Raw genomic sequence first — 65,741 nt, 5'->3', positions numbered from 1 at the left:
TTTTTAAATAATTAATGAAACACTTTTACTTTTATAATCTAAATAGAAAACTTATCAAAGGCATCATATGTTTAATTTAAGACTAAGGCTATATTATACTATTGACCATTAATAACTACTCATTGTGCTAAAATTATGAAAGCCAATTACAAATATTACAGATTTTTCGCATCGAATTTTCTTTAAAGGTGAAATTTTTTTTAAGTTTCTGCCAGTGAAAGTAACTATTATAAAACTATTGCATATACAAAAGTGACTTTTGTATATATATGCCATATATGCCCATTATAGCATATATGGTATAATATAAACATATGTTACTCATTTCGTGTGTGGTCCATTTGAGAAAAGTATTATTCATTTATTCTTAAGCCACACTATATTCGCAACAGCATTAATTGCTGATCTTGCAATAATGAGTCCAATGAGTCGCTCTTAGAGACAGAAGCACTCGAGATGTTGCATAAGCAACAACGTTTAAAAAATCATTTAATGAAATAGTCTAATCAATCATTTTCATTACACCATGTTTTTCTGAGAAAAAGGAATACTGTCAATTATGATCGCTTCAAGTACATGAATATTGATTCTGTTTTTATGAGAAATTGAAAATGTGGATATGGACGATAAGCGCTTTCACGGTATGTTACCACAAACCTTTGTTCCTTTGTTTCTCGAGAAATTTTCCAGATTAGTAATACACATTTTGGTGTTAAAGAACATGTAATGTTCCACAACTGAAATTATTTCCATGAAATCATCCAAAGAATCATATTTATGCGGACAATCCTTAAACTCGCGTTTGGACACATCCTGGAAAACATTTGTGAAGTTTTGGCGTAACTATTGCGCGACAAGCCAATAAAGATTACCTCAAGAAAATCCAATTCTGCCCTGAAGATGCCCTGTAATGAACTTTTGAATTATATTGTGTAGTACACTTAATGGCAAAGCCCATGTATTTTATTGAAACAAAACTGTGATCAACAAATCAATCACTCATGTATTCTACTGAAGTTCACTTCTGGAACCACAAAGTTGATAACCCGATTGCACAGACATTTAATATTCTTATATGAAAGCTGTTTTCATTAGAATTGAACAAATGTATAAATACAGATATTTAATAACTCTGTGTAAAGGGTATTTAAGCTTAGGAAAAGCCAAAGATAAGTTTATTAATTGACTTGTTTTTTAATATTTTATATTGTCATCAAATATTTGGTTTAATTCACAATTCAACAAATTTTGTATATGAAACTGTTTTTCTTTTATTTTTATGATCATTTAATGATTTAATAATTTGTTAATATTTTTTTGTTTTTATGTATTTATTGCTCAAGAACTGAAGAACAAAAATAACGAAAATTTGGTTTAACGTTCCCCACACTTTTCTCAATCGAAATTTGTTGGTGTTTTTTTACGAACCGCAATAATCCATAATAATGATTATTTATTACCACTTTCTATTATTAATTACTAATTATTTCATATTTGTAAAAAATTTAATAACTTACATTATTGTATATTGAAATTCGAAAAATTAAATTAAATCAGAAATTAAAATGTCACTGAACACTAAAAGCACTGAAGCGACTAAATTTGCTCTTTAAAGAAATTTCGCTTCTGAATGCGAGGCTATCAAAATTCATGCTCATAACAAATTAAATTTAATGTGTCGCTTATACTGCACTTGTGCTCTTTGTAGTCACCATACAATGAGCTCCGTTGGTTGTTTTAGTTTGTCATCCATCAAAATCAATCATCGATGTATTGCATACATATATTATTTTCTTTGTAAAAAGCCTTTTCTTTTTTGCCTAATTAAACCAACAAGAAAAAAAAAATTCCTAACATTTGATGTCATTCAACAATTCAATATTTATGGACTAACATACAAATCTCATTCACAATCTAAAGTGTAGCGCTGTTTGAGACCAATGCTGCCTATTGCCGCACTTGTTTTGTTTACATTTATTTTGCTTATTTAGGCATTCAATTTCGCATTTAATAAGTGAAATGCAAACAAAAAGAAAACTTGCACAAAAAATAACAGAGCACAAGTGTTTTTAACACAAAAACGTGTGCGATGCCGAGTCAAAAACCTTTGGGCGAACAGCGCTTCACTCGCCGCAAATGAGTTCTCTTACAATTTCTCTTCAATCTTTGACTTTCAAATGTCAAAACATTTTTCAAACAACTGGCAACTGATAACAGCTAATCAGTTGCATTTGTTATTTGATAAGAAGTTCACATGAGGTAATAAACATCAACAGCAACATCAAATAAACATTGTAATTATGATTAAATCACTGATAAAATAAAACATTTATTTAGTTGCAGTTAACCTTAAAGTATTTAAGTTGGAGGAGAACTCATTGATTTCGGTATCAACCGATTTTTAGATAAAATGAAATATTTTTAATTTTTAATTAAGTGAAGATTTGGGGTGACTATACATCTGTTTCTCATACCACCATATATAATATATATTACTTAAATAGATGAAACTCGAAACTAACGGTATAAATCACATATACGTTAGTTCTGGGTCTAAACACATGAGTCCACCATCCGAATTAATTCCTGATCCTTGCAGTCCAAAAATCAAATAAGTATTATTTAAACAAAAGACATTTCCAAATACAACTGATAACGAATATTTGTCAGTATCTGAAAAAGCTACATGCTCAGCTAATAAATTCACTTAATTAAACATCAAATTTTTTGATTTATAAATTTTTTACTATATCCAACTTTTATATACGAGAAAACCCTATACATCTTGATCATTTAAAATTTTTATTTTATTTTTATTATAATTATTATTTAATATATAATTTTATTAAGGTGATATTAAAATTTGAAATTCTTATTTTTTTTTTTTAGTTATTTGTATTACGTTTATAAATTTTTAACTAATTTTATTGATATGATATTAAAATTGGGAAAACTGTTAATTATTCTTATCAGTTATTAATAACTAATTAAGCCATATAACTTTTTACCTTTGGGGATAAGAGCTTAATTGTATGAAGACTTCTCATCGATAAAAAAGTTTGTGACCACAAGGTTGAATGTACATTCATATTCATTCATATTAATACAAATGTGTTTCTATTCAGTATAAAGCTGATGAGTAGTATCTTTTTTTATTTTAACAAAAAAAGATAATATCTGAACATGTTTTAATTTATTATCTCACGAGTTCTAAGCACGGTTCTAAGCATGTATTTAAAAAAAATTTTTTCTGTCAGTGCATAGTACCTTTCCAAATATTGCGTTTTAGTATTTTTATTTATGTCGATCTGAGCTTAACTCAACAACACTGCTTTCTTACTTGAAACCACCATATCAATGAAAATCCTTAAAACTTTACAAAGTTTTTGTTTACAGTACAAAATCTACCGTTAGCTTAGCATATATATAATATGTATATGGGTGTAATTACGATGCGGAACTATTACTTTACATCAAAGCAAGCACATTATCAATAAACTACTACCCAATATTTATTATTCTATAATTTATACTTTCATTGCATTAAACAAAAAATCCTCACAAATTCTCATAATTATACATTAAAAAAGGCAAAAAAATATAAATGAACTTTTCTCTGGTGAATGATTATAAACCTACGCACTATGAACTTAACAACCCATTCGGATTTTTGAGATTTTTTCGTTCATAAAAATTATTTTCAAATATTTATAAAATCAAAGCCCTGATAAGAACAGTGTTTCTTAACCGCTGGTTGACGAACTCACCGGAAAATAGCATAAACATCACCGGCCCTTTAAATATTATTTGCGTCCTGCGTGATATTGGTTTTTGAAAGAATATTATTACCGGTTTTTGTGGAACATATTGAATATTTTTTCGGTTAGCAGTAGGTTTTGAATTTGAAAACCTGCTTGAAAAGATATTGAATAATCACTATTTAAGTCTATCACAAATTTCAGCGTAAGAAACAGTTCAACATTGTCGGTATAAATTTCGTTTAATTTCGCTTACCAGCAGAGTCGACACCAATAAACAGAGTCTGAAATCTTACTTAACGATTTTTTACACCTTTTTTGCTCCACAACATTTTTAATCACTCTTTAATCTAAAACTTTAAAAGTATACACATTTCGTATTGATGATTCATTTTTTCCCTATAACAATTTCTTTAGCAGACTGATGCGGTTTTCAACAGAGCTAAAAAGTTCCTTTCCATGTACATACATACCTTAAAATAGATGATACAAACTATTAGCTGATCAAATAGCGGCAGCATGTGGCAGAATATGGTATTAGGACACAAAATAACAACTTAATCCTTTTTGGAAGGAATTTACGTAGAGCTTTATATTCTTTTACGAAATATTTATAAAGTCAGAATTCCAAAATACGTTTTTTATATACCCAAATCTGTTTGGCATATTCCCCAAAAAAAAATTTTTAAAATTTTAACAATGTTAAAGAGTTCCCAGATTTAAATATGCTTTTAGTTATAATGTTTCTTAATGAAGAATTCTGCATATTATCTAATATTAACATGACAGATTTAGTTTTGGATGCTTAGCTTGGCAAGAAGGCATTCCTAAAACTTTCCATTTTTTTATGTTTCTGGTAGATACTTTATTTTTTTTTTTTAGAAGTATTTGTTTTGATATTGATACTTATGTTTTTTAATAGCTAAGTCCGCTCTTATAAATATCATGCATGAAATTGAGTGAATTTCTCCAACAACTTAATATAAATTTAAAAATTTGGGCACCCTTTTACTCTCTCATTCGAAAAATATGCTGTACTTGTACTTCTACTTTTATAGCGCCTCTAAACACAACCTAGGCTAATTACGTGTAATTTAGTATATACTCCTTAAGGTTTCTGACCAATTGGGTGTGGTGGTTTACGGTTTACACTTTTTAATGGAATCTAGAAAAACGAATCTCTATAAAAGTTTTTAATTAACATACTAATTAGACCATTTGCTACCACAGTAAAAATAATCAAAAAGAAGAAATCAATCATCTCTGACATCAGCCACAGAACAAAACTGGAACATATCATGCGTCATCGCCTAAGAGATTTCTGGAACCAATTGCTATTAAACAACAAAAAAGTAATTAGTTCTCAATTAATACAAATTACCGCGAGTTGTCGCATTGTTCCACTTGATTGCTCTGAACTTGTGACGCATGAAGTTGGTATATCCTGCAACTGAGCAGGATTCATCATATTGCGCACTCCCACTCTTTCTGAAAAGCTAAATATAAACAAAACGTTTTGCATCAGCGGATGTGACCAATTTGATTCTTGGCCGTACACTCGCATAGTTGTTGCTGGTGTTTCGATTGTTTACTTATCCGAGTCCTGCTATTTTTCTTCATTATATATATTTAATTATCCTCAACCAAATCCTCCCACACACACACACACACACACACTCACACACAAAAACGCGAATGGAACGAATTTAGAAACAGAAAGGCGGAAAGATAAAGTTGCTTGAGTAGAAAAATGTATAGAAATTAAATGACTTGCATCATGGATGATGTTCATCGTGGTTATTACTATTGCTGGCGTTGTTGTTACTGCTGCCATCGCTGGTTTGAGCCATTTTGGTCGCTATCTTAATGTTGTCGATGTGGCGGATGTTAAATTGTGCGAAGAAATATGTTGACAAAGAGCACTGAAATGCGCTATTGTGTACAAAGTAAAACTAATTTAATTTCTGAGTTACTATAAGTCCAAAGGACTTTAATTCCCGCAAAATCTTTTGCATATTGCCAAAGAAATTATCATTCAAACATATGCCGGCCTAGCGTAAAGTTAAATATAGAAACTGGGTTACTTAGTGAATTTTAACATATGAAAATTTCCTAATAAAGGATGTTTTATACTTAATCTAATGAAATCAACAATTTTATATATGATAGAATATATAAATCAATTTAATACAACGCAATTAGTATACAATGTATTCGCAATTATTTATTAACCAAAAAAAAAGAAAAAACGAATCAATTAAAATTTATTGTCTGGTCTATTTAAAAAGCCTTATGGAATGTAATTGAATAATAACAGCTCTTGAAAAGTTGCTCTATATCTCTATATAGTTTTTATACTCAAATAGTCAACGAAAACAAAGCGATAATTTTACAGTCGGAGAACACTCAAAAAATAACTGTACAATTAGCAGATATAATTACACTGAGCAACAGATCGCACACAAATCTAGTATAAATCTAGTATATAGTAAAGTTCTACCAACATACAGAAAAAAAGTAATTGCAGTACTTCACACGGGTTTTCCAAATTGTAAATTCCAGATTCATAGTAAGCAAAATATATATGCTTACGATGAAATAAAAACTAGTTAAATCCATAACACAAAAAATCAAATCTTAACATTTCCCCTTGCAATTGTGTTTAGAAAAAGTTCATCATTAACGTTCATTTGGTCCTAGAAATTTGAATAAAAATTTTATTATTGCATCAATATTCACGACAAGCTTTATACCAATAGGTCACCACAGCATAATCAAGGTATATAATTTCATTTTATTTTATTTTGTAATAAGTGATATGTATGTGTGTAACAAAATATTAAAAAATTATAATTCCAAATCGTTAGTTTTTTTTCCCACCTCAAATTGTTTTCTGTTACAATACTGATCAAGATTCCAAAAATTTGTTGCTTTGATTATTTCAAGCCCTTAAAGACTATCTGAATTTTATATGTTACGATTCCGCTTAGAGCGAAAACTTTAATTTAGAACTTAGAGCAACGGATTCCATAGGTCATTTAACAGTGAAATACTCTTGGGAACATATTATGTTTCAGGTAATTTCAGGTAAAGTTTTGCTTAGAATTTCCCAACCGATAGCCTAAGTAATAACAACTCTCATATTGCTTAAAGCTTCTTCCATGTCTAAAAATGCTACCATTACATTTTCACATCCTCGGTATTTTTTCACATTAATAAATACTTTGTGTAGGGCAGTTAAACTTTTCTTCTAGTCAAATATCAGCGCACGACAAGGATCTGCCATAAATTCGAATAAATCAAATATCTCGAAAATTTATTTTGAGGTGGTGCTCTTTCTACTTGTCTTCTAAACACAGAAAATTGGAATCCCAGTTGAATATCAATGCTCCATAGAAATCTGGCATAAATTACAATTAGACTTTAGCTTTAAGTGGTTTAAGCCGTTAAGTAAAAATGAAATCAGACTGATATTTCTATTATAATATTATTATGTAACTATTATTACTATTTCTGACTGTCCACTAAATGAAAGATACTCCAATCTATCTCCAATTAAGACTTAGTTGATTTAGTGGTAAGCAGACAAAATCGCAAGGTATTTAATTAAAAATCAAAGGTCGACAGACATCTAACATAAGCTAGAATTAATTTTCCAAAATCTTTAATCAAAATATAAAATCAAATGAATAGGTCAAACTTATAGATTAAGCTAAAACTATTTCTACTGGTCCTTTGGAATGAAGCCTACCTTTGAACTGTCACCTGTTGAGCCTTAGTTAAATTAGAAGTAAGCAGCTAAAACAGCTAAGCGTCATAGTACAATATGAATCTTATATTATATTCGATTAGTGTACTGAAGTCTTTAAAAAAAAATCAACTTATCGATAATTATTGGTGAAATCTATTTTTTCTTTCAGTCATTACATTGAAGCATTCTGTAAACTAAATCCATATAATATGCGGTTAAGTGAGAGGTTAATTTTAAAAGGTTTTAGCTTTTATATGCATATCCAAGAATCATCGTATTTTTAAACCTATTAAGTTTAAATTACAGTAAATTTTCAGATTCGATACTATTTTTACACTCTAGAAAACTGTAGCAACTTGATGGGGAACATCAGTTGCCTTAAGAGCATGGCGGGTGTTTGCTCTAACTACGATATACAAAGTCAGGGTTCAAAAAGTCTTTAAAGATGACTGCTGGCTCTGCCTCAGAAATAGAGCTTAAAACACTCAATAGATTCGCAAAAATTCCTACTACAAAATCTACATAGAAGTTTAACTGTTTCTGGTTTCACTTGAAATCAAAAGGTTTACACATCGCATAGCTAGTCAAATAGACCTAACCTTAATTAATTTGGTTCATACCAAAATCTTCATATAACACTTTGGAAGTTATGGTCAGTTCCAGTTCCAGTTCGAGTTGTAATATCTGTATGATTAAACAGTAATTTAAATTAGTTGATCCCAAAATCCTCATATTACATGTTATAGGTCATGGTCACTTCCAATTGTCCAATTGTCCAAATGTCCATCACATGGTGATATCTGATTATAAGAAAACCTAATTACCCATAATTTAAAAACAATAATAATTAACAATAATAATTAAAAATAAATAATAATTAGGAATGTAATTTTTATGTTTAAATTTAATATTACTGAGCAAATTTATTTAAAATGATTAAAATTATTGCGGTTTTTGCGCAAATTTACAAATTTTATTCGCTTACAAACTAGAAGATTACATTATGCAAAAATTATATTATGTGAAATGAAACTGTGCAGCGTACAGTTGACACACCCTGTGGTTGATTTGATTACAAAAATGCCTGCAACTTAATTTAGAGAAAAAAAATTAACTTAAAATTGTTAGAATAAATTTTTTAAATAAATGCACAATTCAAATAAAAATAAAATAAACGGCGATGAACAGAAACGGAACTGAGGACAGTAAAAATGTAAAGCGGAGTAAAATATAAAAATGAACCCTAAAAATGTAAATCGTAGGGCATGGAGAGAACGAGAGAACGGCATGGAGCAGTTGAGGAAGACATTTTACGATATTAGGCATAAGTTACCAACAACGGTATTAATGGTGTCAGCCATGTTGACATTTGATGTGCTCGGGAATGATGAGATTAAATTGTTCTTGATAATAACAGATTTTATGTTGCAAATATGCTAAGGAGGAGATTCCGAATAAAACCGGTAAAAAAAGCACGGAAAAAATTAAATGCTGATGAGTTTCCATGTTGCTGCCGTTGACGTTGATGTTGTAGTTGTTGTTGTTGTTGCTGTTGCTGAATTTGTTGGCGTAGAAATTATTTGTTCTAATGGGCGACCAAGTTAAAAACCACTTAACTTTTCCCGTTGGTTCCATTGCAGAGAACGCGTTGAAGCGGTCAAAACAAATTGAAAATCCGGTAAGAAATATGTAAATGAAGATATAAAAAAGGAAAAATATCGTTGCTAGATTTTTATGTTGTTGTATTGTTGTGTTGTTGTTTTAACTTAATTTGTGAATTTGTTGCTACTTTATTGCTACGCTAGTTTATGTACTTTTATGTTGCTGATGTTGGTCGTGGTGTTGTAGTTGATAACACTCCTCCTCTTTAATTTGATGTTGTTTTTCTTCAAATTGCACTTCCGTTTCTAATTTCTTGCGCGTTGGAAATTCTTTCCTTGCAATGGTAGAGGAGGCACACCTTCGTTGGCGAACTGTAAAAAAAAGAAGATGAATATATTGAGGTTAGAATCCAAGTTAAAGTTTTGAATAAACTATTAATTGTAGCCGTATTGAAACATTAAGAATCACTTATGTTACGTACGTGCAATTTCAGTTGAACTGGAATGAAATTGTAGATACTTGATGATTTCATTTCAAAATTGTCATCAAAAATCCGAAAATTAAAATAAAATTAATGAAAACAGGCACGAGTTCTAAGCCTGGCACTTGCAGTCCAACAAATTATATACGGACTATAAACTAATTAAATAAAATTCGATTATTTCCAAAGACCACTGATGAAGAGTGCTTGGCAATACTCGAAACAGCGTTGTATGGTCAGCCAAATTTCAATAAAATTAAATAAAAAAAAATTTTTGTCTTTGCCTTTCTTTGCTATTCGAATCGGTCTAAAATTAATGAGTTTTGATTTAAATAATTCTATCTTTTACCAGTTAGACTCTTCAGAAAAAAAAATTAAGTATATGCAGCTTGTGTTACATTTTGCATAAATATATACATTAAATATATATTTATTTATTTAGGTAAGTATTAAGTAAATTTGAGTCTTAAAAAATAAAATATAACACTGTTTATTTTCATCTGTTCACAAAATCTTCTATTATACGAGTATATTAGCAAATCTATTTAAGTTGTTCAACATCCGTTACAGAACATATTATCATAAGGTAACTGATTTCATAACTACCGCTTTGAAAAGATTGATACGTGTTTTGGTGCTACATATATATATATGTAACTATATATATATATATGTAACTATATATGTATATATATGTAACTATAAATTCATATGTATATTGTATGGATTGAACTCAAAAAAATTGCAAATTTTAAAATACTCTTGATTGAATCAGTTTTTCTCAACTAAAATGGTAATCTTAATGATATATAGCAGAAAATTTTTCGTAGTTCTTAAGCATGATAACTATACTAAGATTAGTAAAGAAAACAAAAAAATAAAAAAAAGTAAAAAAATTAAATGAAACAAAAATATATATCGTGTATAAGAATTGTAATAATAGTCCGCTTTTGACAAATATTTATTAACAGGTATTAATAAATAATAAGAATCGATCCTAATCTAAGTTTGAAAACTTCTGGAAACTAGAAACTCCTATTCACTGCTGCCTTATAAATAAAAGTATAACAAATTTAATCAAAAGTTAGATTGGTAATGCGATTTCTACTTATTTAATATGCTTTGTATAAAGCTGTTCAATTAAAATACAAATCTAGTAACAAATGAACACAAGATATCATAAATAAAAAGGAATAACAATGTTTTGCAAACAAAAAAAAAACAGATAAAATATATGATGCTGTGACAACGACTATCAATAAATGATCTATAAATGATCAGAAAGAAAGATCCAGATTGTTGGCAGAAACGTGACCAATAGTATATTACCAATTCATTACGAAAATATAATGACATCGCTGTATTATACAGAAGAAAGCAATTTAGTTAATTAATTATTATGACATTACTATAATAAACATTCAAGGAATGCTATTACTATAACATATTAAATAAAGGATCATTTTAATATGCTTACTAAATGCATCTTTAAAGTAAACTTAACTATTGTCGGATACATTTTTTATTGGTAATTATTGCTTTTGGCAGTAGTTAAACCACACTGTATATTTTGCGATTATTAAGTCAAAAAATTTTATATACATGATAGATGACTGTGGCAGCTTTATAAATGTTAGAGATGTTTTTGAAGAAAACATGGTATCACTGTTTGAAACAGTGACAGTATTCATATCGATAATTATATCGAACGAAACCTGCGATGTATATAATAATTGCCTCACAAGCGTTATCAAGGCACAAATGTTACCTAGTGAAGCAATGACCTTATCGATAAGACTGCAGAAATATGCACAAGTAAAATTGAAGATAAAATATGTCTTATTCTTAAGTCCAGTGCTAATATTCAATTCGCACTAAAAATGGACATAAAACCCTACATAAGGATATGCAGATATTGCAGAAAATATAACTGGGACAACTGGGATTAAATGTGTGGATTTGCGATTATACCTAATTTTATCCTTATTTAATAAAAACTTTTAAAATATAGTATTAAAATTGAAACAAGTAGAAAAATTTAATTAGATTTAATTTAATTTAATTAGAATACATTGAATGCTGCTTTTTTGGAGTATCATAAGTTACTAAAGCTTAACAAATATTTATATTAATCTGTAGTATAACATTGGGAAATACTTTCCTTTTTTGTAATATGAAGCTGCTCGAGTAATGAATAAGGTAAATAAAATCTTGTTAACAAGTTTTTAATTTAATTATTCCTTATATACATGTATATAGATACTATTTACAGACAATGTTTTAAAACTTTTTATTATGCACTTTTCTACTGCATTTTTCTATTACATGCAGAATGTTTTATAAAAACTACTCGAAATGATGAGAACGTTTGATGAACATTTTTTGTTTCTTGAATAAATTACAAATTGAAAAGTTTATACAAACTTTATTAATATAAAAATATTATAAACATTTTTGAAAGTTTAACTTTGTTAATATTTGAGATTTTGAGATTTTTATATATTAAACAGAGAAATTACACATAATTTAATAATTTCCATTAAGAAAAACAATGATGACAGGGCATCAATATTTTGAAGTTAGATTGTTATATTTGAACAAATGTGTTTCAAGTATGTATATATTTTATTATTTCAATAAATTATCAAAATAAAACTCTCTTATAAGTAAGTTGATTCTAAAACGCCTCCTTGTGGTAAAACCAAATTGTTTTAAAATATTTTTAATACAGATATATACTTTTTGCAGACCTAAATCAACAAATGGATAAAATTAATTAAGAATAACAATCAAGGAAGGAAGAAAATAGTTCCACTCATTTAATTTTTCACTACCCAGCTTATCCATTTTTGCGTCTCCAAATAACTATATTCCTGAATTTAAATGCATTTCAATATAAATAAGTGTAGTTTTACATTCTTAGAGGATATTTACATACGGTTAGTATGCAATCAAAAGTGTTAACCCTTAACGCTCAAGTGATTATATTAAACTGTATCTCCTTTGATATCTGACGCGAATACAGGCGCTTCAATACAGAAATATATAATAGAATTTCCGTAAGTATAAAATTGTATTTAAATATTTTGGCTTTGTAGTATATTTTATGAATTCCTCTTCAATATTGCTGAAAGTCCTTCCCTTTGCGCAAAAGTAATATTCTTGTTTTCTTTCACAAATATCAAATATCGCTGATATTGCTTCAAAACGGAAATTGAAAATTTTCTCCTTTGAGAAATTTTTCCGCTCAGTATCGCTGTTGTCACCATTTCCTTCGTTTTCATTTACCTGTAAAGCGTTTCCAGCACGTTTTTTATATTGCGAAGCGCTGTCATTTACAAAGTCTATCGAAGGAAGCAGAATTGCAGGCAAGAAATGTTAACAGTTTTGTTGCAATTTTGTCATTGCAATAAAAACCCCTTACGGAAAATAGAAAAATGAATAAAAAAATAGAAGTGTAAGTCGAAGCAAAACATGAATAGGAACTGCAACCTTAGCTTTGCAATTCCATTCAATTGTATTAGCAGGAAAAAATTTTCCTTTAACGGTCTCTTACCTACAACAGCCAAAGGCATTCAATTTATTCAATATGAAATATTGTAAATATGAAAAGGAATAAAGGAGTTTTTTCCAATTCATCCCAACATGCTGCAGTCAACCCATCCGTGTTTCAATATGCAACAAATCTAAAGTTACTAAGGCTAAAGCTACACGTCAGCTAAAAGTAATGGAGGTGTTAACCGATTTTATTCGCAATTTTTCAAAGGATCTCATGGCAACTAAAGCCTCAGGTATTGAAAATACTTGATTCGAATTCATTAGACGAAGCCTGCAGCTTTTGTTTAAAAAGAATTCGATTAAACGAAAGAGTATATTTTTGTCGTCGTGATGATTTTTTTATAATATTTGAGTTATTAAATTGATGAATAAATAAAAAATAATTTAAAATTTTATTTCAAAATTCCAGCATTTTTTGCACTTGCAGGTTCGGATTATTTATAGACGCTCGCTTTTGTATTGCTTACAGTAAATGCACAGTTGGTGGTTGTCGTCGCCAATCGTTACCACAAAGTCAAAGCAGAAATGTTTGTAATTCAGTGAAATTATTTATGAATGTCTCCATCAGCAACAGCAAGTCGGCAACAAGCCGCATTTTCTGCTGCTACATTGCAGCATTTTCGTTCCACACTGCGTTCTTATCGATAATTTCATTGCTGCTTAGTCTGGTGTCGAACTTGCTATTATTGATGATTTAATCTTGAGAACTGGTAATCAAGTGCTGCAGACAGTATCTGCACGCGTCATACGGAGTGAGCAGCAACAATTGTCGTTGATTAAGTTATTTTCGCTGCAGTTTATCTGGAGACAACATTAATCGACATTTAATCATGTCGGCAACTGAATCCTATCATAGAGAATTACAATAGCGGTACAGATGGTATATTGCCGTTAAAACAAATGGACGCCAATGATTCTGACAACTAAGCAGACAAAATCCGTTCAATTGATTTTCTTTCTCTTTTCTTCCACTTTTTTTAAATCTAAAGACATTTTTTACAAAGTGCAAACTGGATAATCAATTGAAATCATATCAATTCAAATAATACGCTACTACCTTTGACTGTATGGACTATTTTAAAATCGTTTTTTCTGGTAAGAAGTTTACGTATTTAAATAAAGCTCATGTTTTTTTCTTTTGTATAAATATTTGAGTTTTTGATATTTTGCACAATAAATCTGTCAAAAGAAATAATAAATTCATATTATTTCCCTCATGCTAATTTTACTTATATTCGATCATTCTAACAAGAATTTTATTGGCTCAGTACCTTCCCGGTACTGCTTTGTGTGTCACTAGCAGTAAGTGAGTTTCGTTTACGACACCCGTCCGTTGGTGTAAATCCAGTACCACCTTGTATCAAGTACCAAGCTGTCCTGATCAGTAGATGTTGGCTGCTAAACCCTAAACATACACAGATAAGAAACTGCACTACTGTTAAACCCTAAATATATACAGAAAAGATACCTGTATTTATTCACTTTTGAACCGTGTGCTGTGATACAAAGAACAGAATATGTGTTAGATGCTTGGCCACGTTCTTTACCAAGCAAGAATTTGTTTAAACAATAACCTCAACTGGTATCGGCTGAATTTCATGGAGTTCCGGTAAGAAGATTGTCATCACATTATTTTGAAACGAGTGTTCTTAAGAACACTGTAGTGTTAAACATTAGCGCTAAATAATCACTTTAAATAACTTTGGCCGTCAGTCGTAAGCGGAGTTTTCTATCAGAATACGCATTGGTGCATTACGGAGGTAAAGCGAGCCTTCGTAAGAACTGGAATACAACTGGTAGAAATGAGTATCACTCTCCCGGTGATGTTTATTTAGTACCACGCTATCCAGGAGAGCATAATATTTTGTTGTCCTGAACATTTGGGAACGGAGTCGCTATTCTCCCAAAGCGTATTGAAATCATATTTAAAAGATGATCACAACGCGTACCGCCAGAATTTATTACAAAGGGTCATTTCTCCGATCGTTAAGACCATTATGTATAAGTCCATAATTTCAGGTGCCCATAGTCGTTGTAGACATAATACTAACAAAAGGTAATCATTACCTTTATGACTGTATTTACAATTAGCAATCAAAATTAATAAATTTTTCTTAACTAGGAATAATAAAACTAGTTAAATTAAAATAAAAGTTTATTGTCCCAATAAATTTTTTAAATATAACTTTAATCTCTTCAAGTAAAATCCGAATAAAAACATATTAAGTAGAGTATCTAAAAGGAAAGGTTTGAAAAGATGTGCAGTGAATATGAACCAACTTCGCCTCTGTCTATCACTTAATTTATATTATAAATGGTTTCTCTATTCTTTAATAGTCAGAAGGATAAGGAATACAACTTTTTCTGTAGAAACAATATTATTGCTTGAAGCCTATTTATAGTTTTCAGTGTTAGTTTAGGTAACACTTTCTTGGACGTCTTAAATCCAGATAAATAATAAGTCTTGACCAGATTTGAGTAATATAAAAATTTCCTATATTTTTAGACGTTAATTAATTGATTTTAGAAATTGTCGAAAACTTTAAACTTTAAGGTTTCTAACTATCCAGAATTAAAACACAATTGCCTAACAGTTTAACACTTGAAATCTCACAGCGTAACATCAGAATGTTGAAAATGCAGTGCAATTAATCAATTCTCTTAGAAACATATCTGTAAGGTAATACGTCTTTTGTAATGAGAAATTTAATTCAATTCCAACCGATTTTCTACCAATGTGCAAACATACACTGAACTGCAAACGTTAAAATAAACAAAATATCTTGAACCGACCACTGCGGGCCCATAAATTAAAAGCAACTTACCTTTCGTTCCTGCTCATCTTTTGCAGATTGACCAGCACCGACATTGTTAGTCTCTGCCTCGCCATCAATAGGCGCTGGTGTTGATGGGATATCGCATTCTTCAGTTGGTGGCACAACACATCTCAATGAATGCCGATCGAAAACCAACATAGCTGGACAGCGCTGCAAACGTGGATAGCCGCCCTGGCATTGCCAATAACGATTGCACGATTTACCCAGTGGAACATTACCGTTGGCATCGTCGTTGCAAAGTGCTGTAAAACAGTTTCCAGGGTAAAGTGAAACAAGTCATCAAAGTAAAATGTGTAATCGAAATGTACACAGCACACAATATTTGGTAATTAGCAGCAAGCTGCGCTACGCAAACAAGTTGTTGCTGGTCTGTTATTATATGTAGGTATGTAAGCATGCCGGAAGTGTGTGTAGGAGAGTGACTGTGCTATGCACTATGTATCCAGTATTAAGTACTCATTGCGTTGTAAGTCTAAACGCAATTGCAATTGCAATTAAAATTGATATCGTTGAATAGTAACAAACACAACCAATCTAGCACAAACACACCAACTCCCATATGTGTACTTACTGACTGTGGCAAACTTATTTGGACCACTACAACAGGTATTCCTATTAATATTTCTTACTTACGATGCTTCTGACAACCATCAACATTTTCAGGCCAATCACAGCTGTGGGCATTCTCATTGTAAAGCAGGCCTCCGATGCAGAGCTGTTCTGTCGCAGTGCCATTCCAGCAAGTCCAGTAACGTGTGCAGGATGTCTCATGTCCGAAGATGCCATACAACCAGTCACAATGTTCTGTGGAAATGGGACCATCTGTTGAAAGCAAAAAGGTACACACAAAATTACAAAACAAGCAAAAAAATTAAATTCGAATTGCAAAACACCGAAAGGAAATTTAGGGAAATTGTGGAAATCAAATTGAAATGTTGTCGTTTGTTGGCCATAAATTGCTACTAATAGGATTTTTGCATTGCGACCATTTTCTGTTACAATATTGGTAAGTGAATCGTTTTGTTGTGGGCCAATTTACAGCAATTCAGTGTGGCATCGAGTCCACACATGATTCCTACAAAAGCGGCATCATGTGATTATGTGTTAACCCGAATGCCAACGTTGCATTAAATTAAAAATGCGGGCTGGTAAGTGTCTTTTGAGGTTATTTTTTCGTACTTGGACTTTTTATCAACAATTGATATATGTAAAAATATAACGCCAGTTTTTTATTGATACTATTCAAGCAAATGGTTGCACTTTTTTAAATATAATAAAAATTTTAACTACCAAAAAAGTTCAACCAATCAAAGCTCTTTAATAAAATTGTTTAATTATAATAATACGATTAAATATAGTAGCTATATACATAAAATATTTTTAACATTTTGTTTGTTATATATGTATTAAGCCACATTAACTATTAAAAAAAAAATAAAACAAATATTGTAAATTAAGTTCGAAAATAAAAAAAGCAATAAAAATAACTTTAGCCCGCAGATTCGATGAAGAGTCACACTTACCGTTATATGCTACCTTGGACTAAGTAGACAATGGAAAAATAAAGTTTTTTATCAACCATCGACAATTTTCTTATCATGCTTGTCCTGCTGTATGATACAGAAACTTTAACTACAACTAACAGTTCTAAGAAGATATCAGGAGCGTTAAAGTAGAATGTTCTTCAAAAGATATATGGTCATGGACGCGTTCGTAACAAGTGTTCACTTAGTTAGTATAACGGGCTGTATGCCCTATTTTCAGACTATGACAGTTAAACGTATAAAGTCGCTTAGTATACCTAGCAAGGTATTCAATTTAGACCCGGTAATTAAAAACACAGTTGAGGACACCTACATTTCGGCTGAAGTATTAAGTGACAAGTAATTTAAACACTTTCGTAGTACTGGTGATAGCAAAAACATGCTTTAGCTCACTGGTAGAGGCTATTGGACGCGGCTAAGAACTAAATATGTCTCTACCTAATACGGTTGATTAAGTAAATAGAAATTTGTCAATAATTAAAAATTTCGATCACGAACCTTATGAACAATTTCAACAAAAGTACATTTTCAGTTCCAAATAAGTTTTATAATAATAATAAATTTTTGGTTACTGATCAGGACCAAATATGAGAACTGCGAACATTCTTTAAAATAATTAAAGCACCAATGGAATCATAATAAAAACCTAAAGTTATTAAGACGTTTTTCGATAAATTGATACTTCAGCATTCAATGAAATGCTAAACTGGCAAACACCTTCACGCCCCTTTGTAATTCTTTCTTATTAAAGTTAGTTGTAAAATAAAACTAAATAAAGCTAAATAAAAATAAATAAAGCATATTATAAAAATAAAAATAAAAGATATAAAACTAAAGTTTAATAAACCTAGTTCTTTTATTAAATTATTTATATCTATCAATATATTTTTATTTATTATTATTTTTTCCAACACTTGAAATTTTAAATTAAATTTAAGCTTGGTGCAACAGCTCAGAATAATAAGGATTAGCCTAGGTAATTTCAACAAATACAACAAATAAAAAAAATCACTTTATCACTTTACCAAGTTGCCGAGTACTTCTTAATACGTCTACTGTCTTCAAATCTGTATTATCGGTAGCATTCGATAACATACATTTCTTTAAAGTGTATCTATTCTATTCATATTATATTCTATTCATAATGGCTGGTAAGACGGTGGTAAGTAAAATAATTTCTTTAATTGTAAACTAATTATTAATTAATTATTACAAATTATATATTATTACTAATTAATTACTAATTAACTATTATTATTTAAAATAATTACTTTAGTTGTAAATTAATTGTTAAATATTAGTTAATTATTATTATTAATTAAAATAATCACTTTAATTGTAAATTAATTGGTAAATAACTATAGATACATATAAATTAATTACAAAAAAATAAAAATCCTGATATAACCATATTTTAATCGAATTTACCATAAAAAATAAATATAAAATATAAAAATTAAATAAAAAGCAATATATATTGGTATGGAAATCTTTGTAGTGCTATTAAGTTATATTCTTACATATAACAAAATTATTATTAAGAGCTCAAAACAATTGTTTCGTTCTTTGTAGTCTTCAAATCATTTTTAATCCGGCTTTGAAATCGAATTTTTTTTTTTTATTAGAAAGATGCTAAAGTAATTATATTGTGCAATATTGTATTTAAAACAATCCAATCTATAATGAACACTGATTTAACATATTTGAATTGTAAAGATAATTCAAAATGTATTACATTTTTCCAATCAAAATGATTAGTCCTTTTTCTTCTCAATGTTATTTAAAATACTTTTATAAAAAACGTAATTATAAACATTTTGTAATCCATTTTTTACACAAGCAAATAAATAATAAAAATTAAAATGGTTATTATACTCACTCGCTAATTGTTTGCCATCGCAATAGTTTGCTCGCCAAGGATAATCACAACCTTCCGTTACACCACGATGTTTACCGGCAAAGACAAGACCATTCGGGCAATCATACAATTCCGGTTGACTACTAACACACTCCCAGTAACGGTCACAATAGACTTCATCACCCACAACACGTCCTTTCACTTTGCACGGATCCTCCTGATTACCCTTCAGTTTCTGACCAACAATGCCCGTTGCTAGGATAACAAACCGAAAACGAGAAAACAAAGGAAAAAACAAAAGTGCATGGTTAGTATGGAAGATATTAAATTTGTGGTTTAATAGTAGAGTGAGAAGTTAGATACGGCAGATACCGGATTAGCCTGATATTATACCAGTTGTCGTTGTTATGTATTGTAATATTGTAATATGCTAGCAACACATTTTTTGTTGCTACTCTTGTTGTTGCAGTCGTTGCAGCAGTTGCACAGAAATCAACTGTGCTGCATCCAAAAACAATTCCAAGCAAATAAAAATAAAATTATAGGAAGAGAATTGCATATTGCCGCAGTTAAATTAGGTCAAATTGGTGTTTTAGTATTGCAAGCATAAACATGAAAATTTGAAAGGACATGTAAAAATAAATGTATCCATGTGGGTGTATTGTATGTGCATTTTTAGTGGTTCCTATTCAAAACTTTATATGGTAATTAAAACTGCACAAAATTGCGTAAAGGATATTAGAGTTCAGTACTTAAAACATAATTGTTTTTTAGGCTTATTTAATCTTCATAAAACAAGCACATGAACTAAATACAAGCACGGAATAAATATCACAACACAGAAGTGATATTTCTGAGAAATATAAAAATAATATCACAGGTGGCACTTAAAGAAAATCGTTGTCATATATTTGGCAAAAGTTTCAAGTAAAAGAAATTAAATTGTATCCAATAAAACTTCTTTATTGGTCCTGTGATTAAATATTTACCTATGGACTGAAGTTACTGATGTTACTCTGATTTCCATGTACAAAAACAAATTTTTTATTTTTCCCTCACTACGCAAAGTATTTGGTTTGCATGTAATGTCCACAGTGGCAAAAATAAAATAACTCACTAAATTTATATGAATTCTGTTCATACGTATATAAAATTCCAAAAAAAAAGTAATATATAAAGCCAAAAAAATATAAACCTAAAGTTTGCACGGAAAATCTCATAAAACCACAAAACATTAGTTTGCTAAATTTAGCGGAAGTGCGTAAATTCATTTCCGTTTAACGCATAAATACACGTAACGGAACTTTCGCCACAATAGCGGGAGTATATGTAGCATAACCTCATATATCAAACAAGCTGTAAGGAAACTAACGAGAACCGAGTCTACCAAATCCGTGCGCATGTAAAAGTTTCAACAAAGTTTTAATATTTTTGTATTCTTTCACTTTCGAGTCACACGGAAGGTTACATCGGCCGCACCGGCGAACGCAGCAAATTCTCACGTGTGTCACAAAAGTCATTGCGCAAAGTAATTTTGACAATGCATGACTTCTCCTGAAGGAAAAAAATTTAACAATAAACCTCACAAAGGACACTAAAACGGAAACGGAAAACAGAAAACGAATAAAACGCATCGTACTGAAAGAAGTGATATCACTTGCCAAGCAATTGAAGCGAAGTTGACATATCATCAATCAGGATTGAAGTTTGGACAATTCATAAAGGAGAAGGAGCACACAACAACGCAAGCGACAAGTGTCAAACTGCGGAAACCGGGTTCAAGGTATTCCATTGTGTCTGACGATAAGAGTATGCGTACATGTGCGTCTGAGATTTAGCTTTTTTTCTCAGTAAAATTAAATGGAAGTAATTGTGCTTTACTTGAGGTGTTCTTAAATTTCAAATTCTTGGACGGTAAGAACATTTAGTTGAATATTTCAGTGAAGTGAGCTCGTATATTATATGTTACTGAATACTGAACAGAGATAATGTCCTTAAAAGTTTATGCAATTTTAATATAACACACAATGGAAAATTTTTAAGATGTTTTCTTCCCACGAATAATCTTTATATATATTTCAAATCTTCTCTATGTTAAAGCTTTCGTAGCTTCTGAAAAGCAAACTATTAATATTAATTTTTTTTAACGATTCTAGTGTAAAAATAAAATTGACTACTTTAAAAATCATTCTACTTTGCTTCATGAAACTGTTACAGGAGTTACACTGAAATATGATAATTAGTTGTTCGGTGATTTTATAGAAGTATAATCTAATGTTCAGCATAATTAGTTTCAAAGAAACACTATATATAGAATGATCATATAATCCAAATATACATACTCCATGCCTATACTAGTTGTTCGGTGATTTTATAGAAGTATAATCTAATGTCCAGCATAATTAGTTTCAAAGAAACACTATATATAGAATGATCATATAATCCAAATCTACATACTCCATGCCTATGCTTTTTGGATTAGATAAACCACAGCAAGTTTCCATATTGCTGTGAAAATCTTCTCCATTCGCAATTAAGAGAATTTTATATTATTCGAGTCTATTCAATAATAAGAAAATAAATAACGAAACCCAAAATCAAAAGAAAACACATATTTGTACTAATAAGTTTTTGACACTGAGTTTAAGAATAGATTAGTATTCTGTATTATATACTATTTCAAATCATTACTATTTTTTTTAGTACGGGCAAAGTGTGAAAATTAATTTAAAGCCATTTTACTTGTTTAAGAATTAATATAATATTTTGTTATCACCAAATGATTTACTTTTGGGTGGAAATTATTTCGTTTTTTATTTTTACATAATATTAAAATTAATAAAATACTTATTTTAAGTTTTTCGTTTTCGTAGAATCTCTTTAATATTCTTAATGGGTCAACTCTGACTATTACTCAATATTAGTAGACAGTTTAAATAAATAAAAATATATTTATTTAATTAATTTATATATATAAATTAAAAATCAAAATAAATATTTTAATTGCTTTCAAAATTTACTAAAATAACAAAAAGTTAATGTTAATGCCCGCGAAAAAAAAATATTCAAATAAATTATTTAGTGTGACTTATTTAAATTTGCAAACTACTACACTAAAACACATTTTTATCTGTTTTAGTTATCTTATTTAAACTCTTAATGAAAATATTTCACACATATTTTTTTGACTCTCAAATTTATATAAATTTTTATTTTTATATTCTGTAACTAATATAAAAATGCTTAAACGTATTTTAAGTAAGTTTTATTTGAAAACGAATTTTATAAAATAAATGAAATATTTTTAGAATCATTTAAGCGCGAAAATCACTGAAGTAATCCAATTTTCCTTCTATTGTAAATGAGTGAGCGTTGGCAATAAATAACATATCAATGTAACATATTCATGATTGGGAACCGCAACATGGAAGTCAATTTACAACACTAATCCAGTAAAAAAATAATAAAACTAACCAAATAAACAAACAAATCAACAAATTGGTCTATTCGTGGTAATGCTACACACACGTGTGTATATGTTTGCATATATGTACATATAAATGTGTCTGAGTGTAGGTTTGTATATGGACGATATAATACATGCAGTGTACAACTGTCACTGTCAACGAAATGACAAAGGTAGAAGAGGATGACATTTTATTTGACAAACGCAATATATTTGTGCTTGATTTGATTTATATTTAATCGAATTTTTATTTGATTTTGATTTTACTTAATTCTGCATAGTAAATATAAAAAAATTTGAATAATTGAAAGCGTAAGTTGAAATTGAATTCTCCCACAGGATAAATAATAATGTGAAAATTTCTTTCGTCAAGCATTGCATTTGACAGACAAAATGCAGCTAATGCATTCTCAAAATCGTTCAACTCTGCCAGTGTTACATTTGTTATTTTTGATAGAATTTGTTATTTAAGCCACTATAGAGTAGCTTTTATTATGGCTGCATACGACAAAGCGATAAACTGAACTAAAAAAAAAAAATAGAATAAAGCCGGAAATGCTGCAAGTCACGTGAATGCCATAAATTGTGAAAAATGCAAATATGAACGTCGCATATGCAATTCGAAGACAAAACAACGCCTGAAGTGCTGCTGACACAAAACTGACGCTGTAAAACCAAAAGTCGGAGAAGGAGAGCAGTGCTCCAACACAAGTTATTGGCAGTCCACAAACGAAAGCTTAACGCTATACCGAAAGTATGAACGTTGGGAGTAGTTGGACTTCATGCAATTGGACTTTATACTTACTTCTCATATGCCCGCTACTACTCGGGCGTATGTGATTAATGGTTTTGTGCTGATGTGACGGATTTTTTTTTCTCTCGTTCATAATCACATACACAAACAAGCACACAAACACGTAGTTATCAGTTCACAAAGACTACACGTACTCCTCCTCTGCCACTGTTGATATAAACTTAATTCTTTCTTTTATTTATTTATTTATTTTGTTTTTGTTTTGTTACTTATTTTATTTATTTTTTGTACTCTGTCGTCGTCATTTTCGCTTTAAGCCAATTTAAGCAATGATGCTGAAAAGTGGCTTACACACCATGTCGCTTGCGGGTTTTTTTCGTCCTGCTGTCATATTGTGTGTGTTCGCTCTCTCTTGCACTTTTAGGGAAAACTGGTTTAAAAATTCAATTGATATAAGGGGAAGAATTCTACATTTGCACACGTCACGATGATACCTTCCATTTCATATACTCTGATGGTAATATTGGGCAATACACATACACATTGATTCAGATAAGCTCGCCGGAATGGTGAAGTTGAGTTTATGTGTGTATGAGTGAATGTTGTTCATGTGGTGATTGACAAAATTAATATGCGATTTTTATGCTGGATTTGTTACTTTGTATGTTGGAAATTACATGCTTTACGAAGTTTGTTATTGTTGCAAATAGTTTCCTTTTGTTGGTTGCCAAATTATGTTTGGCAAAGAAGGGGGAAAATTATTGCAAAGTCACTTGTCAATCTGCGGATTTGTTTGAAGGATTATATTAATGTTGACGTATTTGTATGTTCATTATATATTGATTATCTTGAAGTTGTTTGGAATGGTTTCTTAAATTATATACTCACGTATTTATTCAATTAAACGAACTTGTTTTGTATTTATGGTTAAGAAATAATACTTTAATGTGAGTTCGTGCAAAAATCCTTAAATGACGTTTGAAAGAAATTGAGTAAAAATTATTCATTTAGTTTTATCATTATTATATATGACCAAATAATAAAATTTTAACCACATGAGATTAATATATGTATTTTAATTTCTTTTAAATGAAGAATTTAATAACGTATTAGGAAATAATACTTATACCTTTTATATTTTAAAGAATTGAAACCATAACTATAACCTTTGGGCGTTCAACAGAAGAAATTCACTGTTTCAAACTCTTCTTCATTTTCAAAATATAGTGCTATTTATATAGTACATGATTCATACAGTTACAAATCGGCGCTGAAACTTTCCAATAGTAAGCTTTTATTTCAAAGCTTACTATAATTGATGCAACTAACATCGATCTACCAAGCAGATTTCGTATACAAATTTAAAGATCATTTTAACAATTTAAATTAAAACAATGTATACAAGAAATGTGTAGTTACAATTGCCGCCCGGACAGAGACAGACTTGACAGAAAACGAGAAGGGAAAAGCAAGCATGTCAGTGGAAAAATCGAAGCTCGCTACCAGTGAACCAGAATAACGGGGACTGGACATTCCATTAAAATATATTTATAATCGAAATAAAATATTCGTAAGGCCAAATTGATCTAATATCTAACAGAAATAGACAGAACAGAAATGAAAGCGAAGACATATAGTTCAGTAGGGGAATTACGCCGCAGATTAGTGAATCACATTGATGAAGAAGACTATAATATAGCGTGTTGGTAAAGGCAATGACAACTATTACGAGAGTATACAAAAAAATAGTCAGGGGTTCAAGAATGCACACACAAAATTCCCCTAGCCGTCATCCAGCAATATAAGCTTTTGAACAGGTCAGGGAATGGGCTATTAAATACAACGGAGGATAGGATTTACGTATGTTTATCGAATATATAAAAAACTAAGTAAAAAAGCCTTAAATGAAGGAAGGTTCACCATCAATAAATGACATTGGCAAAGCGTTACTCTGATACAGGAACAACAAACGCAACAGCAGTTGTGAACCAGCTTCAAGGTCGATTTCCACAAGTTTATTTTTCAGGTAATTACTACGAGAAACTGAAGGTTGAAATTCGGTCACGTACACAGAATTTGTATCCAGAATCTTATGCTAAATATATCAAAAATATCACAATTCTTGTATGGATTATCATATGTATATGATTTAAAAAAAATTAACGAAATTTTCGCTTTAATAAAGATTACAAGACATTCGTTTTGAGCAAGATAGAGGAAGCCATAATCGAGCACTTGAAGACAAACCACAGAATACAACAATTGGGCAGACCAACCAAAATCACTCCAAGTGGGAAAATCAAAACATAAATATTATTTATATTAAGATATATGCTTTATAGATATCATACATTTTATACATGCAAATCAGCTAAGTATACATTCAAATACAATTTAAGGATAATTAGTTTATTTGTTTCATCCCTAATATCATGCTTGTATACATCCTCATATATTTCAAATAAAATCATTCACACATTAACACAAACTCTCATCATCTGTCATGTATTGATCCACCAAACATTAAAACACATCTGTATCAGGCTCTTAAAAATAATATAAATAATAATAATAAATAATAGGGGACTAAACACGAATATCAAAAACTGAATCAATTGGTAGATTAATTGTTCACTTAAAATGGACTCCAATACCAATTGGTCCTTTATTTTTTAAATAAAATTTATCGATGATATATCTGTGCTATACCTATTTCGACGTTTATGATAATATTATTAAAATCTTTTTACTATACTCAAATGTGTATAATTCGTACTTTACAATATATGCCATCTTAAAGTTCATACAGATACGTAAATAAAATGCTATTGAAATTGTTCATTAATCCTTTCAAAAATTTTTAGGCTGCAGGGGCTATTTCCGACATAGTCAAATACCTAACATTAGTAATCTTAGAAAAATATATTGGTTAGTTGTCCATATATAACTTATGGGCATCAAGTTACTAACCCGAAATTTTTTTTAGAATGGAATTTGTTACTTGTACCACTTGAAAAATTGCTTTAAAAATTATGGACAAGTTTAATTGAAGTAAAGAAAATTCTACAATCCAAAATTTTACTTTATTTTAGTACATTTTTCTCTCTCATTAAAAATAAATATTAGAAATGAATTTTTATCTTTTAAGGTTAGTAAAAACGGAAACCAATTTTAAAATTACTTCAAATTCTTAAGTTAAATATTCAATTCAAGATATTTAAAATTAAAATTTTATTGAAAATATTTTAGTGCTTCCGACTGTAAATTGCTTTAAGACAATTCAAAAATTTATAACTGAACTCATACGTGAAAATATAAGCAAAATAAAACCCTGCTTTGACGTAAATGATTTTATGTGATTTTTGTGCTTTTACAAACATTGCAGACGGGGGAAATGTACTCTTTAAAGTACGTTTAAGACACACAGTCATATGAATGTCCCTTTATACACTTTATATGACTCTGCCAACGATACAATCATAGTAATTTTATGTTCTTAACCACACATCCTGTACGCTAAGGACATACACTCCAACATGCATGTAGAATAGAGTATGGAATCATAAAAAAATAAAAATATTATTGCAGACTGCTTAATCCAAGCTACAATACTTCCGCCTTTTTCCATTTTTTTATTATTTCATCCAATGTTTCCTTTAGTGTCTTCCATAATTTTTTACTTTTATTCTTTTAATTTAATGCAACAGAGTTGTATATGAAATACAGGATTAACTTTACTACTTTATTGCTGTCATTGTCGCTTTGACAATTCCTTTTTATACTTTGTTTTTACAATACCTTTGTGCACTTTTTTTACAGCGATCAAGTGTTGACTGCTCTATGTTGCCAGCATTAGGAGAAACGAAAAAAGTAGTAGGATAAAGTAAACCAGAAGAACATTCATAAAATTAACACAATCCCACGCAGTAAGTTGCAATTCTGAAATTGCAGTTTAAATGTCCTTTTTTCTGCAAATGCGCTTTAACATGCTCGTATATGAAAAAAATACTTGCTAGAAGATTTATCAGATAATCCTTGCGGTCTTGTTTCTTTGGCATTTTACCCAATGTACTTCAGTTTTGCTACTCTTTTTCTGTGCGATTTGGCATATTGTGCCAAAGTGCTGACAAATGGAATGCAACTGAATCCTATTAACATTCTTTTTTCTTTGTTTCAAGAAAAAACAATTTAAAGCAATTTGTTTTTTAGTTTTTAATTTTCATAAATTCAAATTTAAAACATTCGATTAAATATGGATTTGATTTATTATAGACTAATAATTAAAATTCTTTATTTTCTAATTACCTTTAAATTGATGATTGGATGCGTGTTTTGAGTTGATATACATTAGCACCTAAAATGTAAACCTTGCGATTGAATACAGCAAATGTTTTATTTAGCATTCAATTTATTTGGGCGGTACGCAGATCTTAGATCAATCATTGAATAATCACGAAGCTAATATGGAATACTCAAATTAGTCAGTGAGATGGATGGGACTCTGCAGAATCCCCCCAGCTATCATAGAGTAAAAGTGTCCAGATGCACTAACTCGGAAAAGGTTTAACATAACAAGCAGTTTTAGTTTCCAAAAGGTTTTTAACAGTAGTGCATCATAACAGTAAAATAATATTTCCGAGTATGGCAAATACTCATCATCATTGAAAACAGTCGTCAGTTTTATAAGTCCGTATATAATTATTATACACGAAGTGCCACGCTTAAAACTTTGAATGCTTGATATAAACTTAACTTAAGGTTAAGTTTTCTTTATTTTTTGTTTAATTCCCTATTTAATTTTTTGCTTAATAGATTTAAATTCTAATCTTAAAATTGTCAAACATTGAAACAGACAACAATTATTTGTTATTTATGATTTTGTTTTTATATGTAAATTTACATATACGTTTCACATTTTTTTATTTACATTGAAATATATTACAAATTTTAGCAAAAATTTGTAAATACTATTTAACAATTTTTTATTAATATTAAATAACTGACACTAAACCAAGTCAAATTAAAATTTATTCAAATATAATCATATTTAAAGCATGTGTGGAACTTCAATATATGTATACATGATACATTACCAGTAAGGCCAATTTAAAGATGAAAATTAATAATACTTAACTAAATGAATGCTTCGTGATTTAAACAAAACTAAAATCTAATCTAATTGTCGGAACAGCAATTAAGAACAAACAATTCGAGTCTCGAAAAACATTTGTGCTTCATTATCCTTTTTTAAGCGCATTCACCTAATTCCCTCCAGATGACAGAATCGACAAATTTGTTTAGCAAAATTCATAAGCTGCTGAATTTGTAAACAACTGGCAATATTTCGCTTTTGTTGAGATAAATCTGTGCTGTTTATTGCGCAAATATTTCAAGCGCTATTAACATATTTTTAAGCAAATATTTACACCGGAATTGCGCGTGTCAATAATCGCATTCATGTAATTCCGTAGGTCACTTTACAGCACAGAAGACAGAAATCCAACGAACAGGCAGACTGGTATTCGAATATAAATTCATTTAAATATTTTTACACACGAATTTTCACTCTGGCAATGATCGCAAGGCACAGAAATGTACGCATGCTGAGCCACATCCAGCAAATGGCAAGATACAAATAACACGCCTAACAAAATAGGAAAATATAAGAACGTACTAAAGTGGTAAATCGTGGCGTTCATTTTCCGGTGACAAATATGTAGAAAATAACAAAGGAAACGCGCCTAAAATTCCACTCAAGAAAATTCCAAACTTGACTGATAAAAAGGGTTGACAACAAAGATAAATGCCAATAATGCCAAGTAATTTTCCGCTAAGCATATTCGTGTGGAGTTCCATACCTGGCTGTCGCATAAAATATTCGCACTACTCCCAGTCAGCTAAGTCCGTAAGAATATTTATGAATATCTGTGATTGCGTATGTGTGTGTGTATGTGAAATGAGAAATAAACGGCAGCGGCAATGACACTAACACGTATGCAAATTGGCAGCATTTTGTGTACATGCCAAACATTGAAGAAAAATATTTATTGAAATAACAAACATGGGGTACACGCGCTCAGCCTTCTTAGTAACACTTAAAAGGACATACAAAAGGACACAAAAAAGGAAACAGAAAGTCAAGAAGGCATTGTTGCAGAAAACTACTAAAAATATTATAAAATTTGGTCGCGCATATTTATCACAGCCAAGATTTGTAAATTTGGGCATAAAGAAGAAGCTAAGAAATTTTTATTATTATTTAAAAATAAACAGTACAATAACAATAACAACAAAAGGAACAAAAGCAGCAATAGCAGAAATCGCAGCAATAGCAATGGCAATGACGATGATCATAATACATTCATGGTGTGTCACTGTCAACGGAAGTCCTTTTCCAACGCTTTTCACATCCTGCTGCGCATTTCAATAATGTAATTTTTCCATGTTCTGCATGTTTATGGAAAAAGAAATGTGACGATTGCGTTCTGACAAGAAATTATTATGCACAATGCAATTGTCATTTTATTGAGTTTTCCATTGTCAACTTTGATTGACTTGTCAAATGTTGATTTTCTTGTCAAGCTTTATTATTTGTTCAAGTATGTCTGTACGTATATCTGCATATATCTGTATATGTGCTTAAGGACTCAAATGAGTGCGATAAGCAATTTTAATATGAAATTGACAAACACATCATGTTTTTGTCAAAATGTTTACACAGTCAAAATTGCTATTTCTTTAAATTATAAATAAATTATAGTGAGAATTAATATGATGGGGAAAAAATCACATGCAAAACATATAATACAACAGTTAGTAGCTGTAACATTAAAATAATTATTTATTTTAATATCATATTGTTAACTATTTTTTATTATTACAATATATACCTTTATCCCTGCATTTTTATATAATGTTTGAGAACGTCAAAAATACAGGGGCAATTGTTTTGTAGTTCCAGAGATTTCGATTAACGTTTTTCCATAAGTTAAGAAGTACAACAATAATTAAATATATTTCATATTTGCAATACTGAATGCTTTTGCAGTAATTTTCTATGACTATTGACAATAGTCAGCTGGTTCTCCATAGCTTAACGACTGTTTATTTCCAAAGCGTCAAGAGTATGAAGTTTGCCCGCTCAAAATAACTTAAAATTACCCATCAATTGGTGATAAATCGCATGATATTGGTCGCTAATTCACATCAGCACACCATGAAATTACAAGCCCGGAAAACTTATCGTCAAAACAAGGTGTGTTATGTGGGTGAAGGCAGTCGTCCGTAGAAAACTCATATCATTCAATTCCATACCTACAATTCACAACAAAAAAAATTGATATTCAAGTAATCAATAGAGATCAAAATCGCCAGTTCACATCACATGTTTGTCATTTTGAAATAACTATGCGGGTCTATTACAACTACAGACTAAATGCAATACTACAGAGTGACTTTTTGTTCATGCAATGTTCTTTTGACAATAACTTATGGATTATTTCTGCACCAAGTGCAACAATTTTGTTTGTGGACGCATCTATCAAGCAAGTCTTCATATTTATCCATTCAAATATAGGTAGTTTTCACGATTTTAACACATTCAGCGATTGTTAAACAATACATATTGTAAAATGGCAGTTCTAAACTAAACATATAATTTCTCGGAGGACAGTTCTGTTTAATATACTGTAAGTCACAGTAACAAATTACTATAATAAAATGATTTTTCCTTTATTTTGCGTAAAAGTTTCACTTCCTAAATTACCTCGCACATATAAAACTAACGCCAAACATTAAGCTATACTATCCAGTTAAGAGTAACAGACAATATATCAATATTTTAGTTATTTTCTCTATAGTAAGTAAGCCAAAGTAAACTACATTGCACACTAAATACATATTTGAATTAGTTATTTAGTATTTGTTAAAGTGAAACATTCCACTTTATAAAACATGAATATTAAGTTAAATAAGCTAAATCTATATGCGATTTTAGTTCACAAAATACTAAGTAATTTAAGTGGCGAAATGCTAAAATCTACCAAAAATTTAGAGCATCATTTAACGTAATAAAACATTTCGCTAAAATTGTATAAATGATTTAGTTTAGAATAATAATTGCGCTTATTAAGCATATTTGAGTCGAAATACATTCGAAACCACTTGTTCGAATATTTAATGTCGGCCACATGTGCGCAATTAATCCAACGAGATGGTGTTGGCCAAAGCAACTACACCATAATTTATATGTGGAACACGCCTTTTTCAATTTTCATAAATTTCCAACCGCTGACAATAAATTAAAGAAATGTTGGCAACTCTACAGCGAAATGAAAAATTCGTTATTAAAATTAATTTCAAAAATAACAAACGAGAAATATTGAATTTCAAGCATCGAAATCTGATTTCATAAACTAAAAAAGGATTGTATACGTATATTTCAATTTAAATTAGTGACGCGAGCATTGTCAGCTGCAATTTTATTTAAAAAATATAAAAATAAATTGTAAAATATATAAATTGACAAACATTTTACGTTTCAAAAGCTAAATTAATAAAAACCGTAAACTGAGATTTTCTTTATGGAAAAAATTTAATTGCAATAAATTTTCATACGTACGAGTTTGTGACATAGGTACATGCATAAAGCGAAATCCTATGCAGTAAATGAAGGGACAAAAGAAGACAATACACAAAATCATCGTATAAAATTATGTTACTGAACAGAAAGTAACTGAACGGCAAAACACAAAACAACTTTTAAAAGTCGCATTTAACGTCACTCGTATAAACAAAAGCATCGAAGCAAATGCCACAATTTAATTGACTTCTTCTGAGTTAAGTTGAGTTCAGTTCAGTGGAGTCGATATGAACCAAATAACCAACTAAACACATTTTGCAAAAGAAAATGAAAAAAAATCAAAAATCACACGGCAGACGTATGTGTAACATTTTTATTGCAATATCACGTATACGTACCGTGGTACCACAGGACAACTGAAACTGTGCATAAAACGTAAAAGTGTGGCAGCACAGAAGAGCAGGAATGAATAAACAAATAAATGCATTAGTTTGAAGTAACACTAAATATCAATTTAAGTTCGTGTGCGTGTATGTGTGTGTATCTATGTGACATGCTATACGTAGCATATGTGCTTGTGTGCTTAAGCAATTAAATTCACAAAAGTGTGACAATACTGACAGCAGCTACGTAAAATGCTTTAATAGGTGACAGCAGAAAGCAAGCTCAGCACACAAAAGAATCATTTTTAATAATTTTTTTTTTGTAATGAAAAAAACTTCATATTTGCAATTTGATTTGCTGATAAATTGCATTTTTCTTTTGTTCACTTAATGCGATCGAACAGTTATGCGATATTTTTTAATGTTGCACATATAATATAACACACTTGATGCTAGATAGCACTGAATTCAGTCTAATATTTATTTTTTTATTTAAACGTTTTCCTTCATTAATGTTCGACTGCAGTGTCAGCTAATTTCAGCTTGATTGAAGCTGCTCATACATATGAGCCGCTGTGTAAGTGAGGACGTTCACACAGTACTTCGTACTTCCAGCGTTATAAGGCGGTGCTCCTTTCTAACAAAACCTAGAGACGTTGAACCGTTAGTGTTATGTTTTATTTGCCGACACAGCAGTTAGCAATTACGCTGCACATTCGCATATGCGGGCACTTTTCCGGTTGTTACTTCACTAACAGAAACTGAAAAAGGAACACTAAGCATGGAAAGCGTTTACTGCTGCGAATACATACAATGGATTATTCCTGTAAAGCGCGATGTCATCGTTAAGCGGGATTTTCTTGTTTTATATCTGCAGTTTTTACTTTATCTTTTGCTATAAACGCTTTGTTGTTTGGACCATTTTGCGAAACAATCTGCGACACCTAAACGTGCAACACACAACTGTCACTTGCAGTTCCTTCGACAGGAAGTTAATATTGTCGCAATTTTAAGCTCGAAATAAAATCGTGCACCATGGTTGGCTCTAGTGTCGGCTGTGTGCTATTAAAATCGTGCGCTGGTGAATAAATGCTCCGTACTTTGACACACTTGTTGTCATTCAATAGAAATATTGCAGAAACAATAGATAAAAAAATATGCACCAACCGGATATTGAGAAAATATATTGCACTTCATTGAATTTTCCAATGGGTGCAAATTTCCGGTGTTATTAAGTAAAGGGAATTGTTTCACTTAAACTGAAAGAAATGGACTTTTATTTGCGAAATAAAAGTGGTCATAATATTATTATATAAAAAATGTATGTATGTTGCTATTTATTTTTTAAACATGGTATTAGAGTCATTAATAACAAGGAATAAAAATTTATAAACTTATTAAAGTTTGAATCTAACTCTAAAAAATCTATGAAACAAAATATAACAGTATTTACAAGCGTTAATGCCTTATTGAATAGGTTTGAAATTAGGTTGTTATCATAAAGTATTTAATGTTATGTCACTCTTGACTATACAAACGAAACTAACACACTGTAAAAGACCTTACCAAAAAAATTTTATTCAATATATCTATTCTTTGCACAGTCCTTGTCACTTTACTTTTAACTTCATCAAAGAATTCAATTAATACACTGCACTATGAATATAGTCTACATAAAATAAACTAGGACAATAACCCCAAAAATATAATTTTTAGTGTATCACCCTTGGAACAATTCGCTGATATTTTCAATTTTATCAAAGGAGTTAATTGATCTTATACCAGGGATATATATAAGTTTAACTAAGGGATGGCTCCAGTTAAAAAGACACAGCATATTAATTTGAAACATACGACATTTTGTTCGTCTGATATTAAACTACATGCATACATAAGCTCTCAATTTTTGTGATATTTCTATGTAAAAAAGGTGATTTCTATGTAAAAGAGACTGAGCGCTCTGGTAGACCACAAAAATGCGAAGACGAGCTAAAGCAAGATGATAACCCAACTCAATTTCAATAGTGATTAGCCAAAGCGTTAAATGTATGACATCAAATAATCGTCAGACGTTAACGAAAAATAACCGCACACGGTTAGAATAAACGTCAAATGGAAAATCTCAGTTACTTGTGAAATGCTGCGTCATACTATTACGATTATTTTATGTCAAGTATGAATACGATTTTTTCAAGTTTAAGTCTTTGACAAGACACTACACCCAACTATACTACACTTAACACTGCAAAGCATATAGAAATGAAATCAAAATTCGATGACTACCAATTGATATCACTAAAATAAAGAAATTTGCTAAAGGAAGGATCTTAACAATGCTTTAATTAATAAACAAATAAGTTACTTGACATGTGTGACTTACGAAGACCATTGAAGTGTTAACTTTTGAGTCACCAGTTCAATGGGATATAGTGACTCATTTTTGGAATATAGTGACTCATTGCATTTTTTTAAACAAATCAATGTAAACAGATCGTTGTTCACATATATCTAGTTCAAGTAATAAGGAATTTTGTGTTATGTATATGTAACGGTAAGTAATGTTGATTATAGGGTAACCCTATAGACAATGCTAATTAGTTAGTCCATTGGCAGCAGTACAGAGTTCAAGTGAGGATTTCATCAACGCTTAAATTAATAAACTAATAATAACTACTTGACATGTGTGACTTACGAAGACCATTGAAGTGTTGACTTTTGAGTCACCAGTTCAATGGGATATAGTGACTCATTTTTGGAATATAGTGACTTATTGCATTTTTTTAAACAAATCAATGTAAACAGATCGTTGTTCACATGTATCTAGTTCAAGTAATAAGAAATTTTGTGTTATGTATATGTAACGAAGAGTAATATTGATTTATAGGACAACCCTATAGGCAATGTTATTTAGTTAGTCAGTTGACAGGAGTACAGAGTTGAAGCGAGGATGTGAGTTAAGCACTCGTTGTAAAAGTATTCTTCAAGGTGACGCAAATTTGATTACAATTTTTGTACAATTCAATATAGATCAAACATTTATTACTAATTAAATAACCGCTTTAACTTAACATCTCACATATATTAGAATATTTAAATTTTTATGTATATGATTCAGCCCAGATAACAACAGCATACAGCGTCTATTGTTAGTTTAAATAGAACTCAGTTAAAGAAATAGGCAATGAAATAATGTTTATATACATATATTTCTAAAACAAAAACAAAAAGTACACAATATCAAAAAAAGGACGATAGGACGTAAAGGACGTAACCTTAGTAACTCCAATTTTGTGACTTTAACTAAATTTTAAGTTGTGAATTATTTTATTACTTTTTCAGTTTAATCTTTTTTTTACGACCATTTTATATCTATTCGCATCGTTTCCAATAGCCACACTCCGTAAGAGGTCACTTGAGTTCATATATCTTTCAGCATTTGCTAAAAGCAAAGTCACTTTCATTTGTCTGAATCAATCTCATATGTAATGAAATATTTCATTTATCATATTATTGGATGATGTTATTTTAGGTCATATTTTTAATTAAATTGTTTAAATTTTGATGAAAAGTTAAGAAATCGTTAGTAGACTATTCACAAATCAGCTGTGTATGTATTTTTATATGGTACTAAAGTATATAGACTCGAAAATAAACATTTTAGATTTTTTTTATTTCTAACCAAAATATTAAAAACTACTTAATTCTATTTTTTATTCATCTGTTGTTTAATCAATAATAATAATTGATTGAAATAAAAATTAATAATAACCACAATTACTATTGAAAGGCTGCATTCATAAAATTGCAAATAAAGAAGTTAAATAAATAAAAACTAATTAAAAATAAAAATTAAAAAAGAAAAAAGAAATAAGGAAAAATAAGAGCGGAAATCAGCGAGACAATTGCTAAAATAATTTTCATAAAGTACGAAACCGTATTGTCTACTTATAACTTAAGAGGAAGAGGACGAAAAATAACAAAAGTGAATCCCATGTCCTTTCAACCCATTCCCACAGTTGATTTTCGATAAATTCGAGCAAATATCTGCAGGATATGCGCACATTTCCGCATTCATTTACTAATTCATTCATTCATTTATTCATTCATTCATTATTCCAGTAAAAGATGATTTTATTTTCAATTTGTGCTCATTAATTTTGCCAATTTCGTTGGTTTTTTGTCCTTTCAGCTGAAGAACAAACTTTTGATGATACTCCAAATGCATTGAATTAATATTTTCTTTATCGAACGCGCTAATTGACATAATTTAAGAGATGCTCTGTTATTTGTATTCAATACCTAAATTATCAATCGCCAACAAGGAACTCCGGATGGAAGTCAATTTGAAGCGCTCGAATGCAACTCTTCTCCAATTTCACTGCTTTGCATTAAATTCGAAACTAAAAATTATGAAACTCACAATGAAACTTAAAGGAGTAACTTTATTTTCTAAAAATAAAGTTTTCATTTATTTTTATTTTTATAAAATAATACTTTACAAATATTTGTATTCCTCCTTTCGATATTTCCTGTTTACAGTTTCTTCCTTTTCTATTTGCAATTAGTGTTGTTGCTACTGTTTTCATATTCCTGTTGTGGACAAGGAACTCTTGGTATCCTTTTTTTATTTAATTTCATTTGATATTGGATTAGAGTTGAGAAAGTTTTCTCGTAAAAATAACTTAAGTGCCACTAATTAGTTGCGCAAAAGTTATTCCATTTCAAAATTTGAATAGAAAATTCTATTGAAATTGTGACTTCTCTGAAATTTGTTTGTGTTACTTTAATGCTTATTTTAATGATGTTAATTAGCTCAAATAAATTCGCACAAAACGACATTCATTCAAGGCGAATTAGTGAAGCATATTTAATTTGGTTTTACAATTTTATCTAATGCCGGTTAGATTTAGAGAAAAACATTATAACTAAACTGTTTATACACAGATGCATACTTAATTTCATAATTATAAAATGAACCTTCACTAGACTTCAAACCAACTACATAAGGTTGGCTTTGTACCTTATAAATTGGCAGAAGAGTTTTAAATTTAATATTAAATGCATAAATTAGGCAAAGAGCTCTTCACGATGAATTTCGCAAAAGAAATTTTAACTCAAAGGATTAAAAAAAAAATTCTTAACATTCAGACTAAATTTACCTTAAGTTTATATATAGTCTTAAAATAGTTGTTAGTATTAGTGAAATATAAAGAAAATGAACAGATCACACTTATGGAAAAAGAGGAAAATTGAATAAAATATGTTTGTAAAATTTTAAGCTAAATTCAAAGAGTAAACGAATGATATTGAAAATAATAATTTTAATATCCTTTCATCTATTACCTTGCCTTAGTAAAGAAAAGAGTAAGGTTATGAGGTACAGATATAAGTTAGCAGTTTCTCTTTCGATTCAATAAAAGACGGAGAAATTAGAATGTGTGTAATTACGAACATACCTAGAAAGCATCGAAACAAATAAATGTTGATGATCATTTACTCCACCATCCAGAATTTCTTTAACGGCTCTGAAAGCCATGTTTTTAGATTAGTTGTCAATGTTATTTAATGTAACTCACTTAGAACTAAGAGTTAAATCCGTCTTACTCTCCTGCTTAACTTTTATTTAACCAACTCACCACATGTAAAGTAAAATTCTTGAAAGTACAACATACCACTAACTAAAAATGGATACCTTGTACAAACCTTAACGGTCTAGTTTAATATTCTTAATAGAAGTTCTTACAAATACTCGCAAATACTCCGCAGTCAAACTTTTTGCTAGTTTGGTAAATGGTTGACCCAGTTTTGTTAGAGCGTTTAAGCATTGTTTCAATTGCTCAAAAGTTAAAGATTTTACAAAAAACCATTTGAAACCATTTAAATAAAGCTGAATACAAAAAAAGTTCGATATATGGGTGCCACATTAATTAACGTAAAAAAAACCTCATGCACTATATTTCCAACCTCGAATGGCTGCTGAATCGCAACAAAATCGACCCATTTCTGAAACGGTTGGTGACTGATGATGAAAATTGACTGGTGGATCACTTACAACAACATCAATTGAAAATAATAGTGATCGAATCGCGGTGAGCCGGTTGAAATGGTGACCAGGAATATTTTGCTGTGCGTTTGCTAGGATTGGTAGGGAATCATCTACTATGAGCTCCACCGCTACAGCAAAACTCTTAACTCGAAACTGAACTGTCTTTGAATAATACTAGAAGAATTCTGTTCCATCAGAACAATGCTAGGCCACACACATCGATAATGATTCTGAGAGTAGCCAAAAGCTCCGGAAACTGGATTGGGATGTTGTTATGCATTCACATTTTAGTTCTCATCTGACACCAACTGATTACCATCTGTTCCTGTCCATGGCGAACGATGAACAATTTTTCTGGTTAAAAATTCGTCTCAAGATAGGCTTGTGAAAATCGGCTGTCTCAATTTTTTGCGAATAGCGACAAGGGCTTCCTTGATAGAGGCGTAATGAAATTACCTTTAAAATGGCAACAAGTTACCAAACGAAACGACATATATTTGTAAGTTATCCATCAATTTCATGCAAAATAAATGGATTTCTTTTTACTACACCTATTATATCAAAAATTCTAGCCGTTTTTACCCTTTTTATGACCATTTGATTTTAAGTAAATGAAATGATATCGTCTATTATAACAAATCCTTGTTGTTGGTATTAGTTAATTTAACCGGTTTTCTGATTCGCGAAACTATATAAATACAAGGAATTAAATAAATAGAAACGTAAATGCAATCACAGACTAAAATTCTGCACACATTTATATTCATATAAGTTAAGGATATCTTCAAACAGTTGAATTTCATTTGGTTTTAGCAAAAAAATCAAAAACAAACAAGATATAATTTTAATTCTTATTGTTTTTGACTTAATATATTTTATTGGTTGCTTTTTCTTTTGGAAATTCAACAGCAATTAGGAATTACGTTAGGATTAAGTTGTAAGACGAGAAATGCCGAGGACATGAACCATGAATTTTGTACATAACCAAATAAAAACTTTCTATAAAGGAAAGTTTTGAAGAAAAAATCCTTAACTAACGAACTTATAATGCTTTCAACATTTAAGTGAAGTTGTCGAAAGCACATACTTGCAACCACAATTGCAACCTCATTTAATTAGAGCATTTGCGCAAAACTGCAAGCCACAAGCATACAAACAAAATCTGAATGAGTAAAAACTCGGCATTTCGAATGTCTTCAACAGTTGCCACATGTAAACTGCACTAAAGACTCATTAACTATTTAAATACCAGAATTTTGATACTTTTTGGTTAGTCAGATTGCAAGAGGATAAGAATAAAAAATGTCGAATATGTTAGATACAGAAAAAAAGGATATCTAAAAAAAAATAATTTTCACGACAGCGAATTTTTTAATCCCAAAAAAATATTATATTTTTTATAATTTTCAACAAATAAAATAACAGAAGTTAAACAGAAAAAATATCTTTTAAAACTAAAGAAAAACTCAAATCTATTAAAAAGGCAAGTATTTGCCAATTGATATACCATTTGTAAAAACTAAATATAAAATAATTTGGAATTATGAAAATTTCCCAGTATTGGTAGACCGATTCTTTGACTAGAGTGCCAAAATAAAGAAAATATATAACTGCTGCTTTGCATGTTAAGTAGTAATTACAGTTACACCGACACTATTTGTGTAGCTGATAATGTTTTCTTTTCGGAGTACATACGACTATACACGTATGTATCGAATGATGTTCGAATTCAAATGTGCTCGTCTGTACACTTTAAAATTGCAGTGTACAATGGGAAGCTCTTGTGCTTGTCAAATGTAAATAAGTTTTTGTGTTTGTGTGCTTGTGTTGGTTTGTTGATTCTTCTGCACTGTGAAGATATTGTGAAATTCCACGATTGTGTTGTTGACATTTCCGTTTCATTTTAACATTAGTTCACATATGCAGAAAGCAGCGGTACTCGTTGCACTTCACTCTGAGCTAAGCTTATTACACGTTAAGTGCAATTTCAAGTCTTGTGTGCTTGTGAAATATTAAAAAAAAAAATAGACTGTGTGTGCATGTATTTGTGTGTTGAGTCAGCATGAAGCCAACATATTTGAAAAAACTACTCAGCACCATCATCTTGAACTGCATAATCAGCAGCAACAGCAGCAACAGCTTTAGCGCCATCATTACTGTCACCCGCAACTTTGCCTCTGAATTTTAAATAGCACACCAAAACTGAAGGAGAAGTTCTAACCTACACAAACAGAATGTTTACTTAGCACTACACTGTAAAAAATACACATTTTTATAAAATTTCACACTAAAATAAATTAATGTACGTAAATTTTACAATTTGGCATTTAGAAAATATGAACGTAAGAAGTATTTATCAAGCTAGAGCTGCAATTTGAAATTAAATGCAATTACTTACACTTTCGATTATATGTTAGAAACGACATATTCCTGGAACCCGTTTAGATACCATTAGGGAACTTTCTTCACCTTCGCAACTGCCCCCAATAAACTAAGGAAACCACTTAAAATGAACTAAGTTAAATACTAGCATACGCAAATTAGCATACGTAATAGACCTTAAGGTGTGTTATAATTTTCTAATTTTCGATTAAATGGATTTGTATATAAACAGAAATGTTGCATTTGACATGGAGAAAGTTGTGTAGTTTAGTGTCTAAAGCTGTTATTGGACATTGTTTTTATAAGAATAAAAGTGACATTGGATGGAATGATGAATGATAAATACTACAGTGGTATGATAACTAATTTTTGGTAGCATAAAATAAAAGATTTCGACTTTAACTATATGTGGTTTCACTATAATAGACGCAACTTTATGGGAAAACAAAATAACAACAAAAGAAAATACCCAGTATCCGTATTTGATATAAGCTAAAATAAAATATATATAATACATCAGTTTTACCAGTTTTAAGATAACGTATTCACTAAAATATACACTTGAAATCAAATGATCTCATATTTAAGATCTATTACCCAAACGTTAACGCTTTCATAACTATATTGATTAACTTTGGAGCAATAGGATATATAATATATAGCATAGCTTGCCATGCATCTCATGTCACAATCGATAGATCAATCGATAGCAATAATAATTGAGTAATATGCTAAGTTCTAGAAATGCTAAGGTGAATGCAACAGAATATAACAGAAAAACTTTTTTTTGGGTTCTTTTGGGCAAATTATGGATTTTTACTCCAATAAGCAACAAGTACTCAATGACTATAAAAGTAACATTATTCGTATATCTAGATTAAATATGGGAATAATAATTAAATGATTTATATAAACAAATGATCACAAACCAATGTTTTAAAATCACATTTTTAAACGAATCCAAAGGCGGTCATTTACAAAAATCTGAAAGAAAAAAATTGTTTTATTTTTATTGCAACTTAAAAATATACAGCTTCAAATAAAAAGTTTTCCTTTTTGTAAGTATGAGAAGCCATACAACGAATTCCAACTTTCTGATTTCTAATTAACCGATATAAGCCTAAACTCGATAACAATCAACGGTTCATATATGTTATGTATGTTACCGATTCACATTTTCTAAAATCGCCTAAGCGATCCATTTAAATGAATCTAAAGACATTTAATACTTCTTTGTAATAATTGTAAGGTTTTTTATGCACATTATCCATTATCCAAAGGATATCCATTATCCAAAGGATAATGGATAATCCAAAGTTTAAGATGTCATTGATCCCAATGTATATACAAGACTGTAAAGATTCGTACCGGAAAGATAGCTTGCAATAAATACTGAAGTAGATATCAAAGAAAACTACATTCGACACAAAGTTTGAATCTTAAAGTCTTAATATTCTTTAAAAAACCCGTGAAACAGTCCTAAATTTTATCCAACTCAGGGTAGTCCCTGGGTTACGCAGCATTGTTACTTTATGAAAGCACCGGTTATAATTACATACTGTTCTACCTTTATTCATTATATGTATTTGGAAACCTACTATGCATGTAAGCGCTACTCAACATATTTAAAGTAAGTCCTTGCTGTGTGGAGTTTCATAACACACATGTTTTTATTTTTTTTCGTTTTCATAGTGTATATTCCATATGCATTTTGCTAAATAGAAGAAGAAAAAAACTATTGAAAATGGCACATCATCAAAAATTTAATTAGCCATTTAGTGAGAACCACATCAGTAAGCACCGCAGGACGATTTTTTTGTTAATAACCTCGCAATGCAGTTGACTCTTCAGTACTCTTTTTTACAAACTCAATTTTTTTCCGGACTGTGTACAGATTATTTTTTAAGCATTTTTTCTGCTATTCTGCAACTATTTAACAGTGTGTACATTTAAAATTAAGTGCCATTCCCGACTACCAATCGCGCTTGAATTAAAAATTTAATACTCAACTGTACCATAAAATTCTATTGCACAAATAAAGTGGATAAATGATCAGATAGCGCTAAAGAAGTTTAAGTGTACCCAAATTGCTTCAAATGAAATATAAATGACAAGAAGGAACTCTAAACGAAGCTAGAAAACAATTTTTAGTAAAATAACTTTAACTATTATCAGAATAACTTAATTGAAATCATGCGAAAATATAATTCTAAAATGATACTTTCAAAATAATATCTAATTACGAATGAAATCTATAGGGATGTTATTTTATAAAGTTGATGGAATTTTACAGGAAAAATCATACGAGTTGTGATCAAAAAGTAAGAAGATTTTTAAAATGGTAGGCATAGTATCTTTTTTGCTGAGTTGAGTCCTATTGATTATACTGTCAGTTATTTACTTGTGTCCTAGCAGCATAAAGCGAACATGATCATGAGTTCAGTATTGTTTTGTGTAGTACAATCTTAAAGCATCGATATAAATTTAGGAACTGAGTGCTTTGGTACCGCTGCTATTTTACCCATGAAAACATAGCCCAAACGGTAACAAAAACGTCGAGAAGACATTGAAGATAACGTGAGGTCGTAGCATCCTCATAATTCCATGAATTTTATAAACGTTATCGTTTACACTTAAATGTCAGATACATTATATAGATTGTGCTTCTTAACGGAAAATTTATCATTAGAGAGATTGCTGAAGGAATGGTGATGATAATTGTTATATATGTATCTGCACAGCAGGAATGCCATGATATACATATTTTAATATTTATTAAAATGACCAAAAAATATCGGTAGGGAAAGATCTACGCAATTGAGCCGTGTATTTTATTGTGCACTAAAATACATTTCAAATATCTTCCAGCATGCCATCCTTGTCATGCTGGAAAGTCTATTCACCCTAATTAAGTATAAATTTCAGAATAATTTCGTAGTGACTTCACGTCAGTATTTACTTAATTTAAAATACTTATTTTACATATGCTATATTAATGTAATATATCCATAATATATCGAATTACGAATTATTTATAAATTTCTAAAGGAATTTGAATAGTCTTAGTACATCGACCACGCACTTTAAACATTTGTTTATGGTTTAGATTATAAATACTTATTGGCAATTGCATGACTTAAATGCAGCAATAAAAATATAATCGAAATCAAAAAGACAAATTGACATAAATGCATTTAAGATTTTGACACAATTATTTCCTCAACATATGCAGTAACTTGTCATATTAGCATTGACATAGGTCATGGGCACAACAAATGTCATGTAAAGCGTTTTTTGTAAATGTTTTGAGTATGAATTTCAACACAACAAATCATTTAAGACCTAATCAAAAAGTTATTTTGTCAAGGAAATAAATTCGAACTATTCAGTACGATTTTTAAGATGGATGAAACGGTTTTATAAAGAATTTGAATTACTGATAATGATCAACAGTGTAAGACTCTAGCAATTCAGTCAACAATAGCCGAACAAAAATTGTTAAAACCAAAAGTCTATAATCCTTTTTTTGGTTCCTTTAGGTTTTGTTCTAGCAAATACCTAAAATTAATACAGATATAATATATACCACATTTCAAAATTTATTAAAATTTTTAATACACTGTATATAAAAATTCGTGTCCTTGCAAAGTATAATTAGTCTTAATCACCTTGACTATATGAATGGATCTTTAAGGAATATGTCAAAATTATTTCATATATTATAAGATAAATAAATAAAATTATACGCACATTTTTCTATAACACTCGTAAATATTTATTGAAACATCTAAAATCAGTTTTATAACTTCTATAAATTTCATACGAGTATAAACAGAAATATCGAAACTGAATTATATGTTTAAGATCGGATGTACTGTTTTTTAATTAAAAATATTTATGTCCTTCCATAAGAATTCTATTTCAAATAGAGAAAGGAATAAAAATATAGAACATTTTAAAACCAAAATCCAATTTTTAATCAAGTGAGTTTTTAAGCTGACCATACAACTGCTTTAAATATTGACGTATATCCATACTCAGTGACCTTTACAAGCATCTATTGATTTTATCTCAGAACTGCGTCAGAAATTGGATCGGTCTAATTTGAATCGTCGATTCCCGCATAAGGCAACATAGACTTAATTTGTTTTAAAAAAAAATTGTATTGTTAACAAATTTTGTTCAGAGCAATTGAAATTTTCAAATCGCTTCATATAACTATATATATATTTATAAATATATGTAAATGTGCATATTTAAAGAAATTTTTTGAATGATCTCTTTTTACTAGAGTAAAATATTTTATATATTATATTATACAGTACCAAACATTCAAGTCATTAATTTCGGATATAGTGCCAACGTTATATGTTAACGTTATAGTTCTGGTACATATTCTTTTAAGAAAAATAATTTTATTTATTGACATTAATTTATTAAATATTTATTAAAGAGATCTTCTACTTATACATTACGCAACTGTACAATTTTTCAAGTCATGACAACATTAAACATCTATCATGAATATCTGATATATGAATAGGTATATGAATCTAGCATGAATAGCCTATATTTTACTTTATTTTATATAATTTATATTTATGGTATAATCTATAATTTATTTCATTGAGAATTTACGTCATTAAGAAGTTCAATTCAGTGACAATTGAATTGAATTAAAAAAAATATTTTGTATAGTAAGTCACTATAATTGACCACTTTTTGTACAGTGATACTGAACCTATTTAAAAACATCTGGCTCTTTCACTAGAGATAATATAGTGTAAACAATATGGAGGTCGATTAAGTGCTTTAAGAATCCATTTGGTATGAACAAGACAAAAATCCATTTGTATGAGAAGATACAATTAATAAATGTATAAGTATTTGGAAGATACTTAGGAAGATACTTAGATAAAAAAACACATGTATTTATATACCGAATTAACATTTTATTCAACAGACTTAATTAAAACTATTAAAACCTCAATAACTTTTTATTTAAAGATGGTAAAAAAATTTTATGACTACCAATTAAAAAAGAAAACTTAATTCTCTCAAAATCAATCAAATTAAAAGATTTTACATAACAGCTCTTAAATTATTTAGAAAATTATAATGGAATTTTCTAATTTAATGTTATATTTCTTTAATAAAAAAAGCTTCATAGCTCACATACCACTTTATCTATGTTGTGTTATGAACTTTAAAATATCTAATTGAATCTAAATAAGAAAGCTAAGATGTTAAGCAAAATTCAATTTATTATTTTTCACTTCATATCTATTCATGGCTTTACCAAAATAATCTGCAACGTAAGCTATTTAGGCTTTCTCACAATGTCACATTTACATTACATTAAAAGTAAAAATCCTTAATAATTAAATTTAAATAGTATTTATTAGCAACATAAGGACAGGATAATAAAATAAAATCTTTTGAAGCAACTGACCATTGTCCTTGGAAGCAATGCACTCCTTGGAAAGATACTTTCATTTTCATTCTAAAATTTTCCTTCGTACTCACACTTCAGCAATTACGTTGATTTCAAAAGATTTTCCACATAAATATTTCCAAAAATCATTTTGTCAGTTTTTAGTGCAATAAGCCTTTGTATTGATATGTTGACATACCAATGTAAATATTTTAAATTGAAATCTGAAGAATTTGAAAAATCTTTAAATAAATATAATAAATATTTCCTAGCAATTACTTTACATGGAGCCTCTATATTCAACACTACGATACAGAAAAAAAATTTTATAAATATTTCTACATTAATTGTTAAAATAAAATGAAATATTCAAATCATTTTTCTTAAAATTTCAATTCCTTACATAAGAGCATTTCAAGTAATTTATAATTCAAAGAAATTAAATTTTAATTTATTCCTTCTAATAGGACTTTAAGATAAGAAAAGGATTATATTTTAAGTAAATGCGTTGAAAATTTAAGCTTTAATATATGTATTCAAAACGGTTGAAAAGAATAGTTTTTGTAAATAAATTAATCATAGTTTATCAAATAATATAAAGAATAATAAATCTTTAGTATAATTTTTAATTTATTAGGAAAAAATTTTTCGATTGTTATCAAACGATTGATACAAGTTTTAAGCCTGATAACATCCATGAACTTTACTTTGTATTACGTTTTACATTTAATTTTTGCACTGATACTACACTGTTAAAAAATTATGTTATTGATTAATTATTTAATATATTTCATAGTATTACTACCTATGCTGCTCTAGGAATCTTCAATTAAAACCGAAAACACAATATTGATAAAAAATATGTTAACATTTATGTCACTCCAGCGAAATTTCTCAACATTATATGGGTACCAAATGTTATATATATACAAAAATATTGTTAATAACTAATTAATAATACAAAAATAATCAATTAAAAAATAAATATCACAAAAGTTAGTTATTGCAAAATGAAATATTATTATTGTTGATTTTACAATACTGTAAATGTAGATAAAATATATCTAAAGCAATGTTATAAATTATAATAATCAATAGAGTTAAGTTTCTTATGTACATTTGCACCAACTCTAAGACGATTATTAATATACTAAATATATACTAAATACATACTAAATATATGTAAAACCAACAGTATCATATAACATATTTTAAAGAAATTGAAATTTCCACAGTAGTAAATTGAATATGATCCTAAAGAACAAAAACTCTTTCTACTAGACTGCCAGTATATGTAAATTTAAAATATCTTTCATACTCCCATTGTTGATATTTAGCATTTTGTTTATAATTGGTAATGTTAAGCACATATGTGTACTAATATATACCAAATATTAGATTCTTAAACCATTCTTAATTTTTAGTAAAGGGTAAAATGCTTTTTATGAGGATATTCGCATTCGCAATTGCAAAAAGCAACAACAATTAACACATCAGTCTATGAATGAGAGAGCAAACCAAATGCAAAGACGACTTACAACCGAATATATAAAATTCAACAAATTTGTAATTGCTCAAAAGTTCCTATGTTTCTTCCATTAATTATTTTTGTAAATTATCCTGTAATTAGTAATTAGGTTTTTTATAAATAAATACACTTGTAGTCTGGCAGCACAATTACCAATTACAATTACCCTGTAATTGTGATGTAATTTGTAATTTAATTGTTGCTGCACAGCTCTGAATACAGGATTATGTTATTGTACACAATCCTCAAACCCTTAACGCCTTGAAAACGGCCACCCTCAAGATATGGCCGAGTTATTCCCAGCTAGGTGCCGACAAGTCATCAAAAATTACCTTAAAAGAATTCACTGAAGTTTTACACGGAGGTCATTTGAATAATATTTCATGAAGATCCCTCATAAAGTATGTTCGTAACATGTGTAAGCTACGTTACACATGGTAAATAACTTATGAAGAACCGTTTAATCCTCTAGCAAGATTACGTAATCTACACTATAAGAATAAGATATTTTCGAGGTATCTCACTAATATTCCTAATTTTTCTAATTTTTCCTAATTCCTGCTTTTTCCTAATTTTTGCTTTGTAAATAGAAAAAACTTGAATAAGCCTAACCATTTCATATTTAATTTTTTATATAAGATTTCAACAACTGTTTGCATAACGCTAATTGTTTTTTTCTAATATTTAAAAATGTTTCGAGTATGTTTCCAAAGTACCCTCATCATGACTACCTCATCTATTTTGTAATTACTAATTCCCTATAATCAGATTCCCCAAAAAACAATAACAACTGTTAAATAAATTATTAAAGTGTTTTAAATTTATTCACTGAACTTTTTTAAATACATTAGAAATTTAGATTTTTAATTCATTTTAATTTAAATAGTGTTCGTTCTATATAATTTTAGCTTTTTTTAATTAAATTGTTTTATATTGTAAATTTCAAGTACCTTTTCAATATTTTTGAGATAATATAAGTAAAACATCAACTTAAAAGTTAAATGCAGCATCACATAATTTGTTCTTTAAAAGCATCAAAATTTAAAAATAAAGGGCAACCACTCGAAGCAACTTTTGCATTTGAAACTACTCAATGCGATATCACTGCACTTTAGCAATTATACGGCATTACAACCAGCGTACAATTAACACACACCCATTTGTTGCATGATTAAATTACGGTAAGCAGCAAGAAAATTTTTCTACTTCTTTGTGAGTGGTTTAAAGCCAACATCTAGCACATCTAGGACACCTAATAAACCTTATCACCGTATCTGTTCCTTGATAATTAAATGCATTACACAAGCACTTAGCACATATGAGAGCAGTTCCTTGCCAATTTTTTGTGTACAGGCAATGTGAGTATCACAGCCATGTGCACGTACTTCATTTAGCTTCCGACTTTCTTTTGCCTTTTGTAGCTATTGACATATCTACCAGTATCTTCCATGTGATAGTAAGCTCGAAAAATATGAAGTCGAGGAAATTATAAAAATATTTTTCACTTTGCACATAAGAGTATAATAGTTTTCCTTCACATATGTACCAGTTTCACTTCAACTAAGTTCTTCTACTGTCATTTTCTTGTCTTTTTAATGAACTTCTTAAATTATGTTATGATTGTGTGGATACTTGAAGGAAACAATGTGCAAGTTTTACTGCATACTCAAACTCAAGTGCAGATAATAGCATCTTGTAACTATAATTGTTTTTGGCTTCCATTAAGATACAAGAAAACTGTTTGAATTTATTAATTAAGGTGAGTCGAACAAAGCCTCTTGAAAAGTTATTAAGTCAGTTTGTTGAAATTTGCTATGGTTTCATTATAAAAAGTTTATAAGCTCATTGATGGAAAATTAAATTTAATACCTAATATACTCCATTAAAAAGTTTATGTATACATTTATACACAAAACCTTTCATTGATGTTGTGGCTTAATTAATTTACAATAAAATTACCCGAAAGCTTGAGTACAATCATTATTGTTTCAATTTGTCGACAATCCTCTATATATAGCTGTGGGTCTTACAACTCTATATCACATATACACAGAAGGAAAAACATATTTTACATAAATTATATCCGTGAAATTGCTCTTTAATACATGAAAAATTAAAATATAGGGAAATGGCAAAAAAAACAACATTTTCATGATATAATTAGTTTATGCATTTTTACATAATTTATGTAAACCTTGATATTTAATTGATACCGGAAGCATATCATTTGCCGATTAATGCTACTCTCAACTCCCATATATTTAATATGAAAACAATCCGTTGAATAAAACATTTTTTATTATAAAATTGCATAAATTAATTTAGTTGGATACGTTTGTTAAAATAATAAGCTTAAATTGGAATTAAAGTCAACACATTATAATTAAAGATTAAACACTTTCGAAATTATCACTCATTGGAAAAGGATTCTGTCAAAACATTTTAAATACAATTAACGCATAAAGTGAACGACCTAAAAAATATTAAAAACCAAAAATATTTAATAAATCCATAACTAATTTAATTAACTAACCAATTAAGTTATTAAATGACAGGGCAAATTTAATTTCAAAAATTTTGGGTAATATAAATAATACAGCATTTTCAATTTAATGGTTAATGGAAATCTTCTCCATTCATTCCTAACAGATATTTTTCGTGGGCTCGAGTCTTACAGAATGGAATTCGATGCCTTCCATTTATCGAAAAAAAAATAAATTTAATGATTCTAGAAGGAAGCTAAAACATTATCATAATTTTCTTAAATCATAATTTTTTTTATTATTATTTACTAGATATAAAATGAACAATATCCAAGGTCCGAAGCAAACAGGATTTTCCAGAAAATTTTAATTTTTATTTTAATCAAGAAATATGCTTTATTTATATTGACAAGCTAGCAACGCATTTACAGCATAATGCAACTTAACTTACATATTTCTGCAATGTTGAAATAGACCAGGTCAGACAAGAATTTGAGAATGGATATAAACTTTTCAGAGTTGCCTTTTTGTAGTAAGTTGGAATTCATTGTTAAAATATATCATGAATATTATTATTTAATCTTGTAAAGCAGGTACTAGAGTGTGTCAATATATCTTGCAACTTTCAGTATTTTATTAAAATATTGTTCTCTAGCTTATTCTTAGAGTAAAACCGTATTTGGGACCTAGCCTTGTGATCAATATACAATAAGGCCTAAGTATGTATTGGATTTAGTGCTTTGATCAAGATCCAAACCACCCTGGATATATATAAACCATGTGCATTTTTCTGCTCTATATATTGCATATGTAATCTATTGTACGGGTCAGACTTTGTATGTTATCATTTGTATGTTGGGTGCTGGACTTTGATCAGTACCCAATATTGGGTATGGACATGTGAAATATGTATTTTTTAACTCCCATATTATTAGAGATTTTTATTAGGCTATATCGGATGTATTAGATGTATGTATATGTAAAAATGTTTTGATGTTTAAACTGAGATTAAAAAGGAATCGCGTAGAAAAGAATTCTTGGTAAAATGATATTTTTATTTTTATTTGTTTACCAAGACAAATTTTTATAATAATTATATGTATACTTTATTTAGCAAATTATTTATTTATATGTATAAATTATTTACTTGTTAAAATTTCTATATGTATAATTTTCATATATATATATATCTGATAAATTTTTGATATAGTTTTATATGTACCCAAAAAAAATTTTAGAAGTTCATTTTTACCAAAAACATGAGTAATTAAGTGAAAATGCATATTCTGTTACCGTTTAATAAATTAAGTAATTTTCGGTATGAACATCACATTAAAGCTTTATTACCCGATTAGCAAGGATGAAGTAACCCTTATTTTAGATAAAATCTATAAAATAGGATACCATAAAATTTTATGAAATAAATCTACACAAAATGAAAGCGCAAATAGAATATAATAACGTTCAATTTTCTTGCAAAATGTTTGGTAAAAGCCCCGAAGTAATTTATATCTTAATGAGGTGTTTACGATATGCAAGCATAAATAAAGGAAATCCTTTTCACTTAGCTGGGATACATGAACACAGTTTTAATTGCATAGCCGAAATATAGAATTTGTGATAATGGCGATAAAAATATTTATATGACCAGACACAGAAACAGAATAAAGAACTTTAAAAGCAACGGCAGCAGCGAAGCATTATGAAAAGGGTAACCGAATCAAGATAAATAAAATTATATGGCTAATTCCAGTAGAAAATTTTATTAATTGGGGTTGTAATGTGTTTCGGAATACGAAACGTACAAAATGTCCTGCTATTAAAAATCATGTAAAACTTCATATTAAAGTATAATACGTACAAAAGTATGTTTTCTTAATAATAAAGCTAAGTCTTTTTTTTTTCTTATATAACTCAACTTTTGTGGAGGGAATACAAAAACAGCAGAACTTAAATTTAATTAATCCATAGCATACCAAGTAGTAGAAATATACGTAGAATCATATTCAGCATGATTAACAACATCTGCAGTAATGGCTGCCATGTAATATTACAAGTAGATTTTAAACTCATTAATTTCAATTTTAACTTAATTTAGCGCAAATTCACACAAAATTCCTTATGCTGTGCCCTGTGTGCCCTGTGGCTTTGGTCAAAATTAGCACATAAAAATCTCATTCAACTTTTTTATTCTGTCCAGTGAAATTTTAAATCAAATAAAAAGTTTAAGACGCCGTCTGCCCAGCCCAGCCCACACAACTCGAACTGACTCCAGTCGAGTCGTGTCGAGAACAAACAAATTTTAATTCACAAAATTCATGCAAAATAATGTGTTTCACTTAACGCAAATTTATCTACAAAGCGTACATAAAATTTGTTATAAATTTTCGTACAAATCTTTACTACATAATTTCTTTCTGCCAAGTTTAAATCCGCAGGGCTAAAAACGTACTTTCTCATTTTTTCCTCTTCATTTTATCTTAAAACAAAACGTAGTAGTGTAAAAATTTCGTTTAAATTTCCGGATGTATCAACAACAAGAGAACTCCACCAATCATAACAGGCAATGGTACAATAAAATTTTAAAGTTAGTTTCAGGAACACCAGATAGAGAGATAGATACCAGATACCAGATACTTTATAAGGCTATAACTTAGTTGTTGTAATTGTACAATAACTGACATAAATGCATACTTAAAATGGCTTGCAGCGTTGAAACTAGCAAATTCTTGTAAACCTCATCAAATTTAATTTCTAACAAAATTTTATTATTCAATTTAAAATTGAAATTTAAGATTTAAGATTCCCGGCGTTTGAAAAGGGACAAAAAACAATCACCAATGGCCATAATTTTTCTTATTTATTGATTGCAATGTAGCGAAAACGGCAAAGCGATACGGAATGTTTACTTCCGTGCCTCTGAAATCTTACGCTGGATGTCAAGCGACGCACAAAATGTTGCTTCTATTTGATTGATGACCATTCATGCTCAAGATTTACTATAATTAAAATACTTTTTTTTTAATATGTCTTTTTCTGTTGTCCAATATAGAGAGGCATGGTACATGCACATCTAATACCCACCAGGGAAATCATGGGATTGATATTATAGCTCAAAGGGGGGAAGGGAATTTTGTTAATAAATATTTCTTGGAAATAACATTTTAAAAATTTCAATTGATTATTTTTGTTAATATCGTAAAGAATAGTATTTTTAAAGAGTTAATTTATAAGAAAATATATATCTTCTATATTTCAATATAAAAATTATTTACAACAAATAAGCAATTAATATAAAAAAATCGAAAAGTGTTAAACTTGAAAACAATTATTTTAATTATAAAACTTTAAATTTGTTTATCGACCTGTATTCTATAATGATTTTATTGTTTATTTATTAGCTGGCTATAGGTCACCTCTATTTCAATAAAAATTAAAAAATTCTTTATTGATGTTTATTAAATAATTCTATATTTGAACACTCTTTGAGAGTCATCATCAGGAGCATGTTGTAATAAAAATAAAAATTAATAATATCACATTTCATTCTAATTTTCAAGTTACTTATTTTATTGTCCATATTGCTGTTTTTTTAATTTGAAACAAATAAAGGATTCTTCATACCGTGGTCTCAATTAGGCCGCATTAAAACAAAGCATTGGAAAAATGCTGATAAATCCGTACCACTTAACAGATAATACTTCACTGGTTTATAATTAAAATATTTGTGTCCAACTTACATATTGTACAGCTTCTACTATAAGTATTAATTATTTGCTTGTTTTCAAAATACAAAAATTATCATCCAAGGACTTATAAGGTGCACTATTTTGAAATATGGAGCGTTCCACAACCCCTGAACATATTTAAATTGAGAAAACATACTGCAAAACTGATATTGCTGTAGTAGACACATTTCCTATAAGACGGGTAGATTATGATCGAAATAATCCTCCTACTGAGCGCACTAAAGTCGAAATTGCGAAATAATTTAAAGAAATTGGTTAATAATTCTGAGTAACGAGGCTCAAACAAAATTGTCACATTTGGAGCAAAGAAAATGCTCATATAACTGCACATACCATTGCATCTACCGTAAGTCACTGCTTGATGTGGCTTTGGGTCTGAAAGTCTGATAGACTCAAACTTTTTTCAAAAATAATGAAGATATGGTACAAACCGTCTATACAGATGATTTTAGTAACATTATTTTCAATTTTTATTGACGGAGAACATGTAATTATAAAAGGAGAGTGCTCAAGCTATACAACTCGTAAAACCAGAACAGTTTTAGATTTATATCGCGAACGTATAATTTCATGCGATATGATGTGAATTGGCCATCAATTTCATACAATTTGTCATCGCTGGACTTTTATTTGTGAGGTAACATCGTTTTATAACAATCCTTCAAGCTGTGGCAGAAATATTGGTCCACAAGACATCGATTTGGGGCCCCTAGAATTTAGATGTTATATTTACATCTAACAATATTTAAATAATATATTGAAACAAAATTTTGATCAAAATCTCAATCAGAAGTGTGGCTTACTGTTTTCTTTTTTTAATAAAGTAAATTCTACTTCTATGCATTAGATATAAAATATAAAATATGTATGAAAATAAAAATATATATAAATCGGTTAAAAATGGCATGAGCTTTTTAATACAATACATAAATTTTAAACCAGGATGATAATCGAAAGAACTTATCTATAGATATATGGAATAAAAGCATCAAATTTATAGATATTTAGTGACGTAAAATAGATTTTTTATAAATTTTTTTACCGTTTTAGTTTTATTCAGAGAACATTAAATATATTGTATATAATTATTACGTTTTTCAAATACAAAAAAGAAAACACACACGATGAGTACAGGAATGAAAAATTATTTGTTTAAAGCAAAATCTAAAAATTTCATTATATTATACGTAACCTTTTAGCTGTCAAAAGCAGCAAGGATTTTGAAACTGTCTAGACGCACAAAAAAAAATTATTTTATTTTTTTAGAACAAAATCGGATGAGGTCAAAAATTTAATTTAGACGGCAAATTTCTTTAAACATATTTTAACGATTATTTTTTTAAGCTTTGAATGCCTTGTATAAATCTTCTTGAAATATTAACTATTTATCGTGTATACTTTGTAGACTATTGTACATATTCATCATTTAATTATAGAAGTTAATTTATTTTATAAACTTTTTTACATTTTATTATTTTTCAGCTTTTTTTGAATTTAATAATCTAAACTATTTTTAACTTTAAAAACAATTTAAAACTATAGAAGATCAGATAGATGATCATCAAAAATCCGCACTCACAAAATCCTGTTACGATGTTCATATGTTTACTTTTAACACTTTTTACAATAATTTACTACAATTCATGTTGCAGTACTTTTTATTTTTTTTTTAAACTAGAAAGTAATATTTACACTCATCTCAAATGTCTAAAACAATCTAATATTTAATACGATAACTAATGCCTATATAAGATGAATATCCTTTTATTATAATATAACATTGAAATATAAACCCATTTATCGTCTTATTCCAGCTTTCATACAAAATTATAAATATCTCTGAATAAAGATGTTGTGTTTATCTGAATAGAGCCTGTATATGAAACATCTACGAAAATTTTTCTTATAATAGTTTAATACCAGAAACTTCTCTACTTTAATAGAACTATAAATAGCTAATCCATTTTAATAACAATTTCTTAAAATGAAAAATTAAATTTGTTACTTCTTTTTGAACTTATTAATATAATAATATTTTTAAATTTAAAAATAATTTAAAACATTTAAATAATTTTAAATTTTGTTTAATTCATTACCATATACATATATATTATTAAAATTATAAATTAGTTCATTTAAAAAGCATATATATATAAATAAAAAGGTAACTCACGAAAATGATTTTTTTTTTGGAACAACTTACCTGAAAAAAGATAAAAATATATTTATTATTTTTGTTTATTATGTATTTGATTAATTATTTTTTATTGTAATAAATGGTTTAATTTAAAATAAAAAAACAAATATTGGAATATATTGATTTTCACTTTTGACATAATCGTTACAGCTAATTCGATCAGTTCCCTAGCCGCAAATTTTACTGAGATTGGCTTAATATACTTACTGTATATACAGAAACATGATTCTATTGGATTACTGAATGCTGAAGATCATCATAAAATTAATCGTAGTACCTATACAGTATTATCTTTGAAAAAACCTGATATGCGGAGATTAAACAAGGTCTTATTGCACCCACTTTAGCTACTTAATCACATTGACAAACTAGATTTCATTAAAATAAATATATTAGAACTAAAACAAATAGAAGGATGTAGCTTATTCAAAGTATAATCTTCTTCTTCAAGTATATTATAAATAAATAAAGTTATGATTTGAAATAAATAATTTTCAGAATATATTATAAAAAAATTTTTATTTCAATATTAATTTTCAGTAATAATATAAATAATTAATTTTCAGAAAATAATATAAGTAATTAATGATATCTAAACAAAAGTCATAAATTGTTATTTTTAAAGTAATAAAAAGTAATAATTCTTCAATGCTCTTCAGAAAAGTTTCTTAAGTTTTGTCTTTCTCAATATTAGAATTTTTTATCGAACTAACAGTTTATGTTTGAAATTTAATCATACTGAACAGTTGTTGCTTAACGCTTCGGTTTTAAATATTAATTGTTATCTTTATGGTAAAACCGACTTCAGATTACGGAATCACGTCTTTATTAGAATCAAATTCTTGTCCTTGCACCATTCTTTTAAAGACTGCAAATATAAATTGGTCTTTGGGATAAGGATCCGGGGAGTCTTGGTCTTAAAAAACACAGAAATCAGACTGCTAATTTAACTTCAAGGTATTGTGATGAATTCATATTTCGTTCATTGTCACATATCGCATAAAAAAACTGTTTTATTGTGCTAAAGCGACTTTAGACCTATATGTACTTCTAACAAATCTTTCACATTATTAAAACTGTCTTTTCATACATTTTAACGGACAATTATCACTTCACGTCCATTTGGAATGATATCGGGGGTTAGTTTGTTGTCTTCACAAATAACCATCGAGTTTTCACAGCATTCAACAATATCTGTGGTTGTAAGATCATATTTAAGCTTTTTAAGCTATCGATAAATCGTTTATTTCGACAGAGCAGTGCCAAGGTAATATTTTCCCAGCCAGAGCAACTCCAGTAAATTATTATCAACTTATCAAAACTTAATATCACTTTCTAAAAATTATATTATTTTGTCAATAACGGCGCCTTTCTTGTGCCAGCCTATATCTATACCTATTGAGTAGCTGAATATATTTATAAATATAACTTAAATTGTAGCATTTGTTTTTTGTATGTTTCTGTATAAAACAGTTACCCATTCATTTGTCAACTCGCATTACTTGTCTTTTGATTAATTCAAAATCTGACAGCATATTTTACTGGCAAACGGATATGTGGATATCGCTAAACTAATTAGTCTGTCAAGTTCATGAATATAAATATACAATATACAATATGTAGTTTACATTGTATTCGATGTCTTTTTCACTATGTTACAAAAATAATTAACATTTCGTCCATTAAATGTTATTTTAACTTAATATACATTAACTGAACGCTGCAAATGATAATTAAGTCAATTAAGATAATGCTAATTTTTTTTGTTAAAATCGAAAATTTATAAAATAATAATAACGGATTGAATAAGGATTTTTTTGTTGAATTTAAAAAACGCATTTAAAAAAAAATATGTTTAAAAACAAATTTTATTTTAATTAACTTAATTTGATAAAAAAAAAGAAACTTAAAAAGTTTTATTGATACAATATCAGATAAATATAATTATATTAATCAGGGTGAGAGCGTAACAATTTTATTAAATATTTTTATACTGTCTAAAAATATGCTATTGAAAAAAAAATTATAATAATTTAAAATAAATTTACAATTATATTAAAAACAAGTTAAATTGAAACCATAAAATCTAATTAAATTGATACGTTCCACATATATCAATCGAATGCGTTGACTGGAGGTAGGAGTACACCAAACGACACCTCATTTGCCCACTTTCACTTCGTTAAGGTGCTTCGCAGAATGTGCGGAAATGTTAATTTATCAATAGAATTACCGTATCCAAATAGAAATTTATTAAGCAATGAACGTGAGCCATAAAATAAATAACGAATAAACAGAAATACCTTTTTAATCTCTGGAACTTTGATTAGGAAACAGATACGCATTGGCTTTGCAAATACTCAGATACTCAGCACACACAGGCGATTGTGCACGCCCCTCTACTCTACCGGGTGTATAAGATCTGAGATTGTATACTGAATCTAATGTAAATGGAATGAGAACTGAATAAAAATTTATTGGATTTTAAAATCGTTCCCCAGAGAGTACAGCAAGTCGACAAATAAAACAAGACTGCAATCATGAATGAGTGTGCAAAATATATAAACAAACAAACAAACAACATCAATTCATTCATTTTCATTTTTAATCTATTGAAATACATTAACTGAATGTGACAACAATTCACTGTGATAGCAGTAATATAAAGATACTTTTTCCACCTTACCAAATAGGAATGACAAACGCTAGACGAAAGTATGTTTGCACCATTGCAGGCAATATATCGATGTCTTGTAAACAAGCCATTGCGGATTTGCTACCAGAAATCTTAACATAAAAGCAGATTTACATTGATACATACAATACTTGTATGCATACCGATTGAAAAAGAGTGAAAATAGTAATAAATTTTACTAGACGAAAATATTTCAACACAATTCAACTGCAATTTGCAATGCAATCAACAAATAAATTAGCAACAAAACAGCAAAACAGCAAAAATCTGCACTCAACAAAACACAATTCCGAACCGCGGATATATAAAATGTGTAAATAAAAGTAAAAGGAATTTCTCGACATGGTGTACGCGGTTCCCGTACAACAGAAATTAAGGGCTTATCAACGAATTTAAAGCAGCACAATGGGTGGTGTCGACGGTATTGTTAACAATTCTTGTATGTCGCCAGCAAAAGTGCGCCTTTCAAGTGTACACATGCAGCAATCAAGCCGCGAATTATGTTGCATGCGAACCCTCAATTACCCAATTTGGCCGCAATTGCTCGACTTGAGGATTCTTGAAATGTTTTGATTATAAAGTAATTGTTTTCATGAACGCACGCAGAGGAAACAGTCCAGGAAGTAATTTGCACAGAATTCATATACATATGAGAACGAGTATGGGATGAGTGAATGAGTGAATGAGTGAGCGGCAGGACTGTGAGGCTACACCACAATGTTGCCAAAAAGTGCAATCCAACGCTAAATACATTCATATGTGCACGAGTATTCGCATTGCGTTCCAATGCCACATTCATCAACAACAAACAACAGCGACAAACAACAATTGCAATGGCAACAGCCACACCAACAACACCAATGCAATGGAAACAATCAACATTATTTTAAAATTTTTCACTGTCTTTATTGCTTTCGTTTTTGCCACAGCTAAATTGCATATTTTCAACGAAAATAATTTCACTTCATTTGATGTTGAAAGTTGAAACACACAACTAATTAAATTTTTGGATTTCAGTTTAAGCAAATTTCAACCTCGCAACGAATGACAGACGAATACGAGCTCAGAGCACAGATGGATCCATAGATTTCACATATGAGTATTTAAAAAGGAAAAACAACTACACAACAACCGCCGTTTCGTCCTTACTGCAGAACAATTTTATTGTCAAAATATGACGTACTATATAAATATATATATAGAAATATTTGATGTCGGATAAATATCTACTGTTTTGTGTTTCTAGAAAACACATTTGTCTGACGTTTTTCACTTTTCACTTCGCGCATTTTCAATTAACATTAAAAATAAGTGAAATATCTAGAAAAATTCTCGTAACTTCTGTTGTAAACAGAAAAAGTTGGTTTCACATTCCTCTGCTTATTATGTGGATACTGGACTATGCAAATTACATTTTTCTTCTTGGCAGTCAAGGTCTAATGTGCAATTAAAAAATTTTCGCTTGGTGGATTTCAATCACGGTCATTGAGTTTTCTAATTGCACAAAAGATATTTGGCTTCTGCACAACAAAAACAAAAACGAATTCATTCAGCGTGAAATTTTAGGCAAATTCGCAAAAAAAATTTATTTCATTTCATTTTATAATTTGATATAAAGGAATTTTACATTTGCATTTAATATACATTATACATTAATTATTTTAAGCCACATTAACGAAGCGTTTTTGCAGGATTCGCCAATAGTTTCTTACTTAAAGTTGGCTTTATAGGAACGTAGGAGTGAGTTAGGAGCCTATGAACTTAAAAATTATTAATGAAGAATAAAAAAGATATAAAAATTAACATCTAACATCTGTTTATATTCGTATAGTACAATGTCAGTTATAGTTATTGTGACCGAGTTAAAATAAAATTTCAAAATTTTAGAATAGTGTAGGAATATGTCCAAGTGATGACACTTGGAACAGTTTGCAAACATACTAAAAACATTTTTAATCGTTTTAAGTTGTGCGATGACTTTTTGAAAGTATGCCCTACAAAATGGTATGAAGTCCTTTGTTTTATTCAAGCTAAGAAAACGCCTTTAAGCTTGACAGTAGTAAACGATACGGCAGAGCGAGGAATGAAACTAATGCTTGACTATAATTCAATTTTAACAAAAAATGAGAATCAAAAACAATACATATAAAGATAATTTTTTCTAATAAATTCAAATAAAATAATAAAAATTATGTCGGAAAAAACTAAAATTAGTACCTTTTTATTAGAAGAAATATTAAATTATAGCAATTTTTATAAAGCTGAAGCGGACAATTGCATTCAGCTTATATTTTCTTTTATTCAATAATTATTAGAAATACAGAAAAACTTTGTATGAGTAAATTGTTTATTTTAAATAGATCTATAACAGTTTGGTAGACAGTTTTTATGTAAAATTAAATATGTCGGAGATATAAGCAATCAATTATGAATTTTATGGAAAAAATGGTTATTTATAATTTTACACAGATTATTTCTTTAGTAAAATGAACCAAGCTGGGGTTGCCATCAACCGATTTTTCCTAAAATCAAAAACAATACGCCTTATTAGCACCCTAATATCCAATAAATGTCTCCATAGTATTTAATAATAGCTGCGTTTCAGCAAACATGATCCGCTCAATGATCTGGATCATCTTTGCTGAAACGATATGGATCACGTTTGAAAATAATTGGCAACGCATGAAATATGCCAGTTGGGTTTGTGTACAAAATTTTTTGATTTTTGTGAATAATTTTGGCGCTAAAAAAATAAGTGAGCAAATTTTGAAAAATGGAAAATAAATAAAATCTGTTGAAATGTCTGAACTATTTACTTAAAAACTAAAATTTAATTCTATAGTAAATAAATGAAAATTGCAGATTTTATTAGAATCATCAAGCGAAACTGACTCTTCCATTCCATTTTTAAATACTAGTTCAAGTGTATTAAACTCAAGGGATGAAGTGCATCAGCATGGATATAGTGGAAGTTTTGTGGAAACGATCAATAATTCTTTCGTTAAAGATTATTTGATTGGTATTTGCACATAAAAAATACAATTGCTATATATTAATTATGTTTCATATTTTAATAGATTTGTTAATAAATTCCAATAATTAAATGCAAAATAACCGTGATGATCACAATCGGACGAGAGCAATGAAGGAATTTTATATATTTTTGTGGTATATGGCAAATATGAATACTTTTTGCGAATTTGGTATTTGTTTTGGCATACCAAGAGCTTCTGTATGGAGAATAATTGAAAGAACTAGTGTTAAGCGTATATCAATTGGACACTAATTTATAAAATACGCACTTGCTAATAATGCAAAAGTGGAAACTTCGAAAAAATTCCCGTTAGTAATTGGTTGCATAGACAGTACACATGTAAAAATAAATGCACCACACCATAGCAAATAGGCTTATTTCAAAAGAAAGCATGACTATAGCTTAATCTTGCAGATAGTTTGCGATGAAAATGGTTTTTTTATAAACGTTTATGTTGGAGAGCCTGGATCCTTATGTATTGTTCTGTTTTAATTAAATAAATGTGTTCAACTTAATTTATATATATTCATTTCAAATTAATTGATTTTAATAAATTATCAAACAACACTTTTTCAATAATAATAAAACGTAAATAAATAAGGTAATAATTTTAATTATAGTAATAGTTAAAACATTATTTTAAACAAAGAAATAAATAATAACCACATATTAAATAAATAAGTACATAAAATAAATAATAAATAAATAAAATCAATAATAAATAAATATAAATGTAGATTTGTTTATAATTTTACTGCACCGTTGCATCGCATTGCCAACCTCATTTGCATTAAAATACGTTCCACTTTTACTTTTACACACATTCCACATTGAACCAGAAAGTGAACCAGATCAATTGCTGGTTCACCCCATTGTTTTTATTTTGCATGTAAAATTGAGCGGATCATGTTTGCTGAAACGCAGCTAATATTTCCATAATATTTAGAGGGTACTACTTTAAGGATGATTTGTCATAAGCAATTATAGTTTCAGTAAAGTAAATAAATGCTTTAGACATTACATTTTTTCAAAATTTTTGCGCTTCAATAAGAATAACACCTAAATAGGGATAATAGTCTTTATTTTTCAAATCCAATATTACCCATTTGTGATAATTAAGATCCTGAAGCTCAGGATTAATGAATAAAATAATCATAGGAAAAATTCTTGTTAAAGAAGAATGTAAGTATTATTTAGTTAAGCACGCAAAAGTTTTCAAAGATATTTGAAATAATTTATTTTTAAGTTAATACTATGACTTGTTATGTAGTCTCTGTGCACTACATTAACTCTAAGATATAAGACCTAATATGTTTATAATTTTAAAACATTTTTATTGAACTTTATTGAAGTTATTTTAAGTAACTAACTAAAATCCTAATATTATTATTAACTAATGTATTTCTTAAAGTAAGTTGATTATATAGTCAGTATCGTAGACGAAAATAAGTTATACTGAGAGTAATATATTTGTTTCACGGACTGTTTAGGCCAAATAAGAACTGTAAGGCTAAATGCTAGTTAACAACAACCAATAAATTGGCTGGCGAACTAAACAAAGTAGCGGTTACAACGGCAACGGCATAAGCACAGATTGCTGTATTAGGGGTAAGAGTTAAAAAAAAGAAGTGCCATCAGAAAACGTCAATTATCAACTCTATTCGAACATAGTGAAAATCGGTGAAAGTGGCAACAAATATAACCAAAGCCTTGAAAAGGGGTTGTGTTTTCGAGCAAAAGCCTTTTCTACCTTATCATACATATTGTTATATCATAACCTAACTCTGATGTTTTCGTTGATATTCTAAGAATTAGTTTGGTAGCGTTCTTAAAAGATAATATGCAGCTCAAAGTGTGAATTTTTAACCGGTTATATGCATTCTTATTGAGACTACTATTTACTTTATCTGAAATCATTTCTCATTCTTCTTCTCTTATTTTTTTTACGTTTGTCTAGAATATTCTTCATCTTTAATGCATTTCTCATATTAAGTAGTTTACATTCAAATTTAATCAATATTACTATGCATTTATGATAGAATAAATGCTTTTTAGATGGGTCCCTCTAAGCGAAAATTCAACTCTGAATCTTTGAATTCATTTTCTGATACCGCTTGGTAGCTTCAGTTTTGCTTTTGAATGTATATATGCTGAAAATAAAGATTAATAATTAATTAATAATTATATTTAATCTCCAATTAAATAGAGTTAAATCCACACAACAATTTCAAATCTCATAAAAAATCTCATAAAAAAATTAATTTTTTAAACTCTGCATTTGTTGTGGATTACTTTTTCCAGTATGATCTTCTGTTGTCATCCTGATCTCCCAATGGAGCATAAGGCCTCAATGATGTATGTAAGTAACTGTGTCACTCTTTGTTTCATCAGCTTGCATTATTAAGATTATAAACTTTACTGTTCTTTACAAACAGTATTTAATAATATATTAGCCATTATCTACACTTAAATTTAAAAAAAACATATCCCAAAATCAGCCAAAAACAACTGAGCCTATTAGTAAAACATTCTAAACTTATTGGTATGTGAAGAAACTATGCTCAATAATAGTTCATTTTAGTGGTCCTTAAGGCCATATAAAGTAGTTGTAATTCTTCTTGTGTTGTTTTATATTATATTCGATATACATATATGTTAATTATTAATACATATAAGTTATGTGTTTAACTCGGAACCATTTATAGTTTGTAAAGCTTACATCTAAATTTGCTACACGAAAATCTTAACATAATCGTAAGTTTCTTATTACAAGTTGGTGTAATCAATCCCTGCTACAGCAATGAATTTCAATAACAAGCCCGGAGCAAGATTAATCTTGTTAAAACCTGCATGTACTCGTACCTAATCAAGCATCTTTAATGCCTCACACCTGTTTTAGCCAAAAATTAATTTGCAGGTGTACATTAAAAACCGTAATTTATTAAAATTTCCTAAGTAGAACCTCAAACCGACGCGCTAGTTTATTTGCTAAGTCCAAAAGCAAGCAGTGGAGTACTAGTATGTGCGAATTATTGTATAAGACTTTGTAGACAAAAATGAAAATATTTCACGAAGATAATTTTAAAGCTAACAAGAAGCTTTTATGCTATTATCTTCGCTGTCGCGCGATATTTTATGTTACCTCGCAGCTGACAATATGAGGCCAAATAAGTAGCTTAGGGTCATCAATTAAAATTATCTGAATAAAGTCAACAAAAGTCGCTATTACAAGATATTGCTTAAGTCAGAAAACCAAGAAGAAAATGAATTATTTTACCGAAAATAGAAAAGGTCGACTTTGGCGTTTTAAGCAAAATGCTTTATAAGATTTTTAATCAAGCATAAAAATTCCGCTCCGTGCTATAAAAGTTGATTAAATTGTTCGCTAAATGAGTTTAGCGAAAAAAATACTCGTAAGTTAAAATTGAAATTACATAATTAAACGTGGAGGCATTAAGCGCATATAAACGAACAGTTAAGATATTTTGGCTATACTTAATTATAACTTTGCTTTGCTAATGTCAAATGACGCTGTTCTTTTCCAAAACAAAACTAAACTAATAACTCAGTAATACGAGCTTGCGAAGGACATACATAAGCACATTCACATATGTGCTTAA

The 65,741-nt window shown here is 29.1% G+C and overlaps 1 protein-coding gene across 1 annotated transcript; it reads right to left on the bottom strand.

Annotated features, from left to right (window-relative positions):
* Nucleotides 1-8,993: 8,993 nt before the first annotated feature.
* On the bottom strand, nt 8,994-19,744 carry LOC119666332 (protein obstructor-E-like; the record flags this gene model as incomplete). The annotated part of the gene is made up of 4 exons (XM_038075615.1): nt 8,994-9,482; nt 15,976-16,229; nt 16,621-16,809; nt 19,411-19,744. Coding segments are annotated over 4 exons (843 nt in total), but the record flags the coding sequence as incomplete, so codon positions are not given.
* Between the last annotated feature and the right edge of the window lie 45,997 nt (nt 19,745-65,741).

Source organism: Teleopsis dalmanni, chromosome 1 (genome assembly GCF_002237135.1).
Source record: "Teleopsis dalmanni isolate 2A chromosome 1, ASM223713v2, whole genome shotgun sequence".
NCBI lineage: Eukaryota > Metazoa > Arthropoda > Insecta > Diptera > Diopsidae > Teleopsis > Teleopsis dalmanni.
Note: the sequence above shows the minus strand (reverse complement) of the source record. Positions and strands in the feature narration are given on the sequence as shown.